This window comes from Marmota marmota, unplaced genomic scaffold (assembly GCF_001458135.2).
Source record: "Marmota marmota marmota unplaced genomic scaffold, marMar, whole genome shotgun sequence".
In the NCBI taxonomy this organism is placed as follows: domain Eukaryota; kingdom Metazoa; phylum Chordata; class Mammalia; order Rodentia; family Sciuridae; genus Marmota; species Marmota marmota.
In genome coordinates, this window is record NW_025999932.1 from 12,425,724 (window position 1) to 12,486,027 (window position 60,304).

The following is a 60,304-nucleotide window of genomic DNA, read 5'->3' on the forward strand; positions in this document are numbered from 1 at the left end:
GGGGGGGGGGGGTCAGGTAAGGCGTTTTCAGTTTTGGGATAACTTTTGCAAACATGGGGAGTATGGGAAGGAGCCCAGAGCAGCTCCAAACCAGGAAGGGAAAACCAACAGCCGGCGCCCCGCAATCTGGGGCCTGCAGCCTCGAGGGCCCGTGGCTTCAATGGGACCCAGCTGGACAGTCATGTCAAGCCGCTCTCTGCACCAGGGTTAAGTTACTGGGAAAAGAAATCTGGTTGGCCCTACTTGGGTCAGGTGTCCGCTTTGGAATGGAGAGAAGATCTAGTGTCACAGACATGGCCTTTGGGGACTGTCCCCCGAGGGTCCCAGCATGGAGAAGGCTGACCTGCACAGCCATTCCCATTCACGGGCGACCATCACTTCCTAGTGAGGCCTTTGGGCAGTGACTCAGCATGGCTTCAGTTCTCTCATCATGAAATGCTAACAGCAGCTGCCTCAGGGTTCTGGTGAAGGCGGGAGGAGTTCATATTTGTAAATAGAACAGTCCTGTCACCTGAGGACCTGAACTTGCTATTCTAATTTTACCAACAGACAGCCTATTGATCTGCTCTTTTTATTAACTTGAACATTCTTCATGTAAAATGCAGTTGTTTGGGGTGTGAGAGAGGTTTATGTACTTTTCAAAAAGGTGGAGTCTCATATTTCCACCAGATTCTCTGAAAACTGATAGTTCTGCTTACGAGTGGTGCCATTTGGCTTTGAGACATTCTGTTGTTTATTCGATCTGTCATATTCTGAAAACAGGGTACCAAGGAATCCAGAGAGTCTCACTTATTTCTTCCTGGATATCTGTTGCCTGCCCATTGATATTTTTGTTGCTGGTGCCTGACAAGTACTTGCTGTGGGTTTGTCAACCGAATATGTCACTCTTGCTATGTCCCCAGGCTTTCCTTTAAAGTCTGTTTTGTCCAGGATGGTGATTAAAACTCCTGCCTTTCTTACATTTGCATGAGCATTAATTTTAATCCGCCTCTTGTCTTTCAATATGTCCTTGGACGTAATTCTGAGCCATCACATCCTGGATTTCATTTACAAATTCACTGGATGACTTTTCCCTTTCAGAGGAGAATTTGGTCCATGGTGTGACTGTCCCGTGGCGCTCTAGTTTACCATCGTGTGTCTTGCTTGGTTGATAAGCTCCTTATGTAACCTAGATGTCACCTGACCTCTGTCCTTGTTGCTAGTTCTGCATTCGGTCTGTGCGCTGCTGAACGCAGAACTCGGCCTGGCTTCGCGCATGCCCGAGCGGGCACACGCACATGCACACACACTTGCGTAAACACACACAGGCACAGGCACACAGCCCGCGTTCCCCAACCACCAACAAGACCACTAACGACCCATTTGTCTCCTCTGAGGACTGGGGAGGATACAGGAGGATGACAGCCCCCCCCAGGACGCTGCCATCTGCTCCTTTCCCTGCAGGCAGCTCCGTCCTCTCAGAAGCCTGTGGCTGCCGGGCCTCACCTTCTACCCCAAGCACTGCCCAGAGCACTTCTCCAAAATCAATATTTCTTGGAGTTTATTCTCCTTTGTCTCATTATATTTGTGTTATTAAATTTCACCTGTTGCAAAATGTGTATTTACTTAATTCTTTTGAGGTGAGACCAAGAAATAATTCTTTAATCAGCCCGAGTCTAAAGTCTTGCCTCCTGCAGGGTGGTTTGTGGATGAGTGGAGTCTGCTCGACTTCAGGGCCCGCCCAGATGACGGAATCAGAATCCATATTTGAACAAGACTGCCTGGTGAGCTTACACGGGTGGAAATTTGAGAACCGCCGGTTTAGTGAAATCTCCTTAACACTTCCAAGTTCAAGTTCAGTTCAATAGAATTTGCCATTGTTCTTGCTCCTTAAAACCTGGTCCTCTGTCAAAAGCCTTTCAGACAGCCCTGCCTCCACCCCCAGCCACCTGCCCTTCAAGTCCAGCCAGTGTCTGTGTTCTCTTGACTCTGTCCTTGACATCCCAGTTCCAGTCCCATTGCCTCCCCTCCAATCCCACTGCCAACCCCCAGCCCCGGTCCCTGGGTCTCTTCTCAGGGACTGCTGCCACATGGTCCTGCTCAACCCACCCACCACAGCCTGCCCTTCTCCCCAAAGCACAAAACAGAGAGTCTTCCCAAACTGGGAATCGACCCACCTCTCTCTACCCAGATCCCCACGCTCCCGGTTGCCTTCAGGATGGGATCCAGACTCTTCATGGAATATAGGACCTTCTTACCAGAACCCTGCCACCTGCGCAGTCAGGCCCTCCTGCTCTGCCATGTCCTCAGATGCTGACCTCTCCCTCTGCCTCGGGTCCCTCTTTCTTTGCCTGGACAAGCCCTCGCTACCCTCGACATTTCATTTCAGAGGCTGCCCCTCCAGAAGCCTTCTCTTTCTTACTCCTTCCTCATCTGTCTCCTCATGCAGCTTGAGTGGAGCCAATGGCACCTATTACAGTGGCACTGTTGCCACCCCGGCTTGCCCATCTTACCTGTACGCCTGTGAGCAACCCCAGGCCAGGCCTGTAGACGTAATCCCTGCTTCCCAGCTCCCAGAATGGACTGTGGCTCGTAGCCAGCACTCCATAAATGGTTGTTGAAAAAAATGAGTGAATGAGATATGAATCTTGCCATTTGTGGAGTTTTGAAAATGGCCTGAAGTTCCTTTTGAGGCACAACTGGTTTCATTGTCTTCTCTCTTATCTTTGTTAAGTCATTAATATGATTGCTTTTAAAGCTTCTTGGTTCCTTTTCTGGGAACGTTTTATATATTATATTTTCCATTAAGACAAAAGATAATAATTTGTGCCATCAAACTTTCCCCATTAGTCATCTTGACAAATTTATCTTTCCTTTGAGTCTGTTTGAAATGCAAATTAAATTGTCCATTTTTAATGATCCCTGAAATGAATGATTTTCCATGGTAGCCCTTTCTGTTCTCGGGGACTTAAAAATGTTGCTCTTCTGCTTTCAAATAGAGGAGCAGCTTGACAGGCTAGTGACCTGGGATTGATAATGCCTGGTCTTAAATCGCCCTGCAAATATCTTCCCTGATTTTTTTTTTTTTTTAGTTGTAAAATTGAGACTTTCTTGTCTTCACATCTCTGGGACCTACTTAACTCTGGTGCCTGCATTAACCTTTAAAAATACTGTTTAGTCATAGAACATAGTAACAGAACAGAGACGCTCCATTTACAGTGGCCGCTAATAAGCAAAACTACTGAGGAATAAATCTAACAGGTGTTGCTTGTAAGGACTGAAGTTCCATGGGCTGCCATGATAACCTTGAGGCCCACAGGCCTCAGGGGTTCAGCCACGGTCTCCTGTAGCCGTCAGACACTCCCAGCCCCTGCGCCCAGTGGGAAAGCCTCCCCATCTTTATTCAGGCAAGCCAATCACAGGGTCCTGTGGGAGCCAGGGCACTGCCCCGCTTGCTACTACTCAGCCACCTCCTGAGTCCCCGCTAGTCTTCTCTGCTTCCTGCAACGTGGTGGGGCTCTGCATGGTGTCCGGTGTCTTCCTCCCCGGGGCTGGAAGTGTGGGTAACTCATGCACTACCAGCCAGTGCAGGTGCCCAGTGCTAGGTGTGCTCAGCTCACACACACTGTGCGGGGTGGCGCGCTGCCCTGACCAATAGGGGGAAGAGAAGTGAGCAGACAGGGGTGGAGGAAACATTTCAAATGCTCTGGAAAGACAAAACCTAGACTTGAATAAAAAAAAAAGACATCCTCTCGACTTGGATAGGATGACTCAACAGCTTGAAGCTGTCAATTATCTCTAACTTAATTGACAAATTTGATGACATCCCACCCAATAAGAATACCAACATGACGTCTTTTAGAGTTCAACAACGTGATTCTAGAATCCTGTGGAAAATAAGCATGCCAGAAGAGCCAGGAGAACACCGAAAAATAAACTTGAAAAATGAATCTCAACTTAAACCTCGTACAAAGAAAAAAAAAAAAAAGGTGAAAATGGATCATAGACTTAAATATCAAGCCCAGATTCAAAAGCGAGAATCTAAGCAACTCAGTGAGACCCTGTCTCTAAATAAATACAAAATAGGGCTGGGGATGGGGTTCAGTGGTTGAGTGCCCCTGAGTTCAATCCCTGGTACCAAAAAAAAAAAAAAAAAAGAACCAAAGCTTTAAAATGTGAGTGGCAACTTACCTTTTGCGACGAGTGAGAACTCCTTTCCATGATATGACTTCATCAGTCTCAGGTTAGTCATTCACAGTGGTGAAATCTCAGTCTGCACAACAGGCCCTTTATTCTTCCCTTCTAGAGACATCACCTGGGTTGTGCGTGTGCGTTTGTGTGTGTGTGTGTGTATTTTAATAACTTTATTTTCATGTGGTGCTAAGGATTGAACCCAGTGCCTCACACGTGTCAGGCGAGCGCTCCACCACTGAGCCCCAGCCCCAGCCCCATCTGGGTTCTTGTTTTTACCTTCACTCGGAGCCCTGGTTCCAAGGAGGAGACACTCTTCCTGTCTGCTGGCGCAGGAAGCCATCGGCAAGTTGAATGAACAAAATCAGGGTCGCTGCTTCCCTTTTTCCGCTGCCTGTGTTACTAACCTGTGAAACCAGCAACTCTTATTTTTAAGTCTTACATTGCAGAAAACTGAGGGAAAATGATTCCATTCCAGTGCCAAAAGAGAATCTGAGTTTGTTTTATTTGCTTCAAAGAATGTCTTGGTTCTTAAGGACTCATGGGAAGAGAGAATCTGTCTGCAGATTTATTTTCAGCCCCTGGCTGTCTCCTTGGCCCATGCACAGCAAAAGATACAGATATCTCACCAAACAGGAGAAAGGGATGGCAAATATGCAAATGAAAAGATATTCAACATCATTAGCCTGTAGGAAAATGCAAATTAAAACTGCAGTGAGATATTACTACACACTCATTAGAATTACTAAAATGCAAAATAGTGACAACACCCAATGCTGATGAGGATGCAGAGAAACCCCATCTTTCATACTTTGCTGGTGGGAATGTAAAATGGCCCAGTTGCTCTGGAGAACAGGTGACAGTTCTAACAAAGCTAAACATGCATTTCTCTTTCAGTCTAGCTATTCATAGACTTCTTCCCCCTAGAAAAATAAAGATTTGTTTCTACAAAAACCCTCTGTATGGATGCTCAGAGCATCCTTCCTGGTTATAACCAATTGGAAATAATTCAAATGTCCTTCAGTGGCTGAATGGTTGAAGGAACCTTCTTATGTCCATACCGTGGCACACTTAACAATAAAAAGAAACGAACACACAACCACGACCCCCCCAGATGGACTTGAAGGACATTATTTTTGGTGGGGGAAAAAAAAAATCAACCTCAAAAGGTTACCTTACTGTATGAGTTCATTTACGTAACATTCTTGAAATGACAAAACCGTAGAGATATTATAGAGATGGAATACAGAATGCTGATTCCACTGCTGCAGCCAAGCGGGGACAGTGTTGACACAAAGAGCAGTGCAGGGCATTCCTTTTTGCTGATGTAACAGCTGAGCCTCAGCTCGTCTCGGGTGGTAATTACCCTACAACCTCTACAGGTGACAAAGTCATACGGCCTATACAAACACATATACACACACATAAATGGATTTTTATGTAATTGAATAAGGTCTAGTTAATAATAATGCACACATGTCAATTTCCAGAACTGCACGTTGTCCTGTAGCTAGGGAGATAAGATGTCACCATTGAGAGCGGCTGGTGAAGGGTGTCTGTGTTGGAAAACTTCCCTTCTATGGGCGACACTAGACATAGCCATGAGGAACAATATCATGGATGTGGACAGAGCGTTGGAACTTGAAGGATGGGTGAGCCACCCCTAGAGATGGGCGAGGGCTGCTGTTTGTGAGGATGAGCCCCTGGGGGTGAGAAGGGGATGGAGGGCTTTGGGACAAAGAAGACCAAACAAGAAGATGGCCAAAGGCTGAAGCACATGAAGTACTCAGCAGGGAGTCAGGGCTTCCAGGACCCCTGAGATCGGCGCCAGCTGTGCTGCTGCATTCAAGACCTGCAGCTAGCAGGGAACCAGGAAGGCAGCATTCGGATCCTGAGAATAAAGACCCATAATTTATTTTATTTTTGTGGCACTGGGGATTGAATCCAGGGGCACTTGACCACTGAGCCACATCCCTCAAAATATGTTTTGAGACAGGGTCTCACTAAGTTGCTTAGGGCCTCATTAAATTGCTGAGGCTGGCTTTGAACTTGCGATCCTCCTGCCTCAACTTCCCGCTGGGATTACAGGTGTGCACCACTGTGCCCAGCTAGGACCCATAAAATTTTTAAAAATATTAAGAGAAAAAAAAGCTTGACTTCATAATCTCGAGAGTCGTACTTTCAAAGACAAACCTATTAAAGCAAGTTCCTTTGCATTTTGTTTAGGTAGGATAAGCTTACTATAAAACAACACTGCACAAGAAATATAAAGCCATCTACGTATGCAGTTTAAAATGTCTTAGTAAGCCATCCTTTAAAAAGTAAAAAGATGAAATTAATTTTAGTAGTATTTTTATTGAAACCTGTATACCCAAAATAGTATCATATTAACGTGGGATCTTATTATTAAGATTATTAAAGAGATTCTTTTTTTCATGCAAAGTCTTCTGAAGGCAGGTGTGTGTTTTATGCTTGCAGCACATCTGGACTCCTCAGCCACGTCCTGAGTTCCACGCCACGTGCGCTGGTGGCTGTGGTCAGACAGCTCAGCTTTAGAGCATTACCTTCACACGAGACCTTCCGAGGGGTTCGATTCTTTGAAGACAGAGAGGAGCCATCCATCTCTGACTCTCCAGCATTCCCTCTGAGCGGGGATCATTTTTCACTCACACATGTGAGCATTCAAATGCCAGCCTGGCCATAGCTCGCGCTCAGCTATTGAATCCCTCTCAAATTAATCACAAGGAGGAGAAAAGCCGCTGCGTCTTTCAGATCTCCTTGCCTATGACTTGTCTGACACCCACCTGGGAGAGGCGAGCAGTGGACAAGTTCATCCTCTGGTGTTCCAGCCCCAGGTGCTCTGGCTGCAGGCGTGGGGGGCACTGTGCCTCCCATGGGAGTGCCCTCTGCAGCAGGCTTCCCCAAGGCACCCCCATCTGCTCTGTCTGCTCAGCCCTGGTGACAGAAACTCATTCCCCATGGTTCTGGAGGCTGGAAGTCCAGGACTGAGACACCAGCAGATTCGGTGTGGGGAGGGTCTACTTCCTGCTTCATAGATGACTTTATTTTCGGGGGAGGTGGGCATCATCACATTGCAGAAGAGGTGAGAGATTTCTCGGGGTCTACTCCATAAGAGCACTAATGCCATCATGGGGGCTCTGCCCTTGGGACCTAATCATCTCCCACAGGACCTGCCTCCAAATACTGTCACATTTGAGCTTAGGTTTCAATATGAATTTTGTGAAAGCATCCAGTCTGTGGCACCACTCCAGTCGAGATGGGGACTCTGTTTATATATCCTCAAATCGTCCCTTCCCAGTTCTGGGCAGGGCAGTGCAAACTCCCATGTGTTTGTGTGCACACCCATTTGGCTTGGAGGGCAGTGGGCTGTGCTCTTTCCCAACTGCTCTCACCCCAGTACTCCACAAATACTCGTTGAGTACCCAGCCTTCATACAGGGGCATGTCCAGCCCCATTGTGACGTTCTTCTCCTCTGAGGTCTGGCTTCAAATACCTCATTTAGCCCCCAAAAGGTCTCTGCAGAAAAAGGCTAGCATCTGTTTGTGTTATCAGTTCAATGAATGAAGACTTTGTAAAGTACTTCAGCTCCTCAGGGAAGAGTTTTCTATGGAGCATCCAACACCCAGCCACCCACACGCACACGGGAAAACATGGAGCAAGTGCGGGCACTCGTTCGACATCCCCATCTGGCCACCAGCTGTGCTGGGCCCCACCCTCCACGTGTGCAGACTGGCCTGCCCGCTGCTGCTGTCTCCACCATCTGGTCTGCTATGACTCGCAGAGCCATCTTCGTTTCCCCTCTGCCTCCTTCTGTCCTCCCAGAAGACTCTTCACCACTGCCCCCCACCATTGTGATCCTTTCAACACACAAGTCAGACTCCTGCAAAAACCCGTGACAACTACAGTCTCAGAATAAAGTCCCAAGCCCTCACATGGTTTCAAGGACACACACACACCCTGATGCCCTATCTCACTGAGCCTGATGTCCTCAGGGGCCATCTGTGGAGCAGCATGCTTCCTTTTGAAGGCTGAGTTCTCCACTGTGTGTGTGAACACATTTGGTTTACCTGTCTTCGAGGGACACTGGGGTTGATTTTCCCTTGTGGCTGTCATGAACAGCACCACGGTGAACACAAGTGTAGATACCTCTTCAAGCCTCTGATTTCCATTCTTTTGGATACATACCCAGACATGGGATTGCTGGACTCTAGAGTAATTCTGTTTAATTTTGGGAAGGGATATGCTGGGCATTGAACTCAGGAGCATTCTGTCTCTGAGCTGCACATTCCCAGCCCTTTATACAATTTTTTGTTTTGAGACAGGGACTCAGTAAGTTGCTGAGGCTGGCCTTGAACTTTGATCCTCCTGTCTCAGCCTCCAGAGCAGCTGGGATTGTACCACCCTACCGGCTAGGTTAAATTTTTTCAGGAGCCACCATGTGTGTTCCACTGCAGCTAAACTATTTTACATTCCCACCTGGAACTTTTCTCGATTTGCAGATCTGCACTTCCATCTCTTTCTAGAGGACTACAGCACTTGGGGCTAGGACTATGGCTCCCACAACTCCTGCTATGCAACTCCTGTGACTTCTGTGGATGCCACTGCTAATGACTCCTCTCTGCAGAGGGTCACTCTGTGCCAGGCACTGTTCTAAATGCCTCAGGGGCATTAATTCATTCAGTCCTCACAACCACGCTGTGAGGTGGGTGCATCACACATCCCACGGGATGAGGGTGGGTTTAGTTGGTTATACCTGCGGGTTAAACTCCAGCTTTTCCAGGGACTCACAGTGGCAGTCCCAGTAGTCACAGTGTGGTCCCTGGACTGAGAGCACTGACACCACCTGAGAGTTTGTTAGAAATGCAGACTCCCAGCCGAACCCTCCCTGGAATGAGTGAATTATGATCTGCATTTGAACGAGGCCCCAGGAATCTCCCTGCAGCACTGACCCCAACCTCAGGGGCTCCACTTCCGGAGCAGAGTTGCTCTTGGTGCTGCAGGAATGGTCTTTGCTTGGCTCAGCCTCCTCCTGTTCTTTCTTGCCTGCCTTCAGGTATGGCAAAACCTGGAAGGGCGTAAACCATCCTTCCCAGACTGCCCCGCGGTGGGTTTCACTGGACAGGCTTCCATCCTGTGCTGCCTGCACACTGGGCCTGAACTGAGAGCGCACGCGGTGGTGAGAGGCCGCGGGGCTCGGCAGAACCACCCATGGAGAGCTGCTGGGCTGCCGCTGCCTGTGAACTAGGATGGGTGCCTCTGGAGACCAGAGGATTGTGGTTGCCTTCTTCCTCTTTCTAGCGCGCAGAGGTCACTGCGGTTGTTCTGTGGTGGTCTGGAAGTGGTTGAGCAGAGACTAGACTGAAGCTTTGGGTGCGACCCCCACAAACTGGAATCCATGAAGGAGAAGTCCATCTCACAGCTCACCTATATCAGCCTCCCAGAAATTGTGAGCAGCGCCTACATCTGGAGATCTTGGATAAAATGTCTTCTTAATCACTGGGGCTGCTCCATGGGTGGAGGCTTTTGAACTCTTACTGGGGGAAACGCCAAAGCTCAAAGTCCCCAAACCTCCAATCCAAAGCCTCTTTGATCTGCAGTTCCTAAGCCAGGATCTGCCTCTTTCCAGAATAATGGAAATGAAAATGTTGTTCCCATTTAAGGGAAATTTCCATGCTCCCTCAGGGGGTCATGGGACTGTCTTTTAGGCTGCAAAGAAAACCACCATATGCTTTAGAACACACAAGCTTTGACTGAATCCTGAAAGCAATCAGTGGCGTGTTCTTGTTCCCACATTGTGTGGGAGAGGAATTCAAATTGGGCACTAATGACAAAAGATAGAATTTAACAAATCCAGTGATATCAAAATCATGTGCTTTTATCATATATAAAAGGCTTTTATTTTCTTCATAGGCATATTCCAAATTTCTAATAATGTCAAAACTACTCACCATCTGGTATACACACTACTTTTCAGAAATCTGTTCAGTTCAACTTGGATTTTATGGTAACATGTTATTTCCCAAATTTTCTAATATTTGTCATCAATGACTTCCTTAAATTCATTCTGGTTTTAAAACTCATTTCCTCCAAATTCTTCGTACTTCTTTGCTTTACCGTGTTGGAGGCCATAATTCTGATGGGCACGTGTACAACTTGGGACCTAAGCATTGCCTTAAAAATAATGCTAGATAATTAAACAGCAATGAATTCTTCCCCAGGTATTAATGAAGGTCAAATAATTAGTTGCCATTTATTAGACACTGAATGAATACAAAGGATGTTTTAAAAATCCTCCTGCTTGAAAGCATTGGAGGACCAAAAGAGAGAATGCAAACATACAACTAATTAACCCAGAGGAGCGCCGGCTGGGCTGTGAATCACCTGCTCTTTTTTTTTTTTTTCCCTGAATGGACTAATTATTCATGATAACCTGCATTTCTTGCTTCTTTGTTTTCTGAAAGTTGCAGGGAAGGCCAAATGTACCATCTTACCGCCAGCAGAAAATGGCAGACATGTTATAGCTTACCTGACAACTGACGAGTTCATAGCTTTCAGGGGTGTGTGTGAGTGTGTGTGTGTGTGTGTGTGTGTGTGTGTGTGTGTGTGTGTGTGAATGCTGGGGATGGAACACAAGGTAAGCACAGGTTCTACCACTGACAAGTCCCCAGCCTCAGGCACTCCTGGTGTTACCGGTGCACTTTATGAACAGCTTCAACACAGGCCAGTATTCCCTCTCGTCCCCTCAATAATCCTAGTCATTGTTCTCTAAGTTTTTAAAGCAGCCACACGCCTCTACTGCCCTCTCAAGGTCCACATTTTTTTCCAGAGACACATTTTTCAATAACCAAAAATACGAGCCAAATGTAACCTAAAAACCATGCAAAGCTGCTAACAGTGCAGACTACTTATTATTAAAAAGCAGTAATACTCTTTTCCGCTCACTTCCCTGTATGGGTTGGCTACTTTCTTCCCAACAGTGCGATTCAGAGATGATGAATCCTTAAAATGTGTCACTAAAATCATATTTTTGCATACATTTCAAGGTAAAAGGGTAAAATATTTTTTCATATATAATGTTACTAGATTTCAAGATGCTGTTATAAATCCTATCATGCCCACTATCTTATCTACTAAATTTCTGTTCTAAGATGAAAGAATTCACCAGGCAATATAAAATGTCCACTTGCAGATAATGTAAAACTTTTTTTTTTTTAAGAAAATGATGTAAAGTAGGTGGAGAAAGGCCCACTGTGGCTACCTGCAGATGACTGTCTACAGGAGGGGTGGGATGTGCATTTAGGAAATGTCCATCACACCCATCTTTCTACTTTTCATCACTCACTGCTCTGCAAGGCGAGTTCAGTGAGGCGGGAAAGCAGAAGGCCTGGGACGAAGTGGCCCGTGCGGAGCTGGCGCCCTCCCTCTGCATGATTCTGGCCACACTCTCAGAAAATACTACATACACCTCGTTTAGGTCATAACAGAAAAGTCAATTTGTTGGTGTTTGTGATATTTATTTTTGATTCTTGCACAAGTGTACATATTTAGAGGTGCAATGTAACGTCATGATCAAATCAGGGTGACTGGCACTTCCATCACCTTAAACATCATTTATTATTTCTTTGTGGTGAGGACAAAGCAATCTTGAAGTACACATCATTGTTATACACAGTCACCCCACCATGCAGGACCCAGAACGTCTATCTCACTTTAACACTGTACTCTTCCCCCTGCTATACCCTCCCTATCTTCTGGTAACCACTATTCATCCACTCTCAACTTCTATGAGATCAACTTTTTTAGATCCTACATACTAGAGAGATAAGTAGTATTTTTCTTCCTATGTCTGGCTTATTTCACTTATGTCTTCAAACGTTCCTTTCGTAATGCTGCAACTGATAGAATTTCATCCCTTTTTATGGTTTAATAGTATTCCATGTGTGCCCATAAATGCACGTAAGTATTTACACCGTATGTACTTTACATATACACACTTTCTTTATCCATTGATCCACTACTGGACTGTTAGGTTGATTCCATCTCTTGATCTGGGAGAAGTGCTATAATGAACATGGGAGTGCAGATGTCTCCTTGACATACTTGATTTCATTTGCTTTGGGATTGCTGGATCATATGATATTCTACCAAAGAAATTTATTTTTATCCATAATGGGGATTGAACCCAGGGGCATTTAATCACTGAGCCACATTCCCATCCCTTTTTAAATTTTTTCAGACAGTGTCTTATTAAGTATTTTAGGCCTCGATAAATTGGTGAGGCTGGCCTTGCATTTGGGATCCTCCTGCCTCGGCCTCCAGAGTTGCTGGGATTACAGGCATGCACCATCACGCCTGGCCTATATAAAAATTTTTAAGGAATCTCTATACTTTTTTTTGGTAATGGCTGTGCCAATCTACATTCCCTCCAACAGTTTTCTCCACATTCTCATCTATTCTGTAGTTTTTTCTTTGTTTTCTTTAGTTGTCGATAGACATTTATTCATTTATTTTTATGTGGTGCTGAGGATCGAACCCAGTGCCTCACACATGCTAGGCAAGCGTTCTACCACTGAGCCACAATCCCAGCCCCTCTGTAGTTTTTTTGATAATAGTCATTGGGAGGCCAGATAGTGTCTTCTGGGTTTGATTTGCATTTCCAACAACTAGTGATGCTGGGCATTTTTTCTTACACTTCTTTGCTACTTGTCTTCTTTTTGGAAGTATACAGGTCTTTTGCCTCATTTAAAAATCAGGTTTCTTCTATTTATTTATTTATTTCTTAGGTTATTTTAGGTGTCAATACCTCATCAGATGTGTAGTCGGTAGGCTGTCCCCTTTATTTAGTTTGCTGTGCAGAAGCTTTTAGCTCTCAACAAAGCCATATTTATTTTTGACTCTGTGGTCTTATTTTAAAAAGAAATCTTAGCTGGGCATGGTGGCGCATGCCTGAAATCCCAGTGACTTGGGAGACTGAGGTGGGAGACTGCAAGTTCAGGACATGCCTGGACAACTTAGCGACACCCTGTCTCAAAATAAAACAGAAAGGGCTGGGGATAAAGCTCAATGGTTAAGGTCCCTGGGTTCAATCCCTAGTACCACAAAAAACACCCCCCCCCAACACTGCCCTGTTTACTTCTATAAGTTTTAGTTTCACAGCTTACATTTAAACCTTTAATCTATTTTTAGTTGATTTTTGTATATGATCAAATAGGGGCATAGTAATGTCTCGACATATTCAGTCTTTCTGATACTGTTTATTGAAGAGACCCCTTTCCCCAATGTGTGCTTTTGTCATCTCTACTGAAAACCAGTTGGCTCTGTGGATTTATTTAGATCTTTTTTATGTGGTGCTGAGGATTGAACCCAGTGCCTCATGCATGTGAGGCAAGAGCTGCATAACCCCAGCCCAGGCTCTGTGGATTTACTTAGAGGCTTCCTGTTTCTATGTCATTGCCATGTTTTTTTTTTTTTTTTTTAAATTTTTTATTGTGGGTTGTTCAAAACATTACAAATTTCTTGACATATCATATTCGACACTTTGATTCAAGTGGGTTATGAACTCCCACCTTCACCCCATACACAGATTGCAGAATCACATCAGTTACACATCCATTGATTTACAAATTGCCATCCTAGTGTCTGTTGTGCTCCGATGCCTTTCCCATCCTCCACCCTCCCCCCTCCCCACCTCTCCCCTCCCCTCCCCTCCTCTCTCTCTACCCCCTCCACTGTATAACCCTGAGGGTCTCCTTCCATTACCATGCAATTTCCCTTCTCTCTCCCTTTCCCTCCCACCTCTCATCCCTGTTAAATGTTAATCTTCTTCTCCTGCTCTTCGTCCCTACTCTGTTCTTAGTTACTCTCCTTATATCAAAGAAGACATTTGGCATTTGTTTTTTAGGGATTGGCTAGCTTCACTTAGCATAATCTGCTCTAATGCCATCCATTTCCCTGTAAATTCTATGATTTTGTCATTTTTTAATGCAGAGTAATACTCCATTGTGTATAAATGCCACATTTTTTTTATCCATTCGTCTATTGAAGGGCATCTAGGTTGGTTCCACAGTCTTGCTATTGTGAATTGTGCTGCTATGAACATCGATGTAGCAGTGTCCCTGTAGCATGCTCTTTTTAGGTCTTTAGGGAATAGACCAAGAAGGGGAATAGCTGGGTCAAATGGTGGCTCCATTCCCAGCTTTCCAAGAAATCTCCATACTGCTTTCCAAATTGGCTGCACCAATTTGCAGTCCCACCAGCAATGTACAAGTGTACCCTTTTCCCCACATCCTCGCCAGCACTTGTTGTTGTTTGACTTCATAATGGCTGCCAATCTTACTGGAGTGAGATGGTATCTTAGGGTGGTTTTGATTTGCATTTCTCTGACTGCTAGAGATGGTGAGCATTTTTTCATGTACTTGTTGATTGACTGTATGTCCTCCTCTGAGAAGTGTCTGTTCAGGTCCTTGGCCCATTTGTTGATTGGGTTGTTTGTTCTCTTATTGTCTAATTTTTTGAGTTCTTTGTATACTCTGGATATTAGGGCTCTATCTGAAGTGTGAGGAGTAAAGATTTGTTCCCAGGGTGTAGGCTCCCTATTTACCTCTCTTATTGTTTCTTTTGCTGAGAAAAAATGCCATGTTGTTTTGATTACTACAGCTTTGTAGGGTTTTCTGGGGGTGGTACTGGGGAATTGAACCCAGGAATGCTTTACCACTGAGCTACCCTATCCTTCCAGTCCTTAATTTGTTTTTTGTACTGGGATGGAACTCGGGGTCACTCAACCACTGAGTCCACATCCCCAGCTCTGTATTTTATTTAGAGACAGGGTTTCATTGAATTGTTTAGCGCCTTGCTGTTGCTGAGGCAGGCTTTGAACTTATGATCCTCCTATCTCAGCCTCCTAAACTGCTGGATTACAGGTGTGAGCCACTGTGCCTACTGGCATTCTCATCACAAGAATGGATGCATTTGCGAGGAACTGTTTAGAAGTGATAAAATCCTTCCAATAGCTCCATTGAGGAGTCGCTGCTGAGGGGCAGAACTGCAGTGGGCACAGGTGCAGGAAAGGCACAGAGGCTCTCAGTACCAAAGGGGAGAGGGAAAACTGCCCCTTACCTGCAGCCAGGCAGTTTTGGAAACTGCAGAAAGCCTGTGGGTGTGGGCCCCTTAATTGGCAGGGAGCCAGTTGGGGCTACTGGGAACTTCGGGAGGGAGGGGCTTCAAGTAACTGGAGTTGGAGGAGAGGGCATTTTAATTAGGTCCCGCTTGCTGTCCCTCCATTCTTGCAAACCTTTGCCAAGTGACTCCTTGGAGTTCACCATCACTATAGCCCAGCAGTCACTGGGGGGAAGGTACTCAGCCTGAGTGGCCCTTGGGCTGAATGAAAATAGATCACACCCGAAGACACTGCCCCAAGCCCAGTTCCCAAGTCTCTTGAGGTTTGTTTCTGGAGGGCAGCAACAGGGTCTCCCCTTTAGCCCTCAATCTAAATCCCAATCTCCGTCACAGGCCTCGGATATGAAACCGTTGCTATTAGGACACTCACTATTCTTTCAAGAACTGATCACAGTAACCATTTTCCTCTAGTATTAAGTGTCCTTGTTTGTGTTGCTGTTTCATATTTTTACTCTTTTCTAATAGCCACAATGTGAGCTTTTGTCTTATGGCATTTGTCTTTTTATATTTGGTAACCTTTTCCCTTAAGAACCAATTTAAGAACAATAAAAATATTGCTAGACCATATTTTTCTTACAGTAGCTCATATTTCTTTAAAATGTTGGAATTTTTCCCTTACATTTTCCTTAAACTATAGAATAATTTAATTAGCTAATGCAGTTAAGGGTGATTAACTGCTTAAATATTTTTACTTTCAGCATTTCCTGGCCAAGGGGATTTAATTTGTAAAATACCATGTGTGTAAGCTGAGACCAAAAATTTGAGGAAATACAGGTGCATGAAATTAGGCAATGGAAGATTTCAGCTGGGACGCACCAAAGGAGACCACCTGCCCCATTAGATTTCTAGGTATGGATGAATGAAGTAATTTGAATTTGGGGGTGGGGTCAACTCTCTAAATGGTTTGCCCATAATCTGACACGTTCTTTCTCCACTATCAACTCAATTATAATTAGAGGGAAACTAGCTTGCAGCAATATTTGCCCTTGAAAGGATCCACAGGTGGGTGACAGGTAAGAGGACTACTTTCCTGGCCTTCTGCCTGTCTGGCTGAGTTCATCCTCCAAAACAGTGCAGACTGTGTGTCAGTCCTTAATGAGACCCTCTGGCAACCCCAACAGTGGGTGGCAGGGCTGGAGAGAATGTCCATCCCAGGCTGTATTTTCTCCATGACTAGGAGTGCTTGTTTGATCTCTGGTGTAGTTTGCTATAATTTCCTGGATGCACATCCTAATGGCAGTGTTAAATACACAGTGTGATCTTTTTTTTTTTTTTTTTAATGAGAGAGGAGAGAGAATTTTTAAATATTTATTTATTTATTTTTTTAGTTATCGGCGGATATAACATGTTTGTTTTGTATGTGGTGCTGAGGATCGAACTCGGGCCGCACGCATGCCAGGCGAGCGCGCTACCACTTGAGCCACATCCCCAGCCCCCACAGTGTGATCTTTTCCCCATCTTCATACTACACACTTGGTACACCCCCTACTTTGCCTTTGTTTATGAAACTGTGTACTCCGTTAGCACAAACCATATGTCTACCTCAGCACTTCACTGGTAACACAGTCTGGTCAGTGGTGTAATGTCACTTATTGGTTACTAATTACTTCCATTTTCCATGCTGTACATTTATCTGACACAGATGTTATACCAATTTACTTCTATCTATTCAAGCACATGTACACATCATAGCAAGTCTACAAGGCTAGATGCTTCACATGTAGGCCTTACAACAGCCCAGGGAGCAGCTGTTCCCTTTGCTTTACTTGGAGCTCACTGGGTCCCGAGGTAGAAAGCAGCAGGGGTGGGGAGACAGCTGGCCAGGCATGCCAGCTCTCCTTTCAGGTACATGGCAATGATAGTGACCTCACCCTACCCAAGTACCAAGTTCATGTCAGTATGAGACACAAGTTCTATTGATCCAGAGTTTAGTGAATTTGGAACCATTAAGTCCAAGTGAGCAGATATATAAACCACCATTTTTTTAGTCTGTTTTTGTAAAAATTTCACTAACAGCCTCACCTAATTGTTCAGTATCATTTGCGGTGGCTACTTTTATGCTACAATGGCAAAGTTAGGTAGTCGCAACAGATTGTGGCCTGCAAATCCTAAAATATGTACTATGAGTCTTCACAGAATGAGTTGGCTAATCCATGGTCTTAACTATGCAATATTATGATCTTTTAAAGTATATTTTAAACATACAGTAACAAGTTGTTAGACTGTAATTAAAAACCTTTTCAAATGTTATTACCAATAAACATGAAAGCATGGAAAAAGAGTATTTAGGAGTGAAAAATTAGGCTATGTTACCTCCAAAATGTTTGCACTATGTATATTTTTTTCATTAATATACACATAATGAATATATGTAGAAGTATTAAGTCCAAATATCATGTGGCATACACTGTCAGGATTACAGCTGTATGTGATTAAGGGCAGAGAGCCAAATTCAGGATGGATTCAGAAGTTAACCTCTGTTCTAAATACGTGCTCCCCTTCAGAAGTTCCAAATGCTAAAAGTAAAAACCCAAGCGCATCCCTAAGTTTGATGTGTGTACTAGTGGGTAATTAACTTTGTTTTAAAATAGTGTTACCTGTATTTTTGGGATCAAGAAGGAGAATCTGCTTAGGAAAATGTAACATGGTAGGTTTTAGCTATTACTCCTTTTTATGGCAAAGAGTGATAAAGAGAACTCTAGGAAATAAGACAAGAAACAGAGACACCAACAATACTCCTAGGCAGAAGCAGGGCTAATTAAAATATTTAGCTAGCTCTTTAGCCTTTCAAGATCACCAATTCTTAACTCCAAACAGGCAATCATTCAATATGACTAAATCATAAAATACAACGTTTACTAGGCTATACATGTACATGCAAACCCCCTATTTATTGAGACCACATGCATCAAGAATGTTTATTCTTATGGATTTACTAATAATTCTATTAACTCAGATCACAACTCCATAGTTATGAAAAAAGTGCCTGTTGTTACAGGAATGATCAATTACCTTAAAAGATAATTTTACTTTAAATTTACATCATAAAAAATATTCCAAATTGAATTATGCTAAAAGTTTCTAACACTTGAGCGTGTAACTGAATTCTTTTAGAAAATTTCCCAAAATGTAAGAGCCACACACATTGTCCCCCCTCAGAAATGGTTCAGATTCATAAAGAATACAGCACTACTTGCTGACATACAAGGCCACTAAATGTGGTACAAAAGAAAAAAAAATTTTTCCCCCATTTTGCTTACACAGAATGAGGAGCTATCAAAAAAGGTTTCAAGTTTATGTCAAAGAATTGTTAGCTCACAGAATATCATCTTACAGTTAGTTCTGAGCTCTGGGTTTCAGGATCACATGGCATTAGCAACCTTTAATGCCACCCATTCTTATGAACTCGATTCTATTTCCATTACTCCTTTGCTATTGCACTTTTATCAAAAAGGATATATACAGTCTATACTTAGCGGATGTACCCATTTGAGCTCTTCTTCCAGGAATTTTAGATCTTAATTACTACAGGTACATTTTCTGAATAACCTGAAATGGTTTAACTGGAAGTAGATTCTTTCTCCAACAGTACTTTTAGCACAGTGCTCTTTTTGCAAACACAAGCTTCTCCATAAAACCCACACACCTTCTGACCGTACTGCCACCACCTGTACTTAGAAGGCATGTCATGTTTTTTCCACTAGTTTTCACTTCAATTCCCATTTTTTCTTCCACAGGAATACAGGATAAAGGTAGGTCTAAACACCTTACAAGAGTCCCAAAGGTACCACCCATTCAAAGCAATGACTATGCTGGTGGAATTATGCAATGTTGTTCTGCCAAATACCAAAGCCTTGAGACTAATAGCATTGTGTTGCAAACTGAAAATATATTTGAAGGGAATTTCCTAACAAGTGAACCACCTAAATACAGTCCATCCTCTTCTCTATTCCATTTCAGATTTAGTTTTAATAAAGTAATGCGAATCATTTAAAGAAAAAAACTTTAATTTAAAATTCTGATCTATGCATAAAATTCATTTTCATATCATGGTTAAATTTAGTACAAACTATAAAAATGTTAACACTGAAGTTTTCAACAGAAATCTATTCAGATCCCTTAGAAAAATTAAAGAAACAACAGCAAGTCATTTACTGCTATAAGGTTAATACATAAAGAAAAAAAACATTCACACATTTTACTGAAATTTTCAGTAAGTAATTTTAGCCATAATACTTATTGCAAAATTAAAGTTCAAAAGTTGTGTGTGGCTCTACAGCAATTACAGTTTGTAATGAAAACACTAAGCCAAATCTCTCTTATCTAACCATAACAATCCAAGCTCAAAAAAACTATTGGTTGAAATTTGTAACCTTAAGAAGGATACCAACTGTGAACGGAATAGGTGTATCATAACTTAGCTTAAATTAACGTGGAAGACAGTAGAAACTAGATGCTTTTAAGGTTGAATTGCACAAGGAAAATATTAGAGGGAAAACCATTCAGAGCCATAGCTATTGCTTTAAAAAAATATTAGATCATTTTTATATTAAAAACACTAAAATGAATCAAAGCCAGACAGTACTGAATTTTTACACAAGCTTCTTTTGTATTTCAACGTTGTTTATTGAGGAGTGAATGAGAGACTACTGCCAGACATGCCAACGACACTTCACATTCAAGGGCTGGAAGCTGAAAAGCCTCCCAACTGAGTCCCTGTATAAGCCTTTTGGGAAAAACAACCAAAACTGACAATCAAATGTGACAGCCTCATGCGTGTTGTTTATCATCAGGTTTTTTTTTTTTTCCCCAACTTTTGCATCTACTGCTTTGCTGGGGTGAAGGCTTCCTTTTACCCCACAAAAAGACTCCACTCCGATTAATAGAATGAACACTAGATGTCTAGCAATTTGTTTTAACACACACCTACGCTGAGTAACTGATCTTAAAGCTGTTTTTCCTTAAGTCTAATGAGAAAAGTTAATTTTATTTCCCTTCCCCTTCACATGGGTGGGATATACCAATAGAAAAATACTCTTCAGTGCTACTGTAGGGCTTACGGGGAACTCCTTCAGTGATCTGATAGAAATCCACTGCAACTCCACTCCACACACAGGGATGCTCTTCCTGCTTGTGGATCTCCAGAAGAATGGCCTACACACAACACTACCGCTCTCTTGCTCAAAAACAAAACAAAGAAACCTAAACAAAAAGGGTAAACGTTTATTTGGAGTTAGTTTTCTGGTGGGTGGTATTAAGGCCCTTCAAGCAGAGTTCAGGAGCTCCTGTATGGCTGCCTGCTGCTCGGGACTGAGCTGTGCTATGCATTCAGTCCACAATCCTCCAGAAGTCTAGGGAAAAAAACATGTGCACAAATTTAGATAAGGTGAAGCAATCATCTGGAAGGATTTTAATAATCATTGTGTAGATACTGTAACAATGCCAAAACACCTTCTAAGTATCTTAGTTTGAAGGAAATTATTGTAAAAGCAATTTATCTATCCATTTCCTCAAAATTCATTGTTTACAGCAAGTTTTCATTTTTGCATTAATAAAGCTACACTAACAGATGACACCTCAAAGTTACCTATACATCATAAGAATCCAGGAAGCAAAAATTAATTTTTTTGCTATTTGACAACTTATTATCAAATCTCATCTACTTTACTTCTAGATAGGCAGGAAAACTATTATATAATGAACATATGCTAGGTACCAACTGGAAGGCTTGATTTCAAGTTTAAGATGAAAAATTTAGTTCTAATAAGTAACAGAACATATGGACAGATTATATTAAGTTATAATCCTTTCAATGCTTAGAGATAGAGAATACAAACAATGTAATTTCTTTGGCTCATTAGATTTCTCATTTTCTTCTAATACAGAATATGAAAACTACTACTACCAAAAGAAAAACAAACAAAAAACCCTTCTCCTTTCCCAATTCAACCAAATCTGCTCACCTGTACTTGGCGAACTACATTAGCCAAACGTTTGGCACAAGGATCTTCATGTTTTATGGCCTCATGCAATTCTCCTTCTGCAATTATACTGAATATTTTGGGCAGATTGGTATTGTTTGGGCCAAGAACAATTGGGTGATTACTGACAAAAGAAAAAAAAAAGAGATAAAAAACCTTTACAAATGAAATTTATAAGTAGAAATCACTCAAGCTCTTACACTGCACTATATCCTTCCCTACATAATGATTATGTGTTCACTAAAATCAACTACCTTTTAAACCTGAACAGGAAGGAAACCAAATAATTTCATGTTAGATCTTAACCCAAGAAAAATACTTGGCTCACCTCTCAGCAGTGTTTTAAGAGCCAAATCGAATGTGCTTTATAAATAATTTGCAATGTGTTAAAAAACAAATAATAAACCCCCAACAAGATATTAGCTGGGCAATGTGGTGCATGCCTATAATCCCAGTGGCTCGGGAGGCTGAGGCAGGAGGATTGTGAGTTCAAAGTCAGCCTCAGCAACAGCAAGGCACTAAGGAACTCAGCGAGACCTTTTCTCTAAATAAAATACAAAAAAGGGCTGAGAATGTAGCTCAGTGGTTGAGAACCCCTGAGTTCAATCCCTCAACAAACAGACAAATCCAAGATATTACTATTAGGTTTCTTAACATAGGTACATAGTTTCTACAATAAACTCAAAGTTCAAAAGGATTATATGCACATTTCAAGAGTAAGTGGGAGCTGGGCACAGCAGCGCATGCCTATAATCCCAGATGCTTGGGAGGCTGAGGCAGGAGTTCAAGCCAGCCTCAGCAAAAGTGAGGCGCTAATAAGCAACTCAGTGAGACCCTGTCTCTAAATACAAAATAAGTCTGGGATGTGAATGAGTGCCCTGGAGTAAAACCCCTGGAACCAAAAAACAAAACAAAACAAAACAGAGCAATAAGCAGGGAAATAAACTCTTGGCAGGTTTAATGGAAAGAAACATAATAGTGAATTTAAGCAGAACTTTTGCCTTCATTATATTTAGAGAATTTCAGAGTAGTCACTTCCAAGGAAATGATCAAATAGCCTGACTGATGCAGGACTTAGCAAGGATGGTGAAGTCTATAGGGTGACTACCACATTTCTCTTACTGAAGTTCTCAATGGGAACACTCACAGTATTTGTGCGAACCTGAACTTAAACAGGCTTGAAGGAATATGTTGGTCTACTGGTACAAAACCACTATTTGTACCCTTGGAATTTTTCCCAAACTAAAAATAGTAATTAAAGTGACAGAGCCAAGACTGAATTAATACTGAGGGAAAGGTGGGCTTAGAAAAACAGACACCAAAGATTATCACTTTGATCTGAACATTTCTACAGCCTCCCTTTATTGTTGCAACTCTTAGATATATTCAGGGGCATAAAACAGCATTGGTAACACTATAGCCCAGGGCTAGATCATGGTGACCTATCTGGAATACTTCTCATAACCCACTGATTCTTGAATCCAGAGAAAAACAAAAGAATTCAACAAGATCAAATAATGCTACGAACAATGTATTTCAATTCTGATCTATAACAAGTGTACACTAGATAACTTTCTGAAAACATTATTGTCTCAAGTTCCTAACTACTAAATTTAATTCCATAAAGGAACTCAAAATTCGATCTTATCATAAAGGTAAATTTTAACTGATACAGTTTCTTAGCACAATGTATACAGATAATATTATAACTGATGGCTATGCACAAACAGGAGGCACTGTTCTGAAAAGGAGAATGAAATAAGGCCAGTCTGTGCTTTCTTACCTTTCGATCAGGTCACAGAGATAATTAAAAGTCTGAACAGCTTCTTCTTTATCTTCATGTAGTGGAAGCCAAGACAACCAATGTGGAAGGACTTCTTCAACGTTTACACAGTCAGGCTTGAACTTCATAATTTTCCCTACAGCTGAGATGCAGTTCTCAGTAGCGTTCACATTTTCTTTGGTCTTAGAATCTGCAGACTGAATAACTCTTACAAGCAGCGGTAGTGCTTCTAAAAGAAGCATTTGTAGGGGGGAAAAAGACTGTGGTCATTTTCATGCAAATGAACCTTTATCTTTGTTCCAGTTAAAAAGATTATGGTGAAAAAAAATGCAAAAGTATAAGGACTTTAGTTTCTTGGCTTCACCATCACAGAACAGTAATAAGGAGGCATTGCCTCAGCAAGTATGGGGCACTAGCACTCATAAAGACAAAGAAAATAGGAGCCTCTGGATTTACACTGTTCATCATCCAAGGGTACTAAAGTTTTAAGAGTGGCCCATCTATATTCCCCAGGAAGTTTTTAAAGTCCTATACTAAGGACTATGGTCCAAATCTCAAATGCAATGTGCCCTGGAAGGCTAGGGTAGGGGAGGTTTTTGTTTCACTCAGATTCCATTTTAATTTCTTTGAGAATAAACACGATAAATTCCTAAGTGCTATAGATGATGTATTTGAAGAGGGAGAAGAGAATAAAGCAAAAATAGGCACATAATGTTTAGGGGTGTGGTGAAGAGAACGAGGTAGAAACAAAAAGGATGGCTAGAATGAAATGTATGCAGTGCAATAAACAAAAGTACCTGTACAAAAAGGGCGATAGTTATCTCCACCATACTGTGCCATGACTCCCAGGCCATATGCTGCTGCTTGCCTGACTTCTGGGCTGTTGTCACATACATATTGGAGCATTGGCCTTAAGAAATATTCTGCATACTTAAATGAGGCTGGACTACAATGTTCTATGACATCATCAAAGATGCACAATCCCCATTGTCTGTCTGGCCATGGTCTATGTGGACACTACAAAAGAGATGCCTTTTTAAGTCACAAACATTGGTTTAACGAATACAAAGAAATAAATATTGACTTATAGACTATGTGGTTACATGGATATACCTGATATAGGGCAATAAACAAACCAACCTGTAACAACAACCACTTCTTATGACTATTAATATTTAAGCTAGTAAGACACAGATTTAATGAAATTCAGGATTAAAAGACTTGTATAACAAGCCTATAACCCCAGTGGCTCAGGAGGCTGGGGCAGGAAGATCCCATGTTCAAAATCAGTGTCTCAGCAACTTAGTGAGACCCTGTCTCAAAATAAAAAATGAAAAAGGACTGGATATGTGGCTCAACAGTTAAGTGCCCCTGGGGTCAATCAATGCCCAGTTATCCCTCCCCCACAAAAAAGTTGGGACAATCTTAAGTTTAAAGCACTGATTCAACAGATTAGGTTATATGTGCCTAAATATTTTCAAATGTGCCAACATCTGAAGATAGCTTTTAATTTATATTATTTTTTAAAGTTGAAGAAAACGTAAGGCTGTTATACAATGATGTCAATGCAGTTCATCAAATGAAGTACATTAACTATTTTAGTGGGGAATAAATGGAGGCTATGTATATGTGGGAGCAGAAGTATACGGGAAATTTGAACTTTCCACTCAACAACAAATCTAAAACTTTTCTAAGATATAAAGCCTGTAAAATACTTAAAACTTGAGTATAAGGGTTTATTATCCATAATTTCTAACTGTATATGAGGATCATAAATAAATTTGCTATGGTCCACTGAAAAAAACATAAATCATTATTTCCATTTATGAACAGGACAAAAATATTTGAAATAATGAAAAACCACTTATATTTCTTTAGAAGACATTATAATTGGCCTATGGATAACCTAATTAGCAATTTTTAAGAATACATATTTAGTGGGAAACTATATAAGGCAATAAACTTTATAAAACACAGTGGAAACCACATTTCTGAGACTCATTTTAACCTGAAGAATAAGGTTTTATAAGTTACAATGGAAGAATTCCAAGTCAACAATTTCAAAATAACAGAGAGGTAACACTTACAATTAGGTTGACAATTAATGGAAGAAACTGTTCAAACCATGGTAACACCTTTTCCTTGTAGCTGCTGAATATTGAGTGTAAAATATCTGACACTTTGGTCAGAATATAAACATCATTATCATCCTAAGAAAAAAATAACAGAAAACACACACTCAGATGGGTAAAAAAGCATTCTACCATCATTAATGACATTTATAAATATCTAAGAAATATAAAAATAACATTTTCCTTTGTTGACTTTAAGGGCACAGCAAGAACTCTAGGAGACTGAAGTAACCTTACTAGATGCCACTTAACCGTCTTTGGAAAAAGAAAATTGTGTGGCAAATACTGTATTTATTGTAAAAACTTTCTTTGGGACACAGTTGAAAAATTATCCTTAAAGTACTCCTTACTACTTTTTGGTTTTGGCAGAATATTCCTCATTTTAGAGTGAGATGGTGGGGAACTGGCTGAGGTCTCACACATAGGTGCAATGTGGACCTACTGGCATGGGAGAATAGGGCCACATTTCCCAGGTGCTGACCCTATAATAGTTGAAATATGTTTGATGGCGCAACATGGTATGATGAGGAAGGAACGGAGAAACACAGTGAGGAAGGCCTTAGACTGTACATCTGTTTGGGCAATCATTTAACACTGGAGTTCGAGGCCACTCATTGTTAAAATGTCAAAAGCACCATCAAATATAAATGATTGCTGTGTGAGCAACATGTAGACAGAATACAGGTAAACTCTAAGGCATTTTGGTGTGCAAGCTATATTACAACAAAATTCACAGTACCAAGAAGAAAAATCAGTTAATTTTAAATTACTTATTCTATAAATTAATAAATGAGCGCCAGATTCTTATACCAAAGATTACTGATAATTACATCAGAATGACAAGATGAATTAGAAACTCAAGCATTTAAAAATCTTTCAGAGGCAAATGGTCATGTAAATAAAGTTCTGAAGGGAATAATTTACCTCATCTTGTAGTGACTCTTCAACCTGTTCATCATAGTCTTCATCTTGTCTTTTAACTAAAACACACCCAAATAAATGTTTTTAAATTATCACCAAAAAGGTCAAGGATTTCCTTCAGAAATAAAAGCACTGAAAACTTACCTTGCCGCAATTCTTGATTTTTAAAATGTTCTTCAAGTTTTGCTTTCAGTATACCCCCCAGTTCTTCAAAGTGTTCATTATTTAGGCATCCATCTCCCATTACTTCAATGCACTAATGAGATTAAAAAAAAGAGCAATCCATAAGATCTAAAATTTTTTGGAGTCAAAAGTTGAACTCCAGGGGCTGGGGTTGTGGCTCAGTGGTAGAGCGCTTGCCTAGCATGTGTGAGGCCCTGGGTTCCATCCTCAGCAACATGTAAAAATTAATAAATGAAATAAATGTATTGTGTCCAACTATAACTAAAAAATATTTTAAAAAGTTTACTCCATATTAAGAATCATATGGATGTCTAATAAAAATGTACCTAATTCAATATCCAGGGAGATTAATGATTAAATATGTATATACTTGTGTATTTGTCACAATAATAGCATTTTAACTCATTGTTCCATTACACCAGATGCAGAATTTCTTTTATAAAAACTTAAATGCAGGGGCTAGGGTTGTGGCTCGATAGATCACTGCCTAGCACTTATGAGGCCCTGGGTTTGATCCTCAGTACCACATAAAAATAAATAAAGGTATTGTGTCCAACTAAAATAAATATTTATCCCCCCCCCCCCAAAAAAAACCCACAAGAAATTTAAATGCAAAAAAAGAAATAAAAAACCTTAAATGCAGTATAATATAATTATATAATATTAATAATACAACATATAAGCTCCACATAATGATTTCCAACCTATTTTAATGAGTCCATTACAATTTTGTGACAAAAATTGAAGACCTGAACACTTGGGACTTAACAGGTTAAAAAGAGAAATTACAAATAATATTTCTTAAAAAAATTTTTTTTAGTTATAGATGGACACAATACCTTCATTTTATTTATTTATTTTTATGTGGTGCTGAGAATCGAACCCAGTGCCTCACATGTGCTAGATGAGTGCTCTACCACTGAACTACAACCCCAAACATGTACTAGGAATATCTACTGTGACAATCATTAATTATGCTAGGCACTGAGGATTCCAAGATGGAATAGAAGTAGTAAACTGGCTCCCCTAAGGAGCACAACCTATAAAGAAAGCACTGAAGAAAGGGAAATGTGCCTTGGAAGGGGATAACAGATGGAGGGAATGATAAGGAAATTCTTTGCAAACAAGAAATTCTGAACTTCAGGACTGTGAATGAGGACAAAGTGAAGACATTTAAAGAAAAACTTGAAGCAAGCTACAGAGCTGTGCAGAGTGGGGGTGCCACTAAAGATGGAAGGGAAGGGACTCAATAAATAGCAAGTTAAGGCAAGGGAGAATGGACTGGAGGAAAACAAAGAAGGGAGACTTCTGGAGGAGACCAGTGAGGATATTCTCAATAGCACAGACAAGAGATGAGGTAATAGGAATGTGCATTGTCGGGGAGGGGAGGTGGAAATCCAGAAGAATGACTAGGACAGGAGTTAGACAAGAACTGAAGATGAGCTGATACCTAAACTTCTGCAGTTCGATTATTAGGTGTATGATGGTAGGAATTTATCAAGACTGGTATAAGAGCATTCAGAATTTCTTGTTTCCAAAGAATGCACGTTTCCATGCCTTTGCCCAGATTACTCCCTGCACCTGTAATGCCCTTCTCCAGGGCATGTATACCATTTCTCCAGTGTCTGCTCCTAAGCAAACAAAAATAATGACAATACCAAAATATATATATATATATTTCAGTGAAAGATTTTAAATTGCATGCCCTAATTTTCTCCTAAATTATTTAGCAAGATTAAGAAACAAACACACAACCTTACAAATATTCTTGAAGATAAAAAAAATATTCACCTTTGCAAAAGAATGCATTATTTCTGAGAGGACATCAGAATCTGGTTCTGTGCCTATGGCCTTGATTAGAGCATCACACATGAAATGCCACATCTGGGTGAGGTACTCAGGACCCCGAACCCGTGCACACTCCAGGAGAAGAGGCATGGACTCCGCTGCTGCCACACGAACACGTTTTGTTGTTAAGGAAATGTGATCATTAAGGAACTTCAAAAGGCTGCCATTCTACTTACTTAAGCCTTAGCTACCATTGTGTTAAGAGGAATGTTAGGCAATTTCTTGTTTATTTAAGATAATAAATCGTGTTCAATATAAAGTGTGTATAAAAAAAACAGAAGTCTCCATGGTCACATGACATACCTGTCTTTCTTGTTACCCTATGATACAGGAGGGATGAGTCCAGTGACAAGATAGGCATCCCATTGCTCAAATATATCCCCAAACTCAATAAGGGCTGTGAAAGATCTGTGATCTTTAAGAACATGAGAGCATTTCTCAAAATGCACCTTTATCCAAAACTTTAGGTAATACACTTCTTCTAATAAATGTAACTGAAGCTGGGTCTCTATGAGAAAACCACCGAGACCATTCTATTCCTATACTAGCTTTGATGGTTTTCAATAAAGATTTAGTCACCTTTCCATATCTAATACCATTTATAAAATAAGATCATGATAACTTCTCCTTAAAAGCAATTCTGCTTCATCCCTGGCATCACTGTAAGTCTGCTGGGCAAAGCCATCTCCATAGAGTACAGCACTGTTAGGACATTACAAGGAATGACTCCAAAGCTTGGGTCTGATCTGTGTTCTTTCTACCCCTCTGTTTGGCTGTGCTAACTTTACCCAGCTATGGAATTAAGTGTTTATACTTATACACATTATGACTATTGTTAAATTGAGGATCAAAACAATAATGTTCAGAGGTACTATTCACATTTGTAATGTAGGATTGTATTACAGAAAATTAACTTATACTTGCTAAAAAATAATCCTTAAAATCCTTAAGTAGACCAAAGAAAACTGACAACAAGTTAACAAAAAATGTTAACTAACATTTTTCTCTTCCATGATTTTGACACAAGGTGAACAAAAGTATATGCAGAAAACCAAGCTTACAGAGTAAAACTAGGTTAGGACACAAATAATAATGGTGATTTATACCTCTCAAAACTATAATAACCGAAGTAACTATACTTCTATTCAATCTAGATGTTTTACATCCAACTACTGTATAGGATATCATCATGGAAATAAAATTTCAGTAAAGGGACCATCAGCTTGACAACCTGTTCGGTGTATTCCACAAAACCTTCTTTTAATTCCTTGGCGTAGCAAACCTGAAACAAAAATATTAGAGAAAGAAATAAAGATTCATGTTCTTTTTTTTTTTTTTTTTTAACTTTGGTACTGGAGATTGAACCCAGGGTTCAATATCCCCTGACCCATATCCCTAGTCATTTCTGTTTTTCTATTCTGAGACAAGGTCTTTACTACTAAGTTGCTGAGACTAGTTTTGAACTTGTGATCCTCCTGCCTCAGCCTTCCAAGCTGCTGGGATTACAGGTACCATAGTGCCCAGCAAGATTCATTTTGTTGTTTTTTGGTGGAGCTGGTTTTGGATCAAACCCAGAGCTCTGTGCATGCAAAGTAAGTACTACACTCTCCAGCCCAGTTTTTAGGTGTTGATGTATTTATTAAAAACAACAGCAACACACATACCAAAAAAACCCCAGCAAAACCATGAGCTCCAAAATGTTGTATCTTGACTAGCACTACATTTAAAGTTGCATATAGGACATAAAATTATTAGACTTCTAAGAAAAACCATACGAGTTTAGCTTTACTTTTAATCCCATAATCACATTTCTGTTCATTCATTCAAAATATAGTTATTTACATTGAGCACAAAACAGACAAAATTCCTCATTTCACAACTTATACTCTAATCCATTTGTATCAGCTTTATAATACTCTAGGGACATAGCAATTAAGTCATTTTCATTCAAGTTGTTCACTGTTTCTACTATTAGAAATAGTATGAATATGAAAGGTTTAATTCACATGATTTTGTTAAGACAAAAATCCAGAAGTAAAAATGTTGGTCAAAAAATATCTACGCTTTTTTAAGGAATATATTCTTGAATCTTTAAAATTATTTCTTTTCCAGATATTTATTAAAAACATTCCTATGAAAACTAGAGAGGATATAAATGAAGTTGAGTAACAATTATGAATCTCATACCAACATCTGGCAAGCAGTTGATTTTTCTTCCAGTCCTGCCGTTTTAATACCAAAACTTTGCTGATCTCCAAGGTTCACAAATTCCCAACCATCATCATCACTCATATTCTCCATGTCTTGGGCTATTAACAGGGGAGGAAACAAATGCTTACAAAAAATAATAGTAAAGGCAGAAATATTACAACTGATATGTCCTTGTGAAGACACTTACTATCTAAAAGGGCTACTTCAGGCTTAATTGAAGCTGTCTTCATTAAAGGCCCCATAACCACGGGAAGGTATTGCTGAAATTCTTTCCCAAGGATTTTGCACATTCTGGCCCATGCTGAGATCATGTAAGAGATCTAAGGAAAAAATTAAAACAGATTTTAAAGTAATGGGTAAACAGAATATAATAAAGTTATTTCTCTATTTCACAGAGAATGTTTTCTTGATATGTTCATGGCACTTTAGTAAATGTAATTCCTAATGTTATATATTAAAAAATGTTCTGAATCAATAATGAAATCCTGTGAACTTTCAACTGGGATATAGGAAACAGCAGGCAAGGCTTATTTTTTTCCCTCAAGAAGCAATTATAATTAGTTTTCTTAGTATCTGCATCATCTGAATAAAACTAAATATGCCAACTCCTAGGCATGAGTTTTCTTTGAGGCAGAAACATTATCTGATATGACTTTCTATCTTTACTCCCTGGCTCCTCATTCATTAGACATTATTAAAACCCAAGAAACAAAATATCCTGTCCTTTTAGCTGTTATAATTTATGTGGTAAGTAGCTGGTTATAATTAAGACACCTCTGTGTTACCATTTTGTTCACATGCACTTACCTGTTACCCATGGAATACAGTTCTCTATTTGTTTGCTTATTTATTGCACAGGTACAGTTATACTTTCCACTTTTTTAAAAACACCGTTAGTCATTTGTTCACTTATTTATTTACTTACTCATTAATTAATTAATTAATTATGTGGTGCCCCAGCCCACTTCCCACTTCTAAAAAAATTTTTTTTCAATTATAAAATAAAGTCCACTCATTCCACAAATGTGTACTGGCTCTTTTCCACATGAGGTGTATTATGATTTGCTGATTCAAAGGTTAAAGCCACAGTTCTCACTACCCTCCTTGCAGTTGACTGTCCCAACAATATTCCTAATGTTAGCAATTTGCAAACTGTCCTTCTAGCCATTTACTTCTGTACACTCACAGATACAAAGATACAAGTATATTTATATACCACTTTAAAAACAAAGTAAATACAAAACAAAAACAGAACAAGCTTTATTGTAAAATGATATTTTCTTCGTTAAGCTATATGAAACAATTACATTGTGGCTGTGTAAAATAAAAATTTAATTCAACAATTAACGAGTGCCTTGCGTATTTAGGCACTAAGAATACCTTTAAAACTATGACAGACATCTATGATGTTGCTGCAAGTGTTAAATGCCCACACTGAGAATGAACTCTTGTAGAGGTGGAAAAATATGACTAGGACTTAGCCAGGCATATATTGTTTGTGATGGCAGGGGTTTCATCTAAATTAATAGAATATGTGTGTCTACTCATGTGCAGAGAGAGGAGACTGCAGGTTCTGAAATGGTCAAGTTTCTGTAGTTATCTCTCCTGGTAGGGGAGACAAGTCATCTGGCATTCAAAGGGGTAAAAGACACTCAAGTGGAGATATTTAGTAAGGGGTGTTGACAAATGAACCTTGATCTGCAAGTCACAAGTATACAGAGGTAACCTGCAGCCATGAATGAATGCTACTGCTTCCAGGAGAGTGAGAAGGTAAGAGCTTTGCACAGAGTCCAAGAGCAACAAAACTCGAAAGAGTCAAAAGAAGCAGAAACATGTCACAACAGAGTAAGAAAACCCGACTCCAGAAGAACAGAAACCAGTGAAAAGAATATCTGAAAATGTAACTCAAGAGAGCTATCATTCTTTTTTTTAAGTACATTTAACGTTGCGCTGTCCACAACTCATAAATGGATCAAGGTAAGGACAAGAATACTGCTTACCTGAGGATCATCATCTTCCATATCATTGAAATCTGTCTGAGTCTTCAACAATAGCTGCATCACATCTGAGGCATCCTGCATGAACTAGAGGAAAATACATCACAGGTATTTAACAGTCCACAGCACCAATGTCGCTATCTAATTTTGTTTTTTATGTAATAACAAAACTTAAAAAAAAAAAAATATCTATCTTTTCTACATGGGTTAAAACTCCACAGATAAATGTTATACTGAAAAATTCTCGTCTACATTAACAGATTTAATGCTCTTTCTGGGAAAACATACTTTCTCTTGAAGGACAAAGTAAACTGCAGTTTAAAAAGATACTTCTAATGGAATCAAGCTTTGGTCTATTGCTCATGTATTTCAAACAGTAGAATTTAATTCAAATCCGAAGGAAAATTTTAAATGGCTCCATAGAATTAACTCACAAAGATTTTATTTTGTAAATGATTTCATATAGCCTGTGCAGTTCTGGCAATTTCCACTGTTATGATCAGGCAATGGTATTTCAAAGCTAGATATACATAGTATAGAACATACAAATGTTTGGTTAGAATGGTCCCACAACTTAAAAGAAAAATTAAGCTAGGCATAGTAGAGCATGTCTGTAATACCAGCTACTTAGGAGGCTGAATTAGATGCCAGCCTGGGAAATTTGGTGAGACCCCGACTCAAAAAATAAAAGAGGTAGGGGCTGTGGCTCAGTGGCAGAGTGCTTACTTAGCATGTTCAATCCTCAGCACCACATAAAATGTAAAATAAAGGTATTGTATCCAACTAAAACTTAAAAAATGAATATTTAAAAAAAAAATAAAAAAGGGAGACAATGGGGTGGGAGGTGGGATGAGTGGAGGAACTTCGGATGGCATAAAGCGGAGGGAGGGAGGGGGCAAGAGGGTAGAAAAGATGGCTAAATGAGACAGATATCATTACCCTTGGTACATGTATGACTGCACATATGGTGTGACTCTATTCATGCACAACCAGAGAAGCTAAAAATTCTGCTCCATTTGTGTATAATGAATCAAAGAGCTTTCTACTGTCATGTATAACTGATGAGAATTAAAAAAAAAAAAAAAAAAAAAAAAAANTAAAGAGAATCTGCTGGGTGCAGTGGCACACACCTGTAATCTCAGCAGCTCTGGAAGCCAAGGCAGGAGGACCACAAGTTTAAAGCCAGCCTTAGTAACTTAGTGAAGCCCTAAGCAAATACTGTCTCAAAATAAAAAAAGAGTGGGGGAGGCAGCTCAGTTGTTAAATGCCTCTGGGTTTAATCCCTGTACACCCCTGACACCCAATCTTAAAACTCACCTCTTGAAGTTTAAGTACCATAATAGAGTGCAGATGTTTCACTAAATTATCTAAGTATGGAATAAGTAGAGACTTGGGACAGTCTTCAGTAAAGTTTATGAGAGCAGCAGCTGCATGGGCCTGCACCCGTTGATTGCCTTGGTCTTCCATGGTCTGGAGCAAAGCTGCAATCACCTGGGAAATGAAACCAAATAAATAGGCATATAATTTTAAATGCCAATCCCTGTTCTTACAGTTTGACTGGAGTATTTGAGGACTTGTTATTTACCTTTTCATGAAATTTCTTTTGGAAACCAGGTGCAAAATCTGTAGCCATCTGTCCCACAGCATTGCAGGCAGCATATCTTACTCTTGGATGCTGGAATATATTCCCTTGTATTAGTAAGGACAACAGGGTTCCATGTGAAACTACAGTTATGATTACAAATCAAGTATTTACTGGTACTTACAGGATCTTGAAGAAAAAGCAAAACAAAATTTACTATCTCATTTAGAATTCCTTCCATTTGCTGGTGGCACCCTTCGCCAATTGCAGATAAGGCCATCAATCCTGCATGCCGGTATTTCCAGTCAGCTACCAAAAAGAAATACATCCAAATGAATATTAATTAGATACTGCAAACATCATTCTGGAAGTGCAAATAACATTTTTATTTGGAAAATAACAAAACATTTTACACATTAGAAAAATGGACAGAAAAAATGCCAGACTGGACTATTTCATTTGTAAGACTAGTTTTGTAACACCACTTTATTCCGAAAACTTTTCCATGAATTTACTATAAGCAATAAATACCTGGATTTGGTGTCATACGTTGCTATTTATTAAATACAGATTTACTGATTACTATGATCACATTACTTTAAATTTAAAGTAAAGAATTTAAAGAATTTTTACTGAAACTTATTTGTATTCTAATAGTAACGACGGCTATTTGCTTTTAGGCTAATAGAATATGAACTAAACAATATTTATTTTACTGGCCTCTTCTATTTTAGTATAATTTTCCCCTCTCATTTATAAATATTTCTATTTACTATAAAACAATCATAACAAGCTATGCTTCTTCCAATTTGTTGTGTAACAAAGCAAGATAAATAAAACATAGGTCATGGTCTGAGTATATGGACAGCAACAATGGTTCTCAAACTGGGACCCAAAACTCCTGAAATTCCCCAATGTCCTTTCTGGGACTGGGGTTGGGGGTAATTCATTAGGTCAAACTGACAAAAATTTAGCTAATTTATTTAAAAGTATTTACAAAAATGCAAGTCTTTTGTGCTACTTTGGTGGTGGTGGGATGGACAGTCATTCTTAATAGTAATGCTATTTCTGTTAGTATTTCTGGATGAGCTTTTCATTTTTAAATGAATATTCACATAATATTAACAGTATGTATATTTTCAATTACTCCACATACTTTTTTTTTTTTTTTTTTTTTTTGGGCAGGGTAGGGTGGGGGATGGAGATTGAACTCAGGGGCACTAAGCCACATCCTAAGCCTTATTTAGAGACAGGGTCTGAGTTTCTTAGTGCCTCACTTTTGCCAAGGATGGCTTTGAACTCAGGATTCTTCTGTGTCAGCCTCCCATGCTGCCACTGGGCCCGGCTAACTCTATATACTAAGTCAAGAAATCTCAAATGAGCAATAAACTTAGGAAGAGAACATGTGAACATGTGATACTAATCTTTACATACTAAACATTAAAGAAGAAAGGCCAATGTACAACATTTAATGATCTAGAAAGCTATCCATATTTCATTCAGAGAATCTGAATATAATCTTATTTATTTCCAATGTATGGAATTATGGAAGTATGTTTAGCAGGAATGTGATGACACTGGTAAGAGGATAAAAACTTTTCAACAAATCTTTTTGAAATAAAGTAGCATATGGTAAAGAAAGAATATATTTAGAGAGGGAAAAAAAATAGAATGCTGTGGCCAGGCATGATGGTGCACAACTGTAATCCCAATGGCTTAGGAGGCTGAGACAGGAGAATCACACGAGTTCAAAGCCAGCCTCAGCAACTCAGTAAGACCCTGTCTCTAAATAAAAGATAGAAAAGGGCTGGGGGTGTGACTCAGTGATTAAGCACCTCTGGGTTAAATCCCTGGTACCAAAAAAAGACTGTTGTATAGAAAAAAATGTTATGTAAATGATTCTTCCACAGCATTAATTACTATATTATTTTCAAACTAGAAAATATGTATAATTTTTCCAATATTAAATAAGCATTTTTCACATATATAAAATAAATTCCAGTCTCCAGCCTGGGTGTAGGGCAAGTATTATTTTCCCATTATATAGTCAGAAAACTGAGATGCAGAAGACTTGTTAAAAGCCTTACACTTAGCAAACAACAAAGTTTTACTAAGAGTTCACAGCCAGTGTGATGGTGCATGCCCATAATCTAGTGAGCTGTAATAGACAAACTCTTTAACTACAAATCACAACCACCGTCACAATAAATCCACTTGAAGAACTGTGTCAATCAATAGAGAAACAGAAAACTGTTGACCTTATGTAATTTTTCACTGTCTTTGGGCTTAATTTTCTTCATCTTAAAAATGAAAAGGCTGGGGCTGGCGATACAGCTCATTTGACAGAGTGCTTGCCTTGCATGCACAAAGTCCTGGGTTCACTCCCCAGCACCACCAGAGTGGGGCGGGGGTGCGCAGAGAGAAAAGGCTAGATTTATTCTTTCTAACAGCTCCTATAGGTCAAGCAATGTGTGTCTTTTTTTTCCCTACATATCCCTTTGGGAAAAGATTCTCTATAAGATGGGACTCGGGTGGAGACTACTTTCCAGACCCAGAATCAGAATCACATCTTTAAAAAGAGGCAATGGTTTTTGACCATGCCTTTTTTGGGATAAGAAAGAATCTTAAAGGATAAGAAACTAGGTGAATATCATAAGAGCAGGAGTACTCAATCATTCAAAGCTGCTATTATTACTGAATCTTACTAATTTAGGATTCCATAATCCTGAGGGTGGAGGCAGAGAATATGCTCAGCATACAGGAGACCTAGAATTCAATTCTTAGCATTAATAACTAATTAATAAAATTAATAAAAAAAAGATCCTTTAGCTATGGTTTAACTCTCATTGCCTGGCTCTTGCAATCTATTCCATGTAGATAAAAACACTCATATACAGTGTCCTAGGAATGTAGCTTTCTAGGCACAACCTATAGCATCATAAAAACAAAACAAATACTCATAAAAGATAAGCCAGGACTTCTGTAGAAAAATGTTGGCATAAGCTTTATTTATAATCAACAAATCTATTCATATTTGAAAGGGATTGTTGAATGCTATGTGACTATTAAAAAAATGAGGCAGACTGTTACATGGTGATATGATAAAATGTTGAACAAAAGTTTAGTTAAGTACTCTGTATCCATATTATATATTTACATTAAAAACATCACACACATGAATAAATGAAATCAGAAGTCTCAGAGAACTGACAACAATGGTCATTTCTGAATATGAAGTAAAGGACTTAAATTAAAATACATCATGCAGGTTAACTTTGCAATTAAAAACAACCCCACAAATTAAAATAAAACATACACTTATCTTTGGTATTAATAAAAACTACAGGTATAAGGGCTGACAACTAACACAGTATTACATGTAAATAACCTAAATATTTCTGACTACAGAGTTAACCATAATTTCCTTTAGATTTTACATACTTTTTTCTAAACACTGATGCCAATTTTGTGAAGAGAAAACTGAATAATTGTTTCAGTACTGAGAAAAATATTCTTTAGCTAGTGACTGAATGTTCCCAAAAATGACTAAATAAAAATTTCATCAGTAGAATACGAGAATTAGGTTAAATATTCCACAAACGCCATTTGTTAAGAATTTAACATTTAGAAAGACTCATTCTACTATGGTAGCATTTGAAGCAGTTAGCTTACGGTTCTGAAGCATTTGCATAATGTGTTCCTTGATCATTGGCAGAACAAGCTTTCCACCAAGTCCACAAGCCATCCGGTCTAAAGCGCTCTCGCCAGCAACTGCATTGCTAGATACACAAACAAAATAATGTAATCAAAGACACACAAAAAATGTTGTACTGTACATACTTCTATCCATGTTTTTAAACTGGGACTGAGAAAGAATTCAAGCAGTCTTTTGCATGTGATATTGAAGTTGAATATTAGAAACCCTACAGCTTAAAAAAAAAAAAAAAAGAGGAGGGGGCAAGCATAAATAAAAACTTTTATCATGCTCTACCATGATACTTTTTAATAAAAGTCTTCTGTTTTGCTGGGTACAACAGCACACCTGTTTGGCAGGCAGAGGCAGTTCAAAGTCAGCCTCAACAATTATGAAGGCTCTAAGCAACTGAGTGAGACCCTGTCTCAAAAAAACAAATAAAAAGGGCTAGAGATGTGGCTCAGTGGTTAAGTGTCCCTGGGTTCAATCCCACTTAGCCTCCCCCCCACCAAAATCCTGTCTGAATCTTTTTCAGAATTCAGAGATAAAAGTGGGAGGTTAATGAACCTTGTGTATCTCCCTTCCTAAAGATATCCTTCAAACACAGGATTGTCCACCTCCCAATATTAACTTATTACTCATCTTTAAAGGAATACAAAGTGCACTGCCAAAACTATGCACAGGTGCAACTGTTTTCACTGAAAAGATCAAGGCACAGAAACATTTGTACATTTATTCTGCTCACAGCTGCCAAGACTAATAGTATTTTGTCATATGCATAATCTTTAATTGTTCTGTGAAGACAAAACTACAAAGATAAAATTATAAATAATAAAAGTTTTTATTATATAAAATAATCTTTACAATAGGACTTTGGACCTAAAATTTTTTATTTTGAAAATATATTTATGATCTGCTTATTCACAGATAAGAAAATCTTATCCATTAAATCCAGAAAAACATTTTGTAAGCTTAATGTAAATTTAAATATCATTTACAAGGCAAATTAGAGGACAGGTAGCAGCATGTTATGGTAATTGAACCAGAGAAGGAAAATATTTAACCTGTCTTCTCTTTAGCCTAATGAAGGTTTACTTTCATACACTTCAAAACAGTACTGAAGCCAGAAATTAGTCTTGAGTTCAACAATGTGATTAAGCCTCAAAAATGCAGCATGCATATTGTTGTATCGTGTGCATGTATGAATATGTAAAAGCAAGTTCCATTAGTATGTACAACTATAATGTACCAATAAAAAGTGGGAAAAATGCAGCAAATATTCTGCAAGCCAAATATTTTTAAAAATTTTTATCTTGGTTAATTTAGCAGCTTATCATGTACCAGTCTTTTGGGAAAATAATTCAAGTTCTTTATAAGAAAGGTAGTAGAATGATGCACTAGGAAGAACACGAAGAAAACTAATATTAAACCTCAGCTTGCTAACTGGCTATGTAACCCTGACAAATAACACATCTTCACTCTTTGATTTCTGCCATCTATAATACAGGTTAGGGACTACTGAAAAAAATCAAGTGGTAGGCAATTCAGGAGGGTTAGGAAGGAAGATCACGAGCGTTTAAGATCAGCCTCAGGGATTAAGGAAGACCTGTCTCAAATAATAAAAAGGGATGGGGATGTAGCTCAGTGGTAAAGGTTTCTAGGGTTCAACCCCCAGTAAGTACTCCCTCCAAAAAAAGAAATTAAAACAACAGAATTTGAAGTGCTTTTTCATATGTCAGGTATCATCATCAGTAATGCACAGGAAATACAGATTTTGGTTCACTTTTCCATAGGAATTTAGATTCATGGGACCTACCTAAGCTAAAACATGCCAGTACCACACAGTATTACTGTCACTCAGTGCACATGTGGTGCATTTTGCGTTTCTAGTTTTTTCAAAAAAGATAACTCTCTTTGTTGTTATAGGTAGCTTTCCTGATTATTTATAGAATACAGTTTTATGTACTATTTACAATTAAAAGAAACCATGTCTTAAGAACTTTCATTAAACATTAACTTCAAATTACATTAAGAAAAATAAATAAAATACAATTTGGAAAATGTTATTCAGAAATGCATACAACAGAAAGGCAAAGTGTCCCATATTCCAAATTTAGAAGTTTAACAGCATCCAGTGGTAGCCCCAAAGCTCTCACTACCACCCTAGACCCAGCTCCGCCAGTAATCGATGTGATTACCTATCAAAATCATCATCTTCTAGTTCATCAGCATTTGCCCAGTCCTCATCTTCTTCGAGATCAACCATCATTGCTAACATCTGAGGAACTAAAGTGAAGAATTATTTCATTCCTGAAGACTGGCTTTTATTACTTTGCCAATATCATCATTTATAAATAAGAATTTTAACTTAAGTTTTACTTTGCCTTTAAGAAGAGTAAGACAAAACAAATATAATAGGCCCTCTGTATCCACAGGTTCTTCATCAGTGGGTTTTAACCAAACTCAGATAAAAAATATTCAGGGCTGATGGGGGGACTGCCTGTACTAAAATTTGTACCACTTGTCATATTCCTTGAACAATACATTTTAACAACAATTTACATAACGTTTTTATTACATTAGGTATAAGTAATCTAAAAAAGGCTAAAAGTGAAAGGATACGAGGTTACATGTAGTTATTATGCCATTTTATAAGAGATTTCAGCATTATGAAATTTGGTATCTACAAGAGGTCCTAGTATTAATTGTCCCCAGATACTGAGACAACTATATTTGTCTGTTCCCCAAAAAGTTAACTTCTTGTGATAATTGCTTTGGATCTTATTTTTTTCCTTTAAAGTAACAAAAACGACATTTAAAAATATTTTTAAAAGTCAAGATTAACCAATTATGTCCCATTATCCTATATAAAGAACACCTAATAGAAACCTATGAAAAATTTTTAAGAAATCTTTAAAAAAAATTGCTCCATTTAAGTTTTTATAGGCATTCTATAGATTAAATGGGACATAATGGATTAGGGAAAACAGTCAAATTTCTTCTGAACTTTCTACTGCAGTCTCTCATATCCCATAACAAAATGAATGTTTCATTCCTAATTTTTATACTTGAATCTATACATAAAATTATAGTACTCTTCTATTTTAAAAAATATGATAAATGGCTTCATGTTTGTACTTTTTGGAAATCTGTTTTTCAACAATCATGGATTTCACAGAATTCCATTATACCAACAAACTACCTATTGTCCTGCTGAACATTTTGTTTCCAGTTTTCCTCCCACTTGGAAAATTTAATTTGATGAGATTATTACGTATATCTCCTCCTTGACAAGTTATGAATCTAAATACGAAGTTGTTACAAATATCTTCAATAGTACGAAAAATCAAACTGCTTTCCACAGTACTTGCATAAACTTCCACTGTTTATCAGATGAAGAGAGGGCCTGTCTTATTTCACAAAAATGTGTGAAGTGCCCTGGAGCTAGAGAGTAAGAGCCCTGTTGGCTCCACACCTTTCAACACTTGACAAGTTGTACTCCACAACTATACTTGTTCAATTGGGGCGCAACAGTGCTCATTAACTATGTCAGAGTTATCTTTTGTGAATTTCCTCTTCTTAGCCTTTATCTATTTTCAATATACCAAAACTTTGTTGACTGTGCACACTGTATTATTTTCTCCCAGTTTGTGGGTTTTTATTTTCATGTAGCATGTATTGACCTAATCCAAAAAATTTGTTTTATATCAATTTTTGTATCTATGGATTGTGACTCAGTCTTAAAAAAAATAGTTCTTCATTATTAGACTTTACTTGTGAAATGTACCAGTAATATTGAGGCTTTTCATCTACCCCAAATTATTATGTTATCTGGAATTGGGATATTTTTTCTTACTAAAAATAACTACTTATCCCAACCATATTTGGTGAATTTCCTTTTAATTCAACTTTGTTTCCATGTGCATGATTTGCTCCTACTCTCTCTACTCTGTTCATTTCCACTGTCTGTATCAGTACTATCAATGAATTCTAAATTCTTAAGACGTGATAAGGCAAGAGCTCAAATACTTTCATCAAAATCAGCTTTGCTTATGAATTGAAATGCATTCTGCTGTCATGCATGACAACATGAGAACAAATTAATTAAAAAAATCAACTTCGCTGCTCTGGGAACTATATTCTTTCACAAAAATCTTAAGGTCAACTTTATTAGGATTTTGACTAAAATAATATTGGATTTATAGGGTGACTGAGGAAAACTGATGTTTAGTTCTATTAGTCTTTTAATGTCACTTGATTTTTTTTTCCACAAAGGTCTTACACTTTTTAATTTATTCTTAGGTATTAGCAAGTCATGCCTACACTACGTGATCTTTCTTAGTAAATTTTCTAAGTGATTCTTATTAGTTCATATGCACACTATTATTTTTGGTTTTGTTGTTTTCTTGAGGTCCTGAGAATTGAACCTAGGAATTGAACCTAGGGCCTTGTCCATTCCAGGCAAGCACCCTAACCACAGAACTATAGCCCCAGCTCAACTTTAAAATAATCAGTTCTAACAATTTTATTTTATTTTTTTGTAGACAAGCACACAGACTACAAAGAAACAATATTTATCTTTTTTTGCCAATACTTATAATTTTTTTTGTAGTTGTTGATGGACAGAATGCCTTTATTTATTTTCATGTGGTGCTAAAGATCAAACCCAGTACCTCACACATGCTAGGCAAGCACTCTGCCACTGAGCTACAGCCCTAGCCCTACTTACGTTATCTTGACAATGTCCGGAACTGTCAGCATAACAGAAACAGTGATAGTGGGAATACTTTTCTGTTCCTATCTTTAATGGGAAAGTTTCTAAAATTCTAATCGCTACTTCTTTGTAAAATAAAAGGTAGGTGCCACTACAAAAACCAAAAAACCAAAACAAAAAACAACCTTGGTGATGTATTTTCTAAACTAATGGTTCAGATACCAATTAGCACAGAAATAGCTAGGTCAGAAACCATCAGTTCATTTTGTGAATCTGTATCCTAGGCACAATAAACATAGTATTTCCACAGTACAACAGTCATGTAAATTTCTCCGCCAAAGAGTATAAAACAAAGCCAACATAATAAAGAGAGCTCTGATCAGTGTTAGATTTGTATTCTAATCTTATCTTCACTTTAAATACCACAATTAAGTTATCTCAGTTTTCAGCTTTCTATTAGATGTCTAGATATTCTCTGATTACTTTTAATTCTATTGACTTTGTTCAATATTTTAACATATAAATGGTAGTCTATCACATTGTTCACTATAACAATTTTACTTAGTAGGCTTTCTATGGGTCTGCAGTCTTTAAAAAAATAGCCACAACAGTGGGTCCATGCATACACATATAAAGATCCATTTCCCTAGGTTCATCTGATTTTTAAAAGACATCCATTATATTCTCAAATAAATCTGAGAAATCACACAATCCTTAGTACATTAATCCAACAATTTCGCCACATTACACACAAACTGTTTGAAGACCTCTGACTTACTTGTCTGAGCAACAATATTAGTATGTTTTCTTAACATAGCAGCTGCAGTCTCTGAGAGTGTCACGATCACTTCAAGGGCAAGCTGGCGCTGCATGTTGTTGAGGCTTGTGTCTCCACACAACTACAAAGAAGACGTATTTGAATACATTTAATAGTTTAGGTTGTTACTTGAAAATAATAAGCACAATATTTACTGAACTGTTTAATTTACCTTTAGACTTAGTTGTAGAGTTGCTTCCAAGTGAGGACGCAAATACTTTGGAACAGTATCTGCAATCTCAACAAGAGACTTTAAGACTGAATCATCATTCTGGTAGCACGAATCATTTACAGCCTAGAAAAGATAAAACAGAAAAAAGTCTCTGTTCAAGACTCATTTTATGCCTACTTAACCAAAATGTCCCCCAAAGACAGCCAATAGCAGAATAATATTACTAAACCTTTTCCCCCACCAAATAATTTAACAATCTATATTAGGCAAATGTTCTACACATACACACCCTTGTTTTGAGGACTGTTAACTAGAAATACAAAAACATTTAAATCTGAGCTAGAGGAAATACAAATCAAAGCTGCAATAAAATATCATATCAACCCATATAAACTGGCTATTATCAAAGTGAAAAAATAATAAATCTGGTGAGGATGTGGAAAAAGGGGAACTATAAGTTAGTATAGCCATTTATGGGAAACTGTATAGAGGTTCTTCAAAAACTAGAAATAGAACTACTATATAATCCAGCATTCCAATTATCCTGTGTGTATATATACACAAAGGAATTAAAATCAGTATGTTGAAGACACATCTGCACTTGTGAATTACAACATCATTTGTAATAGCAAAGAATCAACCTAGGTGTCCACTGACAGATGAATGGATAAAGAAAATGTGTTATATATACACACAATGAAACATTATTCAGTCATAAAAAAGAATTTCTATCATCTGCAGTAACACTGATGAAAAATATTATATTAAATTAAAATAGGTGAACAAGACAAACACTGCATGTTCTCACTTATATGTGGGAGTTAAAAAATACAACAAAGACTGAAGGCTGTTAGGGAATTTTTTTTTTTTAATAACCAAATATCTCTTTATTCTGTCTTTCTATATTCATGTCCCAGTCTTTTTCATACATACAGTAAATACTAGATCCTATGATATGCATTAAAGTGTTCAACATTACCCATTTTATTTTTCATTGATACTGAGTTTGGTCTCTGTGGTACTTGGGCATTTTTTTTTTTTTTAAGAGAGAGTGAGAGAGGGGGAGAGAGAGAGAGAGAGAGAATTTTTTTTAATATTTATTTTTTAGTTATCAGCGGACACAACACCTTTGTTTTGTATGTGGTGCTGAGGATTGAACCCGGGCCGCACGCATGCCAGGCGAGCACGCTACCACTTGAGCCACATCCCCAGCCCGATAGCATATTACACTAAAGTTTTATAATAGACTTAAAATATCTTTTCAGTACGACAACCTGGGGAGAAAAGTCAATAAATTCTATTAGTATCTTTTTATCACACGAAAATCATCTGATGCCTTACATCCTAATGTAGTGGTTCTAAACAGAGCTAATGATGAGAAAAGGCCAGGGATACTTGATATCCTATGACACAAAAGCTTACAGGGATTCATACAATCTTTTCATCATGCAACTCACATGACCACAAATGTCAAATATTTATAAAAATGATAAACTATGATCTGAATCTAGAAATTCTTAAAGTCACAGATCATTTTTTGCCTGGTTTTAATGTACAGTTGACTATTTGTACACTGAACCAAACAAGGATCAAACATACATGGAAAAAATTCACATTTGTACTGAACTTGTATAACTTTTTCCTTGTTATTATTTTCTAAATCAATAGAGCATAACACCTATGTATAAGCATTTATCCCTTATTAGGTATTCTAAGTAACAAAGAAGACTTGAAGTATGTAAGAGGATATGCGTAGGTACATACAAATACTGTGATTTTATATAAGGGACTTGGGCATTTAGATTTTGGTATTGGCAAAGGGGCTGGAACCAATAACCTGAGGATACAGAGGGCTGACTATATAGTTAACACCTCTCCCCAATGTAACTACTGTATAAACTGTGGCACTGCAGAATGGATACTTTGTTTCAGAAATCTAGAACTTCATTACTTCACATAATCAATAGTAAGAGTAGGGTTTTTTTCCTTTGCCTCCCCTTATTCTGTTTTTCTTTATTATTTAAAGGTTCATCTGTTTTTACAGTGTTGGGGGTGGATGAACTCAAGGGCACTGGATGACCCAACAACACCCACGGACATTGTTGTTTTTTTTGGTTTTGTTTTGGAAAAGGGGTCTCTTGCTGGGTTACCCAGGCTTGCCTTGAACTTGGGATCCTGTGGCTTCGGTTTCTGAAGATAATGGGCTGTCAAGTGTACAGATGTGTGCCGCTCTGCTCAGCTGACACAAACTCTGCTCAGTTGAACACAAATGTGCTTCTTTGCCTAATAACAATATTGATTGTTATGCAATTCTTTATTTTTTTTTTCTGTTTTCTTTTTGGGTGCTGGAGATTGAAACCAGCCCTTTTTATTTTATTTTTATTCTATTACCACTACTACTAGTATTCTACTTACTACTACTGCTGCTATTATTAATTTTTGACACAGTGCCTTGATCAGTTAATAAGGATCTCACTAAATTGCTGAAGCTGGCTTTGAACTTGGGATGCTTCTGCTCACCTCAGCCTCCCAAGACAGGCAGGGGCCACCATGCCTGACCTCTAGCTTACTTTCATGGTATTCAGAGAAGGCATGTGGTATGATTTCATCCTTTAGACTTTGTTGAGATTTGGTTTATGTTCCCTTTTATGGTCAACTTTGGTAAACATTTCATATTCACTCCAAAAGAATGCATACTGTGTATGCATGGAGTGTATGCATGTGTAGTTGTGGCATTGCAGTGTTCAGAACATGCCCATTAGGTGAAGGTTGTTCATGATGTAGCTTCCACTGTCCTTTGTTTCTATTTATTTATTGCCTATTTCATCAGCTGCTAAGGAATGAGTGCCATAATTGATTTGTCCATCTTTCATTTTAATTCTGTCTGGTTTTCATGTACGTATTTTGAGTTTATTTAACTAGTTGAACACTAGCTTGTTTATGCTTTCTGAAAGATTTAACTGTTATTATTGTGTATGTCCCTCCTACACCTGGCAGTGTATGCCTTGTGTATACCTTGAAGTCAGACTGAAAATAAATAAATGACTGGGTACAGTGGCATATGCCTGTCATCCCAGTGGCTCTCGGGAGGCTGAGGTAGGAGGATCGAAAAGCCAGCATCAGTTTTGTGAGACACAAGCAACTCAGTCAGACCCTGTCTCTAAATAAAATACAAAATAGGGCTGGGGGATGTGGCTCAGTGGGTGAGTGCCCCTGAGTTCAATCCCTGGCTACCCCCCCCATAAGTAAATAAATACCTTTATTTTGTTTATTTAGATTTTTTGTTTTGTTTTTTATGTGGTGCTGGGATTGAACCCAGTGTCTCATGCATACTAGGTAAGTGCTCTACCACTGAACCACAACACCAGACTGCGAACACCATTAAGTGCTCTTGCTCAGACTGTGGTCTCATTGATAATCCCCTCAGTTTGGTCTCTCTTTAAAGTGTCTGGGAGACAGCTTCAGAGAAGTCTTCATGACTCCATGGGGACAATTTTCATTTTCTGCTCAGAGTGTGTCTGTTTCCCTCTCCCTATGTCCATCTGACTGCTCCCTTTCTCCTCCCTCCCTTCCCTGTTTTTCTCACTTATAATCCTAGAATGTAATCCCAGGATGACTACAGGGGTCTTCAACAGGCTGCTCCAAATGCAGCCTCAGTCTTCAAGGGGAGGACAGAGATTGGGTATATTTAGGGCTGACAAACATTGGCTGCACTGCTAGTTTTTACATGAACACTGCCTACTATGTGCAGACAGAAAAAAATGAAGATAGAGATGGCAAGCTTTCTCCAGCTTACGTTGACCCAGAGCATGTGGTGTTTTATGTTTTAGTCTAGGTCAAGAGCCTGTGCTTTTTTAGCCAAGGCAGCCTCTTTTGGAGCCCTATTACAGCTTCTTATTACCAATTGTCTAAATGTACAATTTCGGTCCGTTACCAAATGTAAAATGACTTGTGGTTTAAGAAAATGCTTATGTCTTAGAAACAAATAACAAACAACAAAAAGAAAAAAAGAAAAAGAAACTAGTAAGAGTAGGGGCTGGGGTTGTAGCTCAGTAGTAGAGTGCTTGCCTAGCATATGAGGCATTGGGTTCAATCCTCAGCATATTAAAAAAATATCTAAATAAAATAAAGGTATTATGTCCATTAAGAACTATAAATATATACACACACACACACATATATGTGTGTGTGTGTGTGTGTATATATATATATAAAATAGAGCAGTATTGCATGGTATTTGACTTACTAATGATACTGCCCGTTTAGCTACTGCATTTGTATATATCACTTAGAAATCACTTACTCCACCTTTGAATTTTAGTAATGTTTCAGCATTTTATATCTAGAAAAGTACACCATTTTATTATACATTACTTTTTATTTCCTTGTATTTAATTTTAGCCATATATTGGTATTTAAAAATATATATGAGTTTACTTCTTATGCGTTTCATTTTAGGATAAAATATGGGAAGTAGCAAAAATCTGTCAAAACAACACAGTTTGGAGTTTTGAAAAGTTAAGAATCACTACTCTACCTTATCCAACATTATTTTGCTGATTTAGGCAGGAAGGTATCCTTAAAACATTAACTTGTCCTTGAGTACTAATAATGTAGTTTTAATAACAAACTACTTAATTTACAATGTACTCTTATAGGGACCAGTGTTACGATCCTGTAGTTTGATTTGTGATACTACCACTTACTACACTGTAAGACTTGTATGAGCATATAATAGGCAATGAATATTTACTTAATAAATGAACAAATATACCTCAAAACCCTGAAGAAAACTTGAAAGTAATGAATATCAATATGGAATGTAATTATTATTTATTCTATACTATTTGTTTTTTACCTGTAAGAATCCGGGTAACAAATCTGCAAAATGTTTGAACAGAGCAACATTATGCTCATTTGCAAGTATGAACGCAGCAGTAGCTCTAGCAGATAATGTCCTGATCTAAAATGAAGAGAGTAAAAGAGGACAAACATGAGAAACTTTTTTGATATATTCAAGGTCAAGTTTTTTTTTTTTTTAAGCTCAGGATGAAATTTTCAGTAAAACTAGCACTTACAATCTTCTAATACATAATTTCACAAGGTGGATTAACTTAGATGTTAAGTAATGGAATTGAAATCATTTACCGATGGATGTTCCTGATCTTGCATACACTGAACTAACATCCGTTTGATGACGTCTAAATAGTGCTGCTGCTGGTTCCCAAAAATTCCAGGGAAGTTCCTGAGAAATGATCCAAAAATACTCTTTAAAATTACATTTTATCCTTGTAAAGTGTGAGTAAGAGTCTCTAATGAACTGTTCACCTGGCTCAAAACATGCATTAATGTTTAGGCCAAATGTATACACGTGCTCTAAGGAATTCTCTTTCTGGGTTGAGTGAATGGAAGCAAACACAGCAAAAGCTTGAACTGGGCATACAGATTACTCAGCAGCCTATTTTCAGCCCATGCTTTATCTTTACCACTATGTCGCAGCTGGAAACTGACCTGAAGCATAGGATGGGACAAGAGCAAAAGGTTTCAGATGGTAACTATAGTAATCATGCTTTCTGACCATCTGTTCCTAGTCTTAGTGACCCAGGGAATTCAAGATCTATTTTACTTTTAAATGTAGTAAACAAGTCAATTGAATGCTTTTCATTCTTTCTATAATCTGAATTACTTAAATAAGCAAAATATTGTGATATTTTAACAAACTTCTCTAAATAATATACAAAATAATATACACTTGACAACTGAAGTAGAAAATGATGACTAAAAACTATACATGTAATGGCTCACCTGAAAGTTACAAATCTAACATATACTAATCATTTTGGTGGGGGCGGTACCGTGGATTGAACTCAGGGGCACTTGACCACTCAGCCACATCCAGTCCTACTTTGTATATTATTCAGAGACCGGGTCTCACCAAGTTGCTTATGCCCTGCTTTTGCTAAGGCTGGCTTTGAACTTGGGATCCTCCTGCCTCAAACCCTTGAGGTGTTGGGATTACAGGCATGCACCACCGCACCTGGCACTAATCATACTTTAAACAGCAGAAAACTATGGGAACACTGTAGGACAAAAAATAATCACCTAATTCTAAACTTAAACCACATGTTCACACACACAGAAGTTTGTTAAAATATCACAGAAGACCCAGAAAACACACTGGGAATTCACTAGCACTCTCATTTTCTTTTTCAAGATACCAATATTAAAGTGGTTTTATAAAAGCTACAATTGGTAGTGTATTAACCTCCAAATAAAGGAAAAAAAGCCATTCAAGAAAAATTCTGGGATCCTAAGACAAAAAAGAAAACTGCAGAGTGAATGAAAAGCTTCATTCCCAACCTCCAATGTTGCTTTTAATTCAAATACAAAGCTTATATGAAGACCTAATTTTTATTCTAAGTCCTCAAACCAAAATTAGGCTAAAACAATCAATTAAAATGTGTTTTGGACTTTCATGACATTAAGCTAAAAATGACAATAACAGACATAAAACAAGATCAATGGATATACCAGAATATGTGAAGGGCAGCTTCCCGCAGTCCCATATTTTGAGAGCTTACTGAATCGAAAAGGAACTTCAAACCTTCAGGCCACTGGTTGTTGCCATCCTCATCTAAAAGGGAAAAAAAATCCATTTTGAAGCCAAACTTCAAAATATTAATGATGAATCCCTTTATTTCATAAGCCTCATTCAAAATATGTAATAGTATGTCACTTGTTCTGTATTTTTAAAAATACCAATAAAATTGTTTTCTTTAACCATAACAATGGTCAAAGATTAATTTAATATTAAAGGTATTTTTTTGTATAAAATATTAGGTTTATAATTTCTGTATATGGGTTACAAAAGCACAGAGTAACATTTTATATTTATTTATTCATTTTTGGTACCAGGGATTGAACAAGCAGGGACACTGAGTTACATCCCTGGCCCTTTTTATTTTGAGATGGGGGTCTCACTAAGTTGAGAATCCCAGGACTGAGAGAGGGTGTTCATACGTTTGTAGTTTTCAAGTGCTATAGGATAGTATCAATGTTTACTTTTTAACAAGAGTTAAAAATCTAAATTTTTGTGATACTTTGTAATAAAAATGAGTAGAACCACAAAAGCTATTGTGCCACTTATGAGACTCATTAGTTATATTGTCACAAAAACCTTAAGGGTTGACTAGGAGATTCAAGTCAGCCCGAACAATATAACAAGACCCCATTTCTTAAAATAATAATAATAAAAAAGTGTGTGTGGGGGGGTCCTTGGTGCATACCTATAATCCCAGTGACTCAAGACACTAAGGTAACAGGATCACAAGTTTAAAGCCAGTCCAGGCAACTTAGTGAGACCCCTTTTCAAAATAAAAATAAAATAGGCTAGGGCTACAGTATCAGTTGTAGAGTGCCCTTGTGTTCAATCCTTGGTAATACCCCCCTCCCAAAAGCTGATTGTCAGTGTGATATTTGATCAGACAGTAAAATAAAATATACCCCATTTCCAGACCCTCAGGCATGCTAGGCAAGCCTTCTTTTACCACTGAGTTATATCCTTAGCCTTAATAAAATACCCTTTAAACTGCCCCTTCAGCATAAAACATAAAAGATTATACCTTAAAGGGGATAAAGATGTTTGCTTTTAAAAAAATTATCTGAAAATGTTTCCATTATTAAACAATTTTGAACAAGAAATCACCTATAAACCTGTGCACCACACATTTAAAACCTGAAAAATGAATTATCTACTCTATTTAAAAATATTCTAAATTAAAGTTCAGTGGATTTTGAATTTATTTACTTGAAAAATAAAAATCTGAGCCAGCAGCAGTGACACATTCCTGTAATTCTAGTAACTTGGGAGACTGAGACAGGAGGATCACAAATTTGAGGTCAGCCTTAGTAACTTATACCCTATCTCAAATTAACAACAGGTTGGGGATGTAGCTTGGTGGTAAAGTACTCCTGGGTTTAATCCCCAGGACATCCCCCACAAAAACCCAAAATGTATTTCCTGCTGGTTTCTAAAAATTTGTAGATATCAGAAAAAATGATAATCTGCTAGTTGTTTGACAAAATTAAAAAATTAGTGTCATAATGTACACAAAGCACAATCAACAGTGTTATATTTTGGGGGGGGGAGGGGGGGCGGTGGTTTCTAGGGATTGAATTCAGGGGCACTCAACCACTGAGCCACATCCCCAGGCTTAATTTGCATATTATTTACAGACAGGGTCTTACTGGACTGCTTAGAGTAGTTACTGAGGATGTCTTTGAACTTTGGATCTTCCTGCCTCAACTTCCTGAGCCGCTGGGATTACAGGCGTACGCCACCATGCCTGGCTAATATTCTCCTATTTAACCCCTATTTCATGAGGTAATCCTCTTAATTATTAAAAATGCCATGTAGATGAATTCTGCTTGCAATCACAACTATGAATCCCTATTCAAAATTAATGTATGCAGCCGGGTGCAGTGGCACATGCATATGATCCCAGCAGCTTGGGAGGCTAAGGCAGGAGGATTGCGAGTTCAAAGCTAGTCTCGGCAATAGCGAAGCACTAAGCAACAGTGAGACCTTGTCTCTAAGAAAAATACAAAATATGGTTGGGGATGTGGCTTAGTGGTTGAGTGTCCCTAAGTTCAATTCCCAAAACCAAAAAAAAAAAGTATGGGTTGAGGGTGTAGCTTAGTGACAGAGCATGTACTCAGAATGCACACATAAAATATATATAGTAGTACATATGTATATGATTTATCACTATACTTATATAGTTGCAAAAGCCCCTGGAGTTCACGGATTTCAACTTCAATTGGCAAATTTTAAAAAATTAATTATTTTCTTTAATAATTCTGGTGATTGAACTCAGGGCCTTGTATATGCTAGGGCAAGTTCTCTATTACTGAGCTACATCCCCAGCCCTTTTTAAAAAAATATTATTTTATAGGTCCTTTGAAAATTTCATAATTTGAGACAGGGTCTCATTAAGTTGCCTAGACTGGCCTTGAACTTTTGCCAATTGGTAAGCTTAAATTACAAAGTACTTTATACCAGGAGTTAGCCTGTGCTTCCAAAACTTCACAGATTAAACAGGAAAATATAATTGGCAACTTTCAAGCAAATTACAAAACTATATTTTCATATGGATGTTAAATACCAATAGGTAATACCAACAGGACTAGATTTTTTAAGTACCTATAATTTTTGGCTGTAATTGAATAATCTATAATCATATTCATTTTGAATAGAATAAACCATACTTGTACTGAGAATCTTCTTCCCCAAGATTCCAATAGAGGAAAAAAAAAAAAAAAAGAAAAAAAAGGGAGGGAGGTAATATTCCTTTTTCTCTGTAACATAATTATACATGTACTTGCATACACACCTATTAAATTCCTGGCCAATTCTGCAGCAATGTCACAAATTTTTTTCCTCATGCTAGACTGTGTTTCCATCTGAATAATCATCAGTAGTTCGCTCTTGATGGCAGTCTGAACATCTGATGGAAGAGTTGGATAGACTTCATCAAATGCAGAGGACAAAAGACGTCTTAGGAGAACCGCAGCCATTTGTCTAGCCTTTAAATAGATAACAGTGCTATAACTTCATATCTTACTAGAGAAAATATTTTCAACAGATTCACTCTACCATTGATGTATTTCACTATCCTATTTTTATAATTTATTCACAAAGCATCTTTGTTTTTTAAAAAGTAAAACATATAATAAAACTCTTTCAAATCACATTAGTATGTATAGAAAATGCCATACCACAAGACATTTTACTTACAAGTGAGAAAAACTCCTAAGCACATTAGAATTCAGTAGGAACAATTTTGCTGTGATAAACTCTATAATTCATATTTTTAATACATTACTTAGGGGAAATACCTTAAACTGTAAACCCTCTTTCCTAACTCTTTATCTGGTTCTCATTCTAGAACAAAAAAGTATTTTTTCCTACCTTAGCTTTAGGCTTTCAGACTATCTTGTTATATAACCACTCTTTTTCATTAGGGTTTTAGAAAATCTGCTATGAAATCCATTTATCTTTATGATTCTTTGCTTTGCTAAGTTGCTAAGACTGGCTTTGTTCGAGATTCTCCTATCTCAGCCTCCTGAATCACTGGGAATATATGCATGTGCCACTGTGCCCGGCTCCCATTTTTAAATCTATGAAATATATTTAAGTTTGGAGTTTTCTATATAACATTCCCCGAGATTATCAAATGGAAGATTGCAAACAGAAGGCTTGATTGGGCAATTTAGCAAGACCACCCTCTCCAAATTAAAAAAAAAAAAAGGCAAGGATGTAGTTCAGAGGCAAGATGTTCCTGAGGAGGCTGAGGCAGAAGGATCTCTAAGTTGAAAATCAGCCTCAGCAACTTAAGTGAGCCCCTGTCTCAAAATCAAAATTTAAAAATGGGCTGGGGATGTGGCTCAGCGGTAAAGTGTCCCTGAATCAAATCCCTGACACCAAAATAAATAAATATTATCCTTTCAAACCAATAAATCATTGAGAATATCAAACCGAAATCTTTCCTGCTTTCATTTTTTTCAGATCATTACTGCTTATTATCACTATACTTTGGGACTGTGACCAACAAAAAAAGGTAAGCTATACAAATAAAAACTTGCCAGTTGTCTCTCTTGTGCTTTTCAATAAGAAATCCTTTTGTTGTGCAATGTATGGTAGGTAGCAAACTTAAAAAATTTAATATATGCTCTAGAAAGAATTCAAAGTAGTTAAAATGTTACTAAGGTAAAGAAACACCATTTGTCATCTATTTAAAGAAAAACTTGGGCATTGTCATACTGCTTTCTAAGTGCTATGACAATATGAAATTGCCAGTGTGAACTGAGTGGAAGAAATCAGGAGAAACATAAAAGTTTAAGTACAACTCCATTTCCATCAAATATTACTATAAGCATATACAGTGTGACTTTTGGCAAAATCTTATTCTATAAACTCTAAATGCAATGCTTTATAGGCAAGATAAGTTTTCTAGAGTTGAGTTCTTCAACACCTTTTTTCAAAGTAAAGCGATAGTCAATGACACTCAATATTTACAGGGTATTACCTGTATAAAGAAAAAAATCAAATACACTAAATGCAAAGGAAGAATAGTAAGAAAACTATAAAATCCTAATACTTAAATAGCCTTGTTTTATCATAAGGAAAAAGGAGACTTAAAATTCAAGCAAACATTAATTTAGCATACTAGGTAACTTGCTAAAAAAAACCCCCATAATTTCAAGATTCTAGAAAGTGTCTCTGTTCCAAACCATCTTGCTAAAGATTCATCTAGACAGGATTATAATCATAAATTTTTATGGATAAAATATATATTTCAAAATATTTGTAACATTAAAATATTGAATGAATATCCTCCTTTAGAATGAAGCTTCAATGAAAAGAATTTTTATAGATTAGAAATCACTTCAATTTTAAAACTTAATTATTTATAAAGCCATTAAATTTTACCTACCCTAGACATATCATCTTATTTGGAAAAAAGGAAATACTCATACAATAGGTAGTACTTTAAAAACTCACATCACAATTTGTAGGTAGCTCTTAGCCAAAAAGTTCAAAGTTTAAGTAAAATGTAATAATAAATAATTCTCATTATCCTCTCCTGACAATCATCCTAATCAATGTTTAGTAAGAATTTAATATTCTCAAATATTAAGGTAGTACCTCCTCAGCAGCTGTTGTATTTCTGATGGCTTGTAAGAGGAACGTGATCTTTGACTGACCTGGGATATTTTCATAGGTTTCCTACATGGAAAAAAAATTAAAGGTTAGAATATAAAGTCAGAAAAGTTTGTAACTCAGAAATGAAATGAGAAATGGGAAGCACCCATGCATAAGCCATCTGGGTCTAGTGTCAACAATTTCTATTGTGACATGAAAATATACTTTGAGTAGGTTATGAAAGAGGATATCCATTTACATATTCTTTTCTACCTAGCTTTCTTAATACATGTTTCTAAGGTGTCTGTATATTTTCTTACCTTGGGCTCCCTGGTTAATACATTAGAGTGAAAATACTGTAGAAAATCATTTAAGGTATTCTGCTGAAAAATAAGTGCTCAACTTAACATTACCTTATATTCTGGGGAATGACTTATAAACATTTGTTAGACTAAATGATATAGAATTAGTTTAAATCACTACTACTTAAGCAGCACTAGATATATATCTCAGATTAAGCAAATCAAAGAAAGGAAAGTGTTCAAATTCTTTATGCTATGTTTTCTTTCAAGCAAGGATTATATTAAAACTATATTATATACATAAATAAATGGTTACATTTAAGAGAAATTCGGTCAAGAGATTTTTATAACATTTCTAGATCTATTAAAAAGTTTTGTGCCTCAGAATAATTTCCTCTTTGTTAATAACATAAAATCAGAAGAAATTAAATAAGGAAGCAGGTATCAATTAGAAGATTGTCAATATGGATCAAAAAACAAGTGCCAACTATATGCTGGTCATAAAGTAGTTGAAGGGAATATATTCTTGTGTGTGTTCAAAAATTCTAACACTAGGGGGGTTAGAAATCAACTACTTGGAAATCAATTTAAGAATATTTGGAATATTTCCCCTTAAAAATCTTCTTAGTACATAAATAATAAATATCATCCACTATCATTCTATTTCCTTTAAGGGTCTAATGTAGTTAACAAATTTTTTTTAGCCATCTAAGTTCAAAGACCTTGCCTGCTCTCTAACATCGCACTTTTATAATCACCTGGCTTCTATGGACAAAAGCAACGAGATGAACAAGGCTACTTAGAATCCAGGGTTACCTCATACCTTTTAAGTGGTAGATGGCATCCCTGAGATATTGATAGAATCAAAGCTTATACCTTACATGACTTGCCAAGATCGAAGATAACAAATGACAGACAGAACTCTGGTCTTCTAAGGCCAACCATACCCTAAATATCTCTGGCACTGAAGGCTCTGAGTTTCATCCCTGGAGGTTCACTCTACTTAACAGCACAGTTCTATTTATGCAGTGCTACGGTTTTCAAACTTCCCAAACCTATCTCTAAGGAAGATCTTCTGATAACCTCAAGTTCTACTCTAATTAAAAGTACACAGGATTAAAACAATGCTGAAAACTGTGCCAAAAAGCATTCGTGGCTGAGAAGATGGTCTGAATTTATTTATTCCAAAATGAGATAATTTATGCAAAGATATTCAAAAGCTGATTGCAAAAATGAATATGTAACTTGAAATATTTCAATTAATTTTTCCAAAGCAACTAGAAAAGCAGTAAAACATCTTCATTTAAACAGTCTCTCATGGGGAGCTGGGGATATGGCTCTTGCCTATCATGCATGAGGCCCTGGGTTCAATCCTCAGCACCTCAGCACCACCACCACCAAAAAAGAAAAAAAGTCTCTTACAGTAAAATAAAAATCTCTTTTAATTCCTTGCATGTGGCATAGCCCCAGATACACTGTAAATGCAATAAATGGCTTACGCTTAAATTTCCAGTTTTCTAAATAGTTTTTAAAAAACAAAATCTTCACTAAGCTATCAATCACTTTCAGAAAACCTGCTAACAATTTTGAGGATCTCTGTACCTCTATCCTTGTTCAGGTAGAACAAGGATATTGATGTGATTATGCCAATTCCAGTAAAGACTTATAAACATGACATCAAATACTCAATACAATCCCATAATAGATTGTGGTAGTAGTGTTTAGCATGTATGAGTGGCATCTAATTCCTGAGGTTCTCACCATTGCATACAGCCTTAAAGTCTCAGCCTAAATAGGCAAATTTTGTAAGGGCAGAGATGGTATATCTCTAGTACATCAGAATACAGCAATTGCTATAAAGAATATTTCTAAGACTGTGCCTAGCACTAATCTAGATCGTTTCACTAAATGTTACCAATGTGGTGATAAATTTTAATTTCATTTGATTCTACCACAAAGTCCAAATTTCATCTCCCTACTTCTCTGCCCACAAAGGAAAAATGCTAGTAAGTATTCTTCTCACTCATTCCATAAATATTTATGATGAGCCTACCTTCTATGAGAAGATGGAAGAACAAACTACTTTTACCTCTTAAAACATCTTGGTCCCTCAACAATCAGGTATATTTTTCAATATTATTCTCCTTAATCCGAATGATTAATGTCTACATTATAATCAATGAGGAGTCATATAAAACCCATGCATATAATTAATAAAATACTTAAGCTAACATTATATAAAAATGTCCAGTCATGAATACTGTTGACAGTCAACTGGGAACTACTTGTCAATTGTTTATTCAGGCAAATTATTGTATTTTGATACTTGAAGACATTCAAATAATTTCTTCAAGTGTGGGAAACATTTTCTGTAAAGTTAAAAAAGAAAAATCTTTGCAGGTTTTTTTTTTTTTTGGGGGGGGGGGGGTACTGGGTATTAAACCCGGGGGTGTTTAACCAGTGAGCCACATCCCAGCCCTTTTTGAGATAGGGTCTTGCTAAGTTGCTAGCGGCCTCACTAAATTGTTGATACTGGCTTTGAATTTGAGATCCTCTTGCCTCAGCCTCCTGGTCACTGGGATTACAGGTATACACCATGGTACCTGGCTTCTTGCAGACATTTTAAAAGTAGAAATAAAATATAAAGCCTATCAAATAGCTTATACAATAGGAGAAATTTCAAAACTTATGTTTTGCAGCCCTTCATCAAAATATAACAATAAAATCTTTTATTGTGTTTGCTTTTATATTTGAACACAAATCATTTTAGTCAACAAATTGGTATGTACGTACCAACAAAGTATTTTTATTTTAACCAAGTAAATTACAAAGATATTTACTAAGTACAAGCCAATTCACTTCAAGGGAAATATTTCTACATTTGCTTTATCATATTTGATGCTGAAATTTATTTAGATTACTCATAAAAGGCTTATTTCATAAGGCAAAGAAAAGGGAGGCAGGTACTGAGATGTCCTTATATGCAGTCAATTTCTCTCAAATACTTTCCTAAGTAGCTCTATTCACAGACCAAGTTAGTACTAATTATATGACACTAAGAGGCTTGCTCCTAGCATTTACTTTTTTGACAAATTAAGAAAATTCTGTATCTCAATACTTACTCCACATACAAATATATTCTCAGGATATTAAAAAAATAATAAAAAATAAAAATGTAGTATCTAGATGTTTTCACTAGCAATAGAGAGACTAACAGTACTTATTTCCAATTGTTCTTTATGAGAAAATGTGCTGAATGCTGCTAACTACCCCCAAAGTGATGTAAGTGATAAAAAGATTTACAACAGGCACCAATTGGAATTCAAGCTGAACCAGACACTGGTATTTAGTTCAATAGAAGAGAGATTCCCCACTAGGCTTGACAATAGAGACTTAAGCAAGTGGAGGAAAGAGGGAGAATTAAACTAGCTTACTAATTACACTGCTGTTCTGCTTTGTAACACATGGAAATTTCTATTATCAGTTAGGATTAAGAATTTACTTTGGTGAAAAATCATCTCTGAAGTTTGTAGAAAGCATCAACATGTTTTTTAGGATCATCATATCTTGAGAACAAAATTGATGTAACATATGCATATTACTTCTAAATACAAATGCTACTTTTAAGTATTCTAAAAGTAATCCCACCCCCCAAGTATGCAAAGACAGGCTTACAGGTTAACACACATATAGCACTATTATTAAGAACAGAACATAAAAACCATAATTATCCATTCATAGGGGGCTGTTTATATAGATAATACACCTTTGTCTATATAATGAAGTCTCTAGCTGCTTAAAAAAACTCTTCAGTGGTAACATGAAATACAATGGGTGAAAATCCAAGCTGCAAAATAATGCGTGTATTGTAATCCCATTCAAGAAAAAAATGAATGTATACACCTATGTTTGTAAACACACATTTTCAAGGAAGATCCAGAACACACTTGAAGAATGGGTTAAAAACTATCTGTGTCGTTTGAATTTTTACCCTGAACATATCTCACACGCACAATGAACAAAAATTTATTAGGACAAAGTTAACAGTTTTAAAGTGGTTTTTTTTTTCATACAAAAGTGAATTTCCAGTAATATTAACTTCACTTATTACTAAACCATTAAGTATGATGTGTAAATCCTACCCCATTCAAAGCACATATTAACAACATTGTCGTTTGTTTAAAAGACAACTCTCAACTCTTCAGGCCAGTTTGGGGGGGAAAAAAAATACACACACACACATATGTAAAAATAAATAAAGACCCTCCTCCCTCAATTTCCTTATCTATATGTAAAGTAAGTGTTGGCTCTGTAAAAGTATCTCAAAAATCCCTCCGTGAATCTTATAAAAATCTTCAATCACATGGTTGCAAAGAACTCCACGGATAATCAAGTTTGAGGGTCGACTGGAAAGTTTCTCCCTTTCCTCCAAGTATCTCCTACAAGCCCAGGTCTGGACACTGACAATGTCTTCTACGGAACGAGCGTGTCTTACTGCTTGCTAGTCCGCAGGTGTATTTCAAATAATGTCCCTTGAACTACATCCGAGAGAAGGGAGAGAGATGCAGATTAGAACTAAAGAAACGGAGACTCCAACCTACGGTGCTGGCCCAGTTGGACAACGGAAGTCCGGTGCATGCCACTTAGGAGACCGCCAATCTCCAGAGATCAATGAAAAGCGGTCTGCGGGCGCGCAGGGCACGGAGGGGCAGCTCAGGAAGCAGCCCCGAAGGCAACTTCTCAGGACTGGGCTGCGTGGCCGGGGCAGCGGCTCCTGACGGGACTAGACCCCGGGGCTGAATGGGAAGAAGCGAGGGAGCGAAGGCAGGACTGGGAGGGAGCAAGAGCAAGGCAGGAGAGGAGCAAGGTGCGGGTCCGGGTGGCCCGGGGGCTGGGC

General features: G+C 37.8%; 1 protein-coding gene across 1 annotated transcript; it reads right to left on the reverse strand.

Annotated features, from left to right (window-relative positions):
- Positions 1–19,951: 19,951 nt before the first annotated feature.
- On the reverse strand, positions 19,952–55,189 carry Ipo5 (importin 5). The gene is made up of 25 exons (XM_048800998.1): positions 55,109–55,189; positions 52,794–52,986; positions 49,933–50,035; positions 48,550–48,646; positions 48,260–48,364; positions 43,402–43,524; positions 43,191–43,311; positions 39,897–39,984; positions 37,677–37,783; positions 34,189–34,313; positions 34,008–34,097; positions 33,691–33,913; positions 32,711–32,733; positions 32,426–32,509; positions 30,613–30,745; positions 30,402–30,523; positions 29,400–29,496; positions 28,158–28,330; positions 26,328–26,439; positions 26,187–26,242; positions 25,218–25,340; positions 23,928–24,147; positions 23,131–23,359; positions 21,330–21,471; positions 19,952–20,717 (listed from the first exon to the last, which is right to left on the reverse strand). The coding sequence occupies exons 2-25, from the start codon at positions 52,975–52,977 to the stop codon at positions 20,631–20,633; spliced, it is 2,967 nt and encodes a 988-aa protein (XP_048656955.1). The 5' UTR covers positions 52,978–52,986; positions 55,109–55,189; the 3' UTR covers positions 19,952–20,630.
- Between the last annotated feature and the right edge of the window lie 5,115 nt (positions 55,190–60,304).

Excerpts from the sequence above, each read along its gene's own strand:
- Ipo5 (XM_048800998.1), bottom strand. The coding sequence starts at position 52,977 with ATGGCTGCGGTTCTCCTAAGACGTCTTTTGTCCTCTGCATTTGATGAA. Across the intron at positions 34,314-37,676 it reads TATGCAAATGCTTCAGAACC|CTGACTGGAAATACCGGCAT; the intron begins GTAAGCTAACTG and ends TCTTTTTGGTAG. Across the intron at positions 20,718-21,329 it reads ATGTAGTTCGCCAAGTACAG|ACTTCTGGAGGATTGTGGAC; the intron begins GTGAGCAGATTT and ends TTTTTTCCCTAG.